At 39.1% G+C, this 72,089-nt stretch overlaps 3 protein-coding genes and 1 pseudogene across 7 annotated transcripts; 1 reads left to right on the forward strand and 3 right to left on the reverse strand.

Annotated features, from left to right (window-relative positions):
- Nucleotides 1-7,961: 7,961 nt before the first annotated feature.
- Nucleotides 7,962-8,357, forward strand: LOC102516770 (annotated as a pseudogene).
- A 6,665-nt stretch (nucleotides 8,358-15,022) lies between these two features.
- Nucleotides 15,023-34,671, reverse strand: BHLHB9 (basic helix-loop-helix family member b9). Of its 5 annotated transcripts, XM_032475293.1 has the most exons (7): nucleotides 34,598-34,671; nucleotides 34,217-34,277; nucleotides 28,332-28,402; nucleotides 25,918-26,080; nucleotides 18,737-18,837; nucleotides 18,279-18,375; nucleotides 15,023-18,140 (listed from the first exon to the last, which is right to left on the reverse strand). In XM_032475293.1, exon 7 carries the CDS (start codon nucleotides 17,990-17,992, stop codon nucleotides 16,310-16,312), a length of 1,683 nt encoding a protein of 560 aa, XP_032331184.1. In that variant the 5' UTR covers nucleotides 17,993-18,140; nucleotides 18,279-18,375; nucleotides 18,737-18,837; nucleotides 25,918-26,080; nucleotides 28,332-28,402; nucleotides 34,217-34,277; nucleotides 34,598-34,671; the 3' UTR covers nucleotides 15,023-16,309. The 5 variants fall into 5 exon arrangements, with proteins under 5 accessions (XP_032331184.1, XP_032331185.1, XP_032331186.1 ...); XM_032475294.1 differs by lacking the exons at nucleotides 34,217-34,277; nucleotides 34,598-34,671 and adding an exon at nucleotides 28,554-28,707; XM_032475295.1 differs by lacking the exons at nucleotides 34,217-34,277; nucleotides 34,598-34,671 and adding an exon at nucleotides 28,541-28,707.
- Nucleotides 18,848-37,025, reverse strand: LOC116661878 (spidroin-1-like). Its single transcript, XM_032474696.1, has 3 exons — nucleotides 36,987-37,025; nucleotides 35,707-36,920; nucleotides 18,848-19,406 (listed from the first exon to the last, which is right to left on the reverse strand). Exons 1-3 carry the CDS (start codon nucleotides 37,023-37,025, stop codon nucleotides 19,328-19,330), a joined length of 1,332 nt encoding a protein of 443 aa, XP_032330587.1. The 3' UTR covers nucleotides 18,848-19,327.
- Nucleotides 31,036-35,693, reverse strand: GPRASP2 (G protein-coupled receptor associated sorting protein 2). The gene is made up of 5 exons (XM_032475292.1): nucleotides 35,620-35,693; nucleotides 35,011-35,078; nucleotides 34,846-34,905; nucleotides 34,598-34,673; nucleotides 31,036-34,277 (listed from the first exon to the last, which is right to left on the reverse strand). The coding sequence occupies exon 5, from the start codon at nucleotides 33,951-33,953 to the stop codon at nucleotides 31,377-31,379; it is 2,577 nt and encodes an 858-aa protein (XP_032331183.1). The 5' UTR covers nucleotides 33,954-34,277; nucleotides 34,598-34,673; nucleotides 34,846-34,905; nucleotides 35,011-35,078; nucleotides 35,620-35,693; the 3' UTR covers nucleotides 31,036-31,376.
- Nucleotides 37,026-72,089: the final 35,064 nt, after the last annotated feature.

Raw genomic sequence — 72,089 nt, forward strand, 5'->3', positions numbered from 1 at the left:
AGATTCAAAAATTTTAGAAGATCTTCTTGCAAATTCTACAAAAGTGCTTTTCAAACTTGGATGAATACCAGAACAATTGGAGATATTACTCAAAATGTAGACACCTGCCATTCCACCTCCCTGGTTTTGATTCAGCAGACCTAGGGTGGGCCCAGGAACCTGCGGTTTTAACAAGCATTCCCTGATCATTCTATGAAATGGTCCAAGGACCACACAGAAATCCTGATCTAAATGGCTGACATTTTTTGTGCCCCATTAATTTAATGACTATCATGCAGAGTTCTATAATATCTGGGGTGTCTCTGTTAAGGTAATTACTTGAAAGCACACCAATCCTTCCCTCGATCTGTGAGCACACATTGCTTTCTCACATGGCATCACACCTAAACTCTATAATACTACTAGATGGTGGGGAGGACTGAATATTGTTATTTGGTTGTATAGATGAGACTGGTGGAAGGGTAGGAACTTACCTGAAGTGTCCCAGTGATGGGGCTCGATCTCTTCACTTGCTTCAGGAACCTGTCTGGCAGACTCAACATCACACTTGGTTCTTTTCTATCAGCTCCAGCTTCTGGGGCTCAGAGTCCATACCCTTCTCTGATGTTCCACTAGAAGAGAGTCAGGGGAGAAGGCAGCACATGGAATTGAGAGAAGTGAGTGGAAAGGAAAGCACCTGAAACGCAGGGGAAGGGGTGAGGATGTTCTGCTTGTCCCACTCAGTTCACTGGAAACTGTGCAGTGATACTTTGCCCCTCCCCCAGCACTACCACACCGCCCCCTCCACACACAGCAGTGACATTGAAGCTCACTCATCATGGACATGTAGGCTTATCCTTGCTTGTGGCACATGTCCAAGTACTCTCTCCGGAAGTCATGCTATTATGTTAATATCAGATACATCACATAAACAGAACGAAGGTTGCAAATTTGGAATGGAACTAACATTGCTGAGAACCTACTAGATATCACATGCTATAGGCTGTTATTTTTTATTTTCAAATTCTCAAAGCAATGCTCTGTGGGCATCATTACTTCCTTTCTATAGATGGGAGACAGGCTCAGAGAGGAATATATGTGCACAAAGAATTCAAGGGAGGTAGCAAATGGACACAGAGGTCAAATTGAAGGGCTAACACCGGCCCATTCTGGGACAATTTTAACATCAAAATACTTAATGATAATAAACTCTTTGAGGAAAAATAGGACTCCAGGAGTCATACTTACACAAATGACTACAATTAATTAATGATGGGAAAAAGGGAAAGCTCGATCCTACACTCAAATGCTAGCTAATAATTCTAGAAGGAATGACAAAATTGGAAAAGCAGTGCTTGATAGAAACCATAGTAACGAGTGGCTCAGGTAAGAATCATAAATAGATGCTCAGACTGCATCAAATCTCACTGCAGTCAGAGTCACCATGGTAACCATGCTGGCCAAGAAAAGCTGGGAAAAAATAAACAATATCCACCCTTATGTTCCAATATTTGATAGGAATTAAATAGGACTGGCATAACACACAGTAATTAACCTCAAGTATTCTGCACAATAAAGATTCCTAGAAGCTTCAGCAATATACACATACATGTATACATACATGTATGTCCACATATATATATATATTCATATATATATATATATATATATATATACTCTCTCTTTCCCTCTCCTCCCCTCTCCTCCCCTACCACCCACTCTCTCTCACCATCCAATATCCCAAGAATTCACTGAGGTGGATTCACTGGAGTATAAAGAAGAAAATTCCCACAATTCAACAGATTCATTTCTGATCACATGCATAAATTTCAAAGGTACTGGACTATTTTAGTGATGGATTTTTTCTGGAGATGATTTGTAGAATTGTCTCTGGGACATTTTTCTCTATGATTTCAGTAGATTGCCAATAATGGATAAAAGCTGACCTGGAAATACAGGAAATGGCGTGTTATGCATCAAATACCCTTTCCATCCTAGAGTAGTCTGTGCTTTCAACCAATAAGATTCCTCAACAACTTCTGTTGAACGTTTGGCTACTGACAGTTCAGTGAAAATAAAATACATGAAAATTTTAATATTTTAATTAAAAATACTGCCATTTACAATACCAACAAGAAGTATGAGATACTTAGGGATAAATCTGTCCAGAGATGTGCAACACCTATACACTGAACACTACAAAACATTGCTCAGAGAAACTAAAGAAAACCTAAATAAACAGAGGGATATGCTATTTTCCTGGTTTGGAAGATTCAGTATTGTAAAGATGTCTGTTTTTCTCAAACTGATCTATGGATTCAATGAAATCACATTAAAAGTTCCAGCAGACCCTTTTTTTAAAGAAATTGACAGAATGAGTCCTAATTTCATATGGAAATGAAAAATATGAAAGCGACAGACTTTGAAATGAAAAACGACTTTGACAATAACAGGGTGGGAAGATAAACACCAGCTGATTTCAAGACTCATTATAAATCTATAACAATCAAGACAGTGTGGTATTGGGGTGAAGGTAGAAATGTATATCAAAGAAACAAAATGAAGAGTCCAAAACAGACCCACACATATACGAACAACTGATTTACAACAAAGCTACAAAGGCAATTTGGTGGAGAAAGTATAATCTTTTCAACAAACGGTGCCTGGAGAAGTGGATATCCATAAACACAAACATAAACTGTGATTCATATATAGAATCATATATAAAACTTAACTCAAAATGTATAATAAACCTGAATATAAAAGCAAAAATTATAAAGATTCTACCAGAAAACACAGCAGAAAGTCCTTGTGACACTGGATTAGGCAAAAATTTCATAGATGAGAAACCAATACCACAATCCATGAATTAATAAATCAATACACTGTATCTCCTGAGAATTAAACATTTCTGCTCTTCCAAAGACACTGTTGAGAGAAGGAAAAGACAAGCCACCGACTGGGAGAAAGTGTTTGAAAATCATGTATCTGATAAAGGACTTGTATCCAGAATATAGAAAATCTCACAAAAGTCACTAAGAAGGAATCAGACACTCAAATAAATTGGCAAAAATTCTGAATCGACATTGCACACACAAAAAATCAAATGTCAGATAAGTACTACATGAAACGATGCTCAACATCATTAATCATAGGGAAATGCAAGTTAAAACTTCAATGAAATACAAATACAAATAAAAACTTCAATGAAATAAGAATGGCGAAAATTAAAAAGATGGAACACACCAAGTCTTGGCAAGACTACAGGGGATGGAACGCTCATACAACTGCTGGTGGAAATGAAAAATGGTGTGATCACTTTGGAAAACACTATAGCACTTTATTATAACGTTAATCTCACATATATCACATGATTCAGCCATTGCACTCCTATGCATTTATTCTAGAGGAAGAAGGTCTATGTTTATGCAAAGACTAATACACAAATGTTCATAGTAGCTTTTTTCAAAAGAGCCCCAAATTGGAAACCACCGAAACATCTATTAATAGGTAAATGGATAAAACAAATTGTGGTATATTTATATATTGGAATTATACTAAGCAACACAAAAGAATTAACTATTGATATATACAACAAGATGGATAAATCTAAAAATAATTATCATGAATGAACAAATCCAGACCAAAAAAAAAAAAAACCAGAATAAAACTTCTTTGATTCTATTTAAATACATTTCCAGGACATGAAAACTAATCCACAGTGACAGAGAACTGGGTTTGCCTAGGGACAGGTAAGTGGGAGGGCTAAGGAGGCCATGTAGGACAGAACTGAAAATGTTATGTCCTGGAAAAATAATACTAATGACATGTAAACCTATCTGAAAAAAACCCCTATCTGGTTATTTTAGGGGATATGGCTTGGTATTACTATACTGGGCAAACTGTAGGGTAATTAACATTTTTGAAAATACAAAAATTCTTGTAATTGACATTTTAACTAACAGTTGAAAAATTCCAGGCTTCTTTAAAATTTTATTATATGATGGATTAAAAACATGGAGTCCATGGAAGAATTTATATTGCAACATCAAATTGCTAGGAAGAGCTGTGAACGAACAGCATATTTCAACAACCATCTGGGAGATATATGGGAATCACTGATTATTATTTATAGTGTCAGAAAAATATATGTAAGTTCATACACATGCATATTAAACAAAAGACCCTCAAGCTAGACAACTCATTGCTTTCAGACAAAGAAAGCATCTCTAACATGGGCCCAAGTGCTAATGCAAAGCATGTAGCTGCTGATGGAATGACATTCCACCTGCTAAACCTCTTCTCTCATGGTGAGATCAAAGCACTTTCTCTACTTTTAGGCTAGTTTGTGAACCTCACAGGAGCTATTCCACAACATGCTTTTGTTCAGATCTATGAACTCACTTGAATCAGGAGTCATATCCCACTAAAGATGTGAAGTGTTGGGGTCTCCTGGAAGCCCCTACCCTTGAACCTGGAGTAGGAGCTTCAGGAGCCATCAGGACACAGATCCTCATAACCTGCCTCCTTCAGACACCTGATATGAGCTGGGCCACTGGCATGAGGAGCTGCACAGGGAGAGACAGATCCAGCAATCACTATGCTTTACTGCTGTAACTGTGTGCCTGGCACCATGCTAGGCACGGGGTTAGTGACAATGACACGGATACGATTGGTTAGTGATCCTCACAACCAGATGTTACAACGGGCTTCTCATCAGGGCCTTTCTCTTCTCTTTTCCTCATCTATCCCTTAACAACAAAGTTGAAAAGGAATAAGCAATGGCCTGAATTCATACGACATCCATGATCCCTCAATAACCACAGGGCCATGGACTTACTCCTTTGTTATCATTGAACGTTCACACCGATCCTGTGGGTAAAGCATTCTCAGCCCCATTTTACAGAGGGGGAAGCTGAGGCTCAGAGAGAGTCGTTACCTGTCTCACTTCCCGCGCTCCTGCCTTTAGAAGGAAAGTGGCTCCAGGACACCCCTGGAGCAGGACACCGCACTCACTGGTGCCCGGGGTGTGGGGGTGGTGAGGACCCCAAAGTCTTTACCTACGAGACAGCCGAGGCACCGAGTCTCAAAGCAGGAAACGGAGACTTGGATATGGATCCCTTTGTCTCCTCACATCCCAGGGCGGCCCAGCCCCCACCGCGGGGACCTACACCCTCAGCTGAGTCCCGAACATCTGAAGGCAGGACCCGCTCTTCTCGTCAGACCGCCTCAGTCTCGGTGGAAAGGTCGTTACGGTCGCCATATTGACGTCAGGTTTCTATGGCAACCGCGACGCGCAGGCAGGTCCGCCCACTCCGGAGATGCCTCCTCACGCTCCTCCACCCCCTGGATTTCGCTGAAAGCGGAGCACCTTTGCTCTTTCAGGCTGCCACCTGAGAAAGCATAATAATTAGAGGAACTAGACTGGGACCCGGGTAGTTTGCGGAAGTCTGCCCATTTGTTGGAACAAAGCACATTCCTATAATCCGGAAATTTTTTGCTTTAAAGAGGCAATAGGAGAATATAGATATAGATATAGATCAGTATATACAGTATACAGAGACCCAGGGAGGTGTCCTAAGGTTCTTGGAGATGAGCTTGCTCTCAGAGAGTGAGCATGTAGAATCACAAGCCTTGCTAAGCAGTTAGTCATCTGTGGCAGAAAACTAAGACGCGGTCTATAATCGTGTGACTTGATGTAAAAAAACGACAAAGAAAGTCATTTAAGAAATCTCAGAGATTTTTCAGGGAGGCAGGAATAGAATAAGGTAGTCATTTATTAGGCAGAAGCGTAGTCAATTAATCCATACATTGGTTTATCCTGGGGAGCTCTTATCCACCATTCCTGATATTTTCTTCTGTGTGGAAGGACATTCATTACCAAAGCACTTCCAGCCCCTCTACACTCACTCTTTCTGTTTTGCAGGAATGACTTACCTGATTCTGAGGTTGGAAGGAGAAACAAGGGTTTCACAGCCCGGACTCTCTCTCTTTAAAACTCTTACAGCAAGCTGCCAACAGGGAGCATGTGTTCTGCCCTGCCCTCAGGGATGGGTCTTACAATTAGCTCACAGTTCTCCCCTTTTTGTGTCTCTCTAGCTCACCAGCTATTCCTATGTTACTGCTTTAAAATGCCTGTGTCATTATTGCCCCCCAAATACACCCTTGCTCTATGTCTGGGCCATAGACCAACTAAGAAATAGGGAAAAAAGAAAAGAATAAGGAGAACAATACATCAACTTGATTCCTTATAAAGGTGAAATTGGAGAAAGTGGCTTAGATTTGCTGGCAAATGGGCTTCCTATTATGACGTCCAGAACTGGACAGACTTGTCCACTCGGCAGTGCTGCACTGGGACAGTCACTAAGGCCAAAGGCTGCAATGTGTGTCTATCGGCTGTCTGATAGAAGAGTCCAGTCAATGCATACTCAGAGAAAGTGGCTTTCTTGCCAAAGGCAGTCCCTGTAGCAGAAGAAAGTGTTTCAAGACACCTTTTTTGAGAAACACTTCTCAAAGTGAATAAATACCCCTTGTTCTGAATGAATACCCACCAAGACACCTTCTGAGGCTTCCCCCATGGAGCCATTGTGGCAACACTTTCTTAGTACCTTAATTCATGTGATTTTAGTGTGATTTCATAATTATTATTATTTTCCAATTTCCAAGACTAGTGTGAATATCAGATGATCATGAATATTTCCCTAGAAAATTCCCTCAAGAAGGAACTGATGGGATTCTCAGAAATGTACTCCCTCACATAAACCAACACACAAACTATAGTCAAAATGATAACAAAGTCCTACCAAGCCTTCGAGGATAAGAGAATCCCTATGTTACCCAATGATAACAGACCACAGAAAAAAGAGGTAACATTCACCACTATCATAATGTTTTGAATATCCATTTCTGCTTAGCAATAAATAAAACAATAACCATGTATTATTTCTCAGGATTCTGTTGGTTTACTGGGCTCAGCTGGGTGTTTTTCTGCTCCATTTGATATCTGTTACCTGAGGCTGCAGTCATCTGGAGGCACCTCTCATCTGGAACATCCAAGACAGCCCATTCACATACATGAGAGTTAGTGCTGGCATCTGATGGGAGCTTACTGGGGCTACTGAATGGAGCATTTTGGGTCTTCTCTGCAGAGCTCTCCACATGTAGGGCTGCCAGATAAAACAGAGAACACCTAGTTAAATCTGGATTCCAGACAACCAAGAAATATTTTTTTTAGTGTCAAGTATGATGGTTAATTTCATGTGTCAACATGACTGGGACAAGGTGCCCAGATATTTGGACAAATATTATTTTGGCTGTTTCTGTTATGTTTGGATGACATAAACATTTAAATAGGTAGACTTTGAGTAAAGCAGTATACATTTTCCAAGGACACATGCCTGGTAAGAGGCAGCATAGTTATTCTAATCCAGGGTAATTGGATTCCAAAGTTGGGTTCTACACTGAATCTATGCATATATGGTGAATAGTAATGTTTACTTTGCTCTAGAGCAGGTTTTCTCAACCTCAACACTGTTGACATTTTGGGTCAGAGAGCTCTTTGTTGTGAGGGCTGTTCTATGCATTGTGGGTGTTTAGCCTCCATCCATAAGATTTCATTAGCACCCCTGGTGTGACTACCAAAAATGTTTCCAGATATTTCCACATGTCTCCTGGAGATGGGGAGCAAAATCACCACTTTTGGAGAACTACTGCTCTAGATACATATTTCTGACAGGTAGCTGGATACATAAGTCTGGAATCAAGGAGAAATTTCTGAGATGAAGAGATGATTTGTAGGCTTATGGGGCCTGGCATGTAATAGCTGTCCCATAAATATTTGTTTAATAAATGTAAATTGTCTTGAAAAGGGGACCTGGAAGCACCTACCCTCCACTTCTTTCTCCTGTTTGGGTTCTGTCTCACTTAGAGCTGTCCAGTCACAGACTGTCTCCAATACGCTTCCTGTCCACAACAGAATCAGCATGATTCTTCAGCAGCTCTTCCGGTCTTCCTCTGTCATTCAGGCTGCAGTCTCAGTCTCTTTGAGGAGGAACATTGGTGTTACAGCAGTGACATTTAATAAGAACTTGATCCTGATCAGAAACTCTTGGTGGACAAGATTAGAGAATATAGAACTAAGCGACAGACATCTGGAGGACCTGTTGATACTGGCCCAGAGTATCAGCAAGAACAGGACAGGGAGATTTTTAAGCTTAAGCAACTGTATGGTAAAGCAGACATGAATATGTTCCCTAACTTCACATTTGAAGAGCCCAAATTTGAAGCCATTGAAAAACCATAGTCCTGAAGAAATAATGTAAAAGTTTTCTGGTAATTTGTCCTAGATTAGTTGTACAACTGATCAGAAGTATCAGAATAAACATACATTTCACAACTAAAAAAATGTAAATGTGCTTATAAAATTCAGGGTCATCAAATCTTTTTATATCCTTATACCAGTTCTACAAACTAAGGTAGGGTCATTCTTAAAAACTTTATGAAAATCTGCATTTTCAACTCAACACTTATTGCTTAGCTTTTGTTTCCCTTTGTAAAAGGAATGTATTTGAATGGTAGACCATGTCAAAATGGGTTACACTACACCAGGTAAAGCCAGAGCCAGAACTCAACATTAAGATGGCAGAACAAAAGGGTGAAGTTCCAGTGTAGCCTACATTTCTGTGCCAGACACCATGCTAAGTACTTTAATGACATTAACATATTTGATCTTCACAACAGCCCTTTAAAGTTTTATCACCATTTATGGATCAGAAGTTCAAGGTACAGAGAGGTTAAGAAACTTGTCTAGGGTTACATGGTTAGTCGGTGACAGAGGGAGGGACCTACCCAGGACTAGGTGGTATTAAAGCCCATTGATACTAACCAAGAAGGTATCCTACCTCCAACAAATATCCCTAGAGCCTCAACCAGGGTCTGGAACTCAGTGAATTTTTAACTGAATTGAACTTAATATAGTGACTGAATATAGAATTCTAGTGAGCCTGCAGCATGACTCACCTTGGACTTACATGGAAAAGTATCTCCCTTTAGAAACTCAAAGTGTTTTTCTGGATGGAAATGACTTTATTCTCTGGCCCAGACCTAGCTGGCTGGGAGAAGAGGCTGATGTAATCCTCTCTGACAGGTCAGACCACATCGGATACAGTGACTTACACAAGGTCATCCCAGGGTTATGAGGTGAGGTCTGCCCAGGGAGATCGCCTGGCTGGTACTGCAGGGTCCTGTACAAGATACACATAAACAGCTTTTGATCCTGTGTAGCACCTCACCTTTCAAGGGATCAGTGGATAAGTTTTTCCCTGAACTTATCTGCAGGGAGAAGTAAGGGCACATGACAGCACATGAAACAAGAACAAACAGGATGATGATTTTCTTCCTTTTCCCTAACTTCTCCAGGGGAGGAGAGCAGAAAACAGCAGGTTTTCCAGGAGTTCTCTCCTTGCTCCCTTTCTTCCCCTTTGCTCTAGCCCAGTCCTTTGTGACATTAGAGGAATGTAGACAAAAGTCAGGAATCTGGGGTACCCTGAGAAAGGGACAGAAAGATGGGAAGTGCCTGACAACCAGAATAGTGCATCAGGAAGCACAGGTATTGGAGCCCATGCTCTGGCTGTTGGTTGATTGGTCAGGCTCTCGGTTTCCAACTGTTTCCTTTTGCAGTGTTATCACTCTACCTGATAGCAATGAAGTTCACCGATAAAACAAATGTGCATTTTCCAAGTAAGAATAAGAGAGATTAAGTGACTTACAGACATGAATGTCACAGAGTTATTCCAGGGAGGTCTCCTGTCTCTTTTGCTCCCATGTTCAGGGTCCTGTCTGGAAGACATAATATTAGGCTTTGATCTCACCTTTCAGGATCTCAAAGAAAACACTCTTCTTTCATGTAAAACAAGGAGGTAAGATAGAGGGACAGGGAAACAGGGGAAACACAGGGAATGGAATAGGTGCTGATTTCATTCCTTTACCCCAAACTCCATTCATGGGGTACATGACTCAATTGAATGGAAATGGTGCAAACACCTCTTTTCTTCCCCAGACCCATCAGGGCACCCATTCCACTGCATAAAATGACATTGACTCACAGTCAAAATAGAAACGTGTATGTATTTTCCTTCTCTCCACATGCTCTCCAGATCATGTTCCCCTCAAATATGTACACACCTGTAGTTCACACTCTCCTGCCCCTTCTATTACTAGTGGGATAAAGCTCCACCAGATTCCTGACTCTTGGCAAATCTGTCCTCAGATAGTGCAAGTCCCTCTTCCTTCTCCCTCCAAATGTACTGCTCAGCTCCTGTCTTCATGGCTATCAAGGCTGGAAAGAAAAGGGGCCAACATTCCAAGACAGTGACCTTATGGGTTCCTGCGTCCTCAGGGCCCTGAATGCCTCCTGATTTACATCTTTTTTTCCAAATCAGACAACTTTATGGAAGCAGAAGGTATAAGAAGAAGAAAATGTAAACATGTCAAATTTATATGTATTTCCTGTTGTGCAACTTTGTTTCGGACCAAATATTGTTCTGTGCAGTAACCTAAAAATTTTAAAGTAAGTGTGACCACGTTCTTTGTTAAGTGAAGCTGCCATAAGGTGTGTCTTCAAACGGCTTTTAAAACCTAGGGCAAAAATTGAATTTGCTTTATTGAGGGATAGATATATTCTTTTTTGTGTGTATGATTCAATATTTGTATAGATTATACTCCATTTAAAGTTATTATAAAATATTGTCTATATTCCCTGTGTTGTACAATACATCTTGGTATCTTACTTATTTTATTATTTTTATTTCTACTGAAGTATAGTTGATTTAAAATACTGTGTTAGTTTCAGGTGTACAGCATAGTGATTCAGTATTTTTGCAGATTAGATTCCATTATAGGTTATTGCAATATAATGGGTATACCTCCCTGTGCTATGCAGTATATCCTTGTTGCTTATCTATTTTATACATAGTATGTTGTATCTGTTTATCCCATATCCCTAACTTGTCCCTACTCCCTTCTCTCTCCCCTTTGGTAATCCCAGAGCATATGAAATTTGTGTTCCTCTTGGAAACTGATACCAAAATGCAGTGGCAGAATTGTTTCTAGTCTTCTCCTGGGATTTGTAACCCAGTGCATAGGGTACCCTATACCTTTGGGATTGATAACCAGTGCACAGTAATCTCCTCAACAAAAACAGTATGGAGGCTCCTCAAAAAAACTGAAAATATAAATACTATATGACCCTGCAGTCTCAATTCTGGGTATTTATCCAAAAGAATTGAAATCAGGACTCTAAGATCCTGCACTATCATGTTTATTGTAGCACTATTTACAATAGCCAAGATGTGGCAACAACCTAAATATGCATCAACAGATAAGGGAATAAAGAAAATATGGCATATACATATAATAGATTATTACTCAGCCTTAAAAAAAGAAGGAAATTCTGCAATATACAACAACATGGATAAACCCTGAATACATTATACTAAGTAAAACAAACCAGGCACAGGAAGACAAACATTGTATGATTCTACTTATTTTGATATCTAAAATAGTCAAATTCATAGAATTAAAGAGTCAAATGGTGTTTTCTAGGGGCTAGGGAGATGGGGAAGTGAAGAGTTACCAATCAATGCTCGTAAGGTTTCAGTTAAGCAAGATGAATAAGTTCTAGAGATCTTCTGTACAACATTATATAAATAGTCATCAATACTGCACACTTAAAAAATTGTTAAGAGGGTGAATCTCATATTAAGTGTTCTTATCACAATAAAATAAAATGAAATAAAATAAAATAGGAAAAAAAGATAGTCAACCAATAACTCTAAATCTGGCAAAAACTGCCCTTCAAAAATGAGGGTGAAATTAAGACATTTACAGACAAACAAAGCTGAGGGAGTTTATTACCACTAGACTTGCTCACGAAAAATGCTAGAGAGAGTCCTTCAATTTGGACAGAAAATATCACATACAGTTACTTGAAGCCATATGAAAATACACAGATCTCCAGTGAAAGCAAATAGATGGACAAACTATAAAAACAAGTGTGATTATAATTTTGGCTTGTAACTCCATTCTTTATTTTATACAGGAATTAAAAGACTAATGCACAAAAATTCATTATAAACCTATTTTAACGGGTAGGCAATATGTAAAGATGAAATTTGTGACATCAATAACATACAGTTGGTGGGGGGACAGAACCATAAAGAGTAGAGTTTTTGTATATGATTGAAGCAAAGTTGGTTTCAATTTACATTACACTGTTATAACTCCAGGATAGTTTATGTGATTCTCATCACAACCAGAAAGAAAATATTTGTAGAATATACACAAAAGGAAAAGAGAAGGGAATCAAAATGTGTAATGACAAAAAATCAATTAAACACAAATGAAGGCAGCAATGAGGGAAATGAGGGACAAAAAAAAAGCTGTAAGATACACAGAAAACAATATAATAGCAAAGTAAATCCTTCCCTCTCTGTGTATAACTTCACAGTCGGCCCTGCAGCCACAGATTCAACCAACCGCAATCAGGTAGTACAGAGCCCTCTCTGCTTATCTCTGGACACCTACTCTCAGCTGGACAGTGTTATGCATCCTGTTAGAAAATCTTCTGAAAGAAGCTCTGACTCCTAGAGGTGCCATGTCCCTCTCAATAGTCATTGCCAAGGTTTCCCTGAAGGAGAGGAGAACTCCAGAACCTTGCAAAATGTTGAAAAAAATCTGCGTTCAAAACCATGTTGTTCAAGGGTCTACTATACTCATATTTCTTGATAGCTTTCAATCTACAGCAAAGCCTCACTTCCTTAAACCCTCCCCCAATCACCTAACAAAAGTCCTAATCCTAAAATAAGTCATTTCTAAAACTCCCTTATTGAAGGACCCCATGATTCTTCACGGTGTGTGCTCTCACTCTCTGCAACCTAACCTGTTCAAATACAGGTGGTTTTTGGCTGGAGGCCATTGCCATTCATGATCTTTGATGAAGCAGTACCACTTCAAGGACTCTGTCATACAGAAATGTTCAAACAGGCAAGAAGTCATAAACAATGGTGCATCAATTTTCACAGAAAAAATATAAGAAAATGCTAAAGAATACAAAATAATAAACTAAAAAGTATGTTGCATGGAAAGTACAAAAGGCTGTTGAGAGAAATTAAAGAAGACTTAAATAAATAGATATATTTTGTTCATGGGTCAGAAGATTCAATATTATTAAAATGTCAGTTCTCCCCAGATTGATCTATTTTTTTTAGGGGGGAGGTAATTAGGTTATTTATTTATTTATTTATATGGAGGTACTGGGGATTGAACCCAGGACCTCATGCATGCTAAACAACTTGCTCCCAGCTGGACTTTTTATGGAAATGGACAGGCTGATTCTAAAATTCATATGGGAAAGGATGAGCAAGAATAATCAAAATTAATGAAAAATAATAGAGGACTCACACTGCCTGACTTTAAGACATTATAAAGTCACAGTAATCAAGACAAGTGTGGTATTGTAATAAAGATACACAAGTAGATCAATGGGACAGAATAAAGTATCAAGAAAAAGATCCATACATACAGAGACAACTGATTTTTGACAAAGATATAAAGGTAACTCAGTGGAAAAAGAAGAGTCTTTTAAGCAAGTGATGCTGTAACAATTGAGTATCACATGCCAAAGTTGAACTTCAACCTATATATATAGTGTGTACCATACACAAAAAACTCAAAGTGGTTCATAGGCCTGACTGTAAAACCTAAAACTGTAAAACTTTTAGAATATAGGATAAAATCTTTATGACCTCAGTTAGGCAACAATTTCTTACATATAACACCAAAACACAACTGGTAAAATAACTGTTCTTCGCTAAAATTAAAAGCTTCTGGTCTTCAGAAGACATTTTTAAGAGAATAAAAAGACAAACCACAGACTGGGAGAAAATATTTGTAAAACATAAATCTAATAATAGACTTGTATCCAGTATATATAAAGAACTCTTAAAAAACAATAAAAATAAACCACTCAATTTAAAAAAGGGGGCAAAATATTTACATATACTTCACCAAAGATATATTGATGGCAAATATCCATATAAGAATATATTCAACATCAGTAATTATTAGAGAAATGCAAATTAGGACTACAATGAGATATGGCTAAAATTAAAATACCAACCATATCAAGCATTTGCAAGGATGTGAAGGAATCAGAACCCTCATATACTGTTGTGGGAATGTAAAGTGGTACAACCACTTTGGAAAATGCAGAAGTTAAATATACACCTACCATATGATCCAGTCATCCCACTCCTAGGTATTTATCCAAGAGAAAAGCAAAGTGTATGTCCACAGAAACAGTTGTACATGAAGCAGTTCTAGGAACTTTATTTGTAGTAGCTCAAATCCGGAAATAATCCAAATGTCCATCAACAGGTGAAGGGATAAACAAACTGTGGTATAACCATATAGTGGAATAGTACTTGGCAATAAAAAGCAATGAACTATTGATACACATAACAACATGGATGGAGCTCAAATAATTATGCTGAGTGAGAGAAGCCAGCCCCCTTCCCCCTTCAAAAGAATACATGCTGTATGGTTCCTTTTATGTAAAATTACAGAAAATGAAAATGATTCTATATTGTCAGAAAGCAGATCAGTGGTTGTCTGGGGAGAAGTGGGAGGGATGGATTACAAAGGAGCATGAAGAAACTTTTGGGGGTGATGAATATGTTTGCTATCTTGATAGTGATGGTTTTGTGTCTGTGTACATATATTAAAACTTACCAAATTGTATACTTCAAATATGTACAGCTTGATGTATGTCAATTATCTCTCAGTAAAGCTATTAAGTAAAAAGTTAAATTGCAGTATAATACTAAATTGGGAGGATCATTGAAAAGACAAAAAGGCAAGTTACAGAATACTCTAGTCCTATTTTTGCAAAAGAAATAAATTTATGCATATTATTCATTAAGAGGATATGCAATGAAAGATTAAGGCACTATTCACCAAATGTTAGCACAGGAAAAACATTAAGAGATTCAAAAATATTTGTAGAAGCCTATTTATTGACATGGAAAGATGATCACAACATACAGTTAGTGGGGGGGAAAGCAAGTTACAAACAATATTTACAGTATGATCTTGTTTTAGTTTCTTAACAATTAACAATCTCAAAGCATATAACCCAATAGTTTTACACATTGAGACATTCTCTTCAGCTCAAATCCATACACTCATTTCAGACTTGTCTTCTGACTCCCAGCAAGGTATAGCCACATGCCTAAGGGACATGTGCAGTTAGAGGAAGTTAAGAATTTCAAGACTGGCAGAGACATTACCTACAGCAAAACTGAATCATTAAAACCAGCCTGTGAGCCTGGAAGGCCACCACATAAAAAAGAAAGAGGACTATAAAGTTGTGTAACTAGAGTGGGTTCTTTATCAGACAAAATAGCTATGCCACCTGCCTGCTGTGGGAATCTAGGAAAAAGTTTAATCCTCATTGGAGGGGATTCCGAATAATGAGTTATAATCATAAAAAATATCAATACCTAGCTCAGAGGACCATGGTGAGAAGAGGAAACCTGTAAAATATAGTGCCAACACAGAGTCTGACATGAGTCTCAGGAAATGTTGCCTCCCTACACCTACCTCCTCCCTCCTCTCCTGTGAGATGACCTGACGTAAATGAAACAGCCTAATATAAGAGTTACAAATGTAGCAAAATAAAAAAATGAGTATTTTATTTTATCTGAGATTCAGGGCCATTTGTGTTTGTGGAATGAGTTATCTGATTCAGGTAGAATAGCGGAAAAACAGTAATTCCTTTCACATTAAGTAGCCTGCAGCAACCCTGCCTTCTTTGCCTTTTGAGAGTGCACATTTGGCAACGAGTGTATGTGTGTGTATGTATGTGAATATGTGTACTATTAGATATCTTCTTGTGTATATATGCTCTATTTCTGCAACTAGATGATAAATTCAAGGATATTTTCTTTTTTAACCATTTGAAGCCACAAATGGATCTAAGCAGATACTAATTAACAAGTTAGCTTACTTACGATGCACCAGTTTGCTATCTTCTTAAGTTAAATGGTAAAGAGCTCCCCATCTACACAAGACAAAAATCTATAGCAGTTTTCAGCTCACAATAAAATATTACTTTGACAAAATGGTCTAGCTCAAACCTAGACTGTCACAGGTAATATTGTGTTACAGACATAACATATAATGTACACACTATAATAACCAAAACATTACACATGGGAACAGATAGCCTATTAGAGTTTGGAGATTGTTCAAACCAGTCTATTTCTGGCTCATTTTACATTGTTTCAATAATCACTTTAACTTCACGGAAAATGGCCATGAGTGTACTGTAACTCAAGTGATCAACAACTACAATTGAGCCCTTTCTGATATGCTCCTTTATGTTAATAAATATGGCCACAGCACTAACGAGATTGGCTTTTGCCTCTTTCTGGTTAAAGATGAGTTTTAATGCTGCTAATGCCTCTGTATTGATCATGTCTCTGGCTGCAGTTGGATTTTCAGACATATTCAAAAGTACTTTCAAAACAAGATTTCTGGTTTTACGATTTCCCAGGGATAGCAAATGGAAAAGCTCTGAAAAGTAACTGGCAACAATGTGGTGATGGTTAGAATCAGTAGTCAGTTGTCCTAGTATCTTTAATCCAGACTGCTGTCCGGGTGAGTTCAAGGGAAAAGACATGGTTTCCTTACACATATGCTTAACATGTAATTCAACCTTGCGTTGTCTTTCATCTCCAGAGGGGGGATTCAGAGTAATTACTGCCTTTTTTCTCATCTCAGAGGAAGGAAAACTGAGTAAGCTTTCAATAAGTGTCACCACACCCACCTCATTAATGAACTCTTGGGCAAATGGGTGAACATTAATGATCCCCATCGCAATCTGAGCGATTTTATGAATAAGAGGATCAGTAGTTGACTTAAGTAAGGTAACCAGTTTTTCAAATTCCTCAGAATCCATGTAGCATTCCATTTTGCAAGGGCAAGCAAATGGCTTAATCCCATTCACCTCCCTGATCCTGATTTGGCGTCTAATCTCCTCTATGGTCTGGATGCAAGGGTCAGAACCAAATGCGTACTCAGGGACAGGCTGTGTGCCTGAGGGAGTGCTCCTAGAAGAGCACGCTGTTGCCGCAGGCAAAGAATGGGTATTTTCCTCAGCTGAGGCCAGGACAATATACGAAGGAGGCTTTGTCTCAGATGAGGCCTGGGATCTAAAGCCTAACACTGCTGGAGTTACAGCAGGGGCTTTGGGCCAGATCGTTACCTCAGACCAGTCCTTGGGTCTATCTTTCTCATTAATTTCATCCACAGGTTGGGGCCTGATTATCCTGCTCACAGGTCTAGGGTTAGGATCAAAACTAGTTTCATCTCCATCCCAAAACCAGTTCCCAATAACATTCTCTTCCTCCTCCTCTTCAGCCGCTGGCTTAGTCTTGCCACTGGCCCCAGCCACAGGCTCCAACTTCTCAGCATAGGACAGGGGAGTAACATCAGCTTTACCTTCATCCTTAGCACAGATATGATTACCAGACTCTTCTCCATTCCAGAACCAGGAGCTATCACTGGCCTCTTCCCCAGCCCAGAACAAGGTATCAACACCAGTCTTATCTTTACATGTAGATCTGGACTCAGCGCTAGCTTCAGCCACAGAACAAAACCGAGACGATCTAGTGGCTTCATCTTCAGCTTTGGGCCTAAAATCTGACAGGGCTCCTTCCTTCACCTCAGTAACAATCTTGTTCTTAGATGCTGCCTTCATCTTTGCCCCTGCATCTTCCTGAGGCCCTGCCTTGGCCACTGCTTTGGCCGGGGTCTTGGCTACAGATTTGACTACGCCAGTAGCCTCCCTCTTTGCTTCAGCCTCTACACCAGCCCTTTTTTCAGTTTTGGCCTTCTTTTTATTCTCATTCTTTCTATTCCTATTCCTTCTACTTGCATTCTTAACCCCAGTCATGGTTGAAGCCCAGTTATATAGATAGCTCTATAATCTTGGCCTTGGTCCTCAATGTGTCCCAGGTCAGTGTCTTGATACTCTTTTACTGGACTGAAGGTGATGATCTTCTGTCACTCCAAGGCCACCACAGCCACCACTGGAGATAGACCTGAGGTGGAAAAAGGAAATGGGCTTTGAGTCTCTTCCAACTGTGCTTCTCTATGCAGACAGCCACACAGGACATGAGAGAACAAAGACAGACTGTGTAGTAGAAGTGGAATAGTAGGGTGCTCATGCTCACACTCACCTTGGATCCAAATGAACAGCTGTTGTCCGCTTTCTTAATTAAATTCAAAATGAACAGCTACCTGCAGACTTCTACAGAATGGTATAAAGGAACAAACCTATGGATAGACAAAAAGTTAGAGAGAAAACAGAAGAGACTGAGATGGCCCAATGTGACAAGCATTACAACATATACTTCTGCATATTCAAGGCCATGTTAAATTATCTCCCACCTGTCCCCTCCTCCCAAACGATTCCCCATCCACTTCCAGAAAGCCTGTAGCTTGTCTAATTACACCTTCTCTCAACTCTGAAGTCATTCATTTTCCTTGGACAAAAATATGAGGTGCAAGAGTGGGTAGTGGAACAGAGACAACTGTATTTAGAAGGCAAGCAGTGAAAAAGATGGGGACTATTATTTCAGTACCATCTTGCATGCCCCTGCTTTTTTCCCCTTCCCCACACATATATAGTTCCTACCTCATTCACCACCTATGCCAACCAGCCCACAAAGCAGGCATCCGCAGGAGAAGTCTTTCCCACCACAAAACAGTCCACTAGCTGGAGAAGAGTCACACACCCTACAGAGAGAGGAGGAGCATTTAGCAAAACACCAAGAGAATATGTTGACAACGGTAGTAAAATACCAGGTTAATGGACAGATTCCCAGAACTCAGGCCCTAAAACCTCCTTGTCAAGAATCAGGAAATAAATAAATGGATGTCCACAAAATCTTCTATGGGACTGCATCCGTAGCAAAATAAGAGGGAGGGGCTGTGACAGGTGGCTGGGGTTTGAGTTTCCAGAACCAGAAACTGAAGAAGCAGACTGACTTCAGGCGTTCTAAATGAACACTTCAGAAAAATTTTCGTATTCTGAACTGCCATTCCCACACCTCAACATATTAACGTGGGCTGGCATGTTGTATTCCAAACGAGAAAGGTGGATTAATACCACATTATTTACTGACATGGATCCTTTCCGTAAAAGTCGATTAACCCCTCACCCTGTCATTTGCTTGCATTTAACTGGGCTCAAGCTCTAAATATGGAAAACAATAAAACTGCCATTTTAAGAGGCACATAAACTTTTCATTTTGGTGTCTTCATAAACTACTCGCTTACTTCCTCTTTCGCTGAAATCACCAGACCTACCGCGCAGACAGGAGACTTTGGCATCAAAGAGGCGCCTGTGGGAAGGGACAGCACCAGGACGCGGGACCCACAGGTCCCTTCCCAGAATCCGAGCCCCCCGCACCCGCCCGCTCGGCCCCCAGCTCCGACCGCCACCCCAGACCCGGCCCCGGCGGCCTCCCCGGGCGCCCCCACCCCAGCTCCCCTCCGCCATTTCTCCCGCAGCAGCACCCCCACAGCCCTCTCCCGGCACAGACACCGTCGAGGGCGGGGCGCGGGCGCCCGGAAAGCTGACCCGGGAGCCGCCGCGCGGTTCGCCTGCCAGGATCCCAGCCAGCGTCTGCGGCCAGACCCCGCGCCCCGGGTCCCGTCCGCGCCGGTCGCCGCCGCCTCGGCGCCAGGGCGCCCCCGGAGCTGCGCACCTCCCTCGGGGACCGGCTCCAGCCGCGTCGCCTCCCGCTCGCCAGGCTGCCGGGGTCCGCGGGGCAGGCTGTGAGCTGCTCGTCGCCCCCCACGACACCCCCCACTTGCCTGCACAGGCTCAGGGCCCGGGTGGTCGGCCTGGCCCTCCGGTCGGAGCTCCTCACTCGGATTCCCACCGCTCTCCGTGCGCTCAGAATGGCAAAGAGGCGGCCGCCCCCCGCGCCGCTGCGCCAAACCGGGCAGGGGCTGCGCAGGATGCGGCACCAACCGCTCGCGGCGAGGGTGTCGGGAAGGGGGGCGGAGGGATACGGCACGAATGGGCTCGACGCCCCCTCCCAGGCCCACCGTAGTTCCGACCCAGAGGGGGCGGGGCCGGGAGGAACCCCAGCCTGAGGGGCGGGGCCACGCCAGCCCGCCTCGCCCGCCCCCCGCGGCCCCCGCGCGCCGCGACCACCCCCACACTTCTGGCCCCACAGTGTGTGGGGCCGGCGAGCGGTCGGCGGTGGGGGCCGGGGTCTGGAGGTCCGGAGGGGCCGCGCTGAGGGGAGCAGCGGATGGATACAGACCGCCCCTCGGTGTGTGTGAACCCCAAGACTGCTCGGTGTCCGCCCCCCTCCCCTCCCCTCCCCTCTGCTCCCCTGCCCCCCCGCCCGCCATCCTTCCGGGATGCAGATGGGAGAGGGGCTGTGAGCGCGACCCTCCCCAGTTCTGCTTTCCACGTTCAGGGGCCGCGGTCGGGAGGAAGGTGGGAGGGGGCGCCCACGAAGCCCGAGCCACTGCCCCTCTTCTAAGGGAAGGCAGCCCTAGACCTCTGGTCTGAGGAGACAAACCACTTGTTTGCGCCAGCGTCGTCATTTTTTCTGCCACACTGCTGTTTTCTCGTTCGCGGTGGTAACACGCTTTGCCATTGCGCGGTCCCCGCAGCTGCCCAGGAAAGAGGGCCCTTCCCTGTCGGGGACCCGCAGCGGGTCGTACAATCCCCCCGCCTCTCACCCCACAGCCCAGTGTCAGGCACCAGGTAGGGCCTGTCCTGGCGCCTCTTCCTGGGTTCTGTCTGTCAAGTCTTCTCCTGCAGTCACTTCCACCCTCCCATCATCTTTGGCAGTGAGGGAATGTGGCAGGGGTTCGAATCCATTTGGATCTCAGCCACTTGCATGCACACTTGTCTAGTTTATCCATTAGGGCTGTTAACGTATTTTAATCATACTTATTTTTAATTCCCTGTCTGATAATTCCAAAACCTGCTTTATAGCTGAGCCTAGTTCTGATGCTTTGTATCCTTAATTTATGCTTTTTCTTGTCTTTTAGTGTGTTTTATAATTTTGTGTTGAAAGCTGGATATGATGTTGGGTAATAAGAACTGAAGTACATAGAGCTTTAGTGAGAAGTTTTATGTTAAGCTGGTTAGCAATTGTGCTGTGTGTAATGTTTGCTGTAGCCATAGGTGCCAGAGTCTTCATATTCCTCTCGTGTCCTTATTTTTGTATCTCCTCTTAACTTTGGGCTTCCCTAATTGCTTCTTGCAGAGACTGCCTGCATCTTGCAACTCTTTAGCTGCACTCCACTGTTACTATCCTGGAGGCCTGTTAGCATGTGGAGGAGAGGAAGTGTTTATAATCTTACGGTTAAATTCCTGCCGTTTGTGGGCGCGTGTCCCTATACTATGACCTTCAGAAGTGTTTCTTTAGCTTCTTTCTCCCCCTTATAGGAGAATGGAAGGCTAGAGTGGGCTAGATAGGAGGAATGCCTTTCTGTCAACTGGGATAAGGCTCTAGGAAAGTCTTTTCCACTGGAGAATAGGTCCTTGTTGTAGAGAAGACTCTGGGGGTGTATTTCTCAAGAGTACACTTCCCCTCCCACTGTCAGTCACGAGGGGATCTTTTGGGGATCTTCACTGTGCGAACCTGCTGGAGTTCCTGGAGGTAAAGCCCACTGAGCCTCTATGGCTGCAGGTCCCTAGAAGTTTCTCACTTTCATACTATTCCACCCGCAGTCTCCAGCAATTTGTCAAAATTACCACTTAAGTGTTCTTACCTGTTTATGTCTCTAGCAGTTTCTGCTCTATGTAAAGAGAGATAGGCTATGACTCTCTGGATTTGTCTTTTCTCCAGAATTTGGGGTGGTCATTTGCCCTATGACCTCAGTTCTAAGGTAAGTTACTGATTTTCAGTTTGTTCAGTATTTTTTTTCTGGTTATAAGTACAGGAGCAATGACTTCCAAGCTTTTTACATGTCAGTCTGGCCAGTCTGGAGTATAGATTTTAAGAGGGTAGCTAAAGGCCAGTGAACACAGCTTTTGTCCTCTTTTTTTCAGCTGAACTTCGGAACTGGGAATAAAGTTGCCCTTGAAAACCTGGCTGCTCCATAAATATTTGCTCTTTTTCTTCCCAGGGATAGAAAATTTATGTGGCTCCCTGAACCTGGCATCTCAGCCCCCAAATTCTTAACCTTGATTGTAGATTAGAATTCAGACTTCCTAAATCAAAGTTCTCAGTGGTGAGGTCTGAGCAACTGTGACTTAACTCCAGGAGAAAAGCCATCTCTGTTACCACCACCACCACCGCCATCAAGAGGCAGTGCACTCTGCTACTAAGTGCTTGCTTAGACTTGAGTGACCAGTTTCTGAGCCCTGGAAGCACCTTCTAAAAGGAGGCTGCATGGTAGAGTAAGGACTCTCTCCTCTGGGCTTTACTCTGGGAACTTGGCCAGACTTCAGAGCCACGCCAGACTTCAGAGTTTGAATAGAGACTTTACCACTAACTATTTGTGTCACTTTGGGAAAGGTACTTAATGTTTTTATAACTCAGTTAAGTCATCCCTCAAAGGGGGTTGGTAATAACTACTTCACTGGATTCTTGTGCACACTAAATGAGAAACTATATGATATTCAGAAATATCTGCATGTATCAGGCCTTCGTGGCTCCTTCTAAAATTGTGATCTAGTCATATTATGGGATGAGCTGGGGAAAGCAGTAGATGAGAGTTCCATAGAGATCATAATTGCTAAGACATCGCCACTGATCTCTTTGTCACTGTAACCTAAGTGCTTTGTATACTCTCTGTTGCTTAACATACCACCTTACTAAAAGAACGTCACTTTTGCATAAGTATGCCTCCCTCCTCCTTGTAGTAATGTACCACAGGGAGGCTAATCCCAATTCCAGAGGTGAGTCTGCTTGATCTAGGGCTAATCCATCCCCTTGGTACTCTGGTTCTGGAAGGGGTGGTGACGGAACTCTGCTCAATGAGACATGAAGAGAAGTTTGCAAAAGGACTTTTGAAGAAAGCGTCCTCACTCATAAGAAAAGGCCATCAGTAAAGATTGTCTCCTTTTCTTCCTTGGGAAGCTGCTTGACTCCAAGAATTATTGCAGCCATCAAGTTTCAGCCTTAGGACGGAAGTTGATATTGTGAATGGCAGAAGAAAGAGGTGGAAAAGGGCTCAGTCCTTGGCTGAGTCAAGCAATCATCAAGGCTGCCTTGCCTTAGAACTTCCAATCTGTGGATAATAAATTTCCTTACTAAGTTAAATTTAGTTGAGTTCCTTGTTATATGGAACAATGCTAAGTGATATGTATACTCGGGCACAAAACAATGCCTCAATGCATAATAGTTCCTGACTTTTGTCTGTTGGTAAGCACCTACCTCTTAAAAACAGTGGCAGAACTCATGTTTCCACGTTAAAGAAAAACTAGATTCTGAACGTCTTGTCTAATGATTGCTAGAGATCTGACAACTGTGATTGCCTTCTGTTCTAGATTGAAAAGGAATGCCTCAGGCAGAAAAATCCAACCTTTCTTTTAGGGGGTTCAGAGGTACATTAAATACTTGAGCTCACAGATATGCCTAGTTTCAATTCAGAGAGTCATTGTGTAAAAGTGCACCCATGTGAAATATCCATGGTGTAAAGATATCAAAGGTTACCTGCTTTCAATTTAGGTGACTGTACTGAAGTTGAGAAAAATAAATTTAGTGTATATAGTCAGAAAGTTTTGGTTAACTTTCCCCAGGTGCACTGCACTAAGCAACAAAGCTATAAAAAGAGGTGGCTATTTAGGATTTATCAAGAACTGGGATTTTGCCAGGACAGTGGAGCCAGGCACTAGAGGATGAGGTAGCAGAGCAATGGTCCATGATGGACCATTCAGTAGGGAAGGAAGGAAGAGCTGAAGTATGCCAATACACAGGTAGAAGGGGCTAAGAGACAGGGAGTCTAACAACACTAAGGTTCAAGTTTCTTTATGATGAATAAAGTACTTTGCTACAAGCTGTAAGGAACAGAAAATCTGATGATGAAGATAGTGATGGTGATGATGGCAGCTTTCAGTGATAATTAGCACATGAGGGAAATTGATGTAGCGTAGTGGTAACACACACCAGATCCAGATTCAAACTAGAAAGGCTTGACTCTCAGCTTCTCTGCTAATCAAATCAAGCTCTGCTAATTGAGCTTGCCAAGTTATCAGTCTGTGCCTCAGCTTCTTCACGTGTAGAACAATAACAGTAACAGCATCATCTCTATAAGTTTGTTTTGAGGATTAAATAAGTTAATATATTTAGAACCCTTAGGGGAATATCTGGCATTTATAAAGCACCCTATTAACAATAATTATCATCAGCCTTCTGTATCCTTGGGTCCCGCATCCATGGATTCAACCAACCATGGATCAAAAGTACTTGAAAAAAAGGATTCCAGAAAGTTCCAGAAATCAAGACTTTAATTTGCCACACACTGGCAACTATTTAAGTAGCATTTTCATTGTATTTACAATATTTACATAGAATTTACATTGTATTAGGTATTGTAAGTAATCTAGAAATGATTTAAAGTATATGGGAAGATGTGCATAGGTTATGTGCAAATAGTATACCATTTTGTATAAGGAACTTCAGTGTCTGGATTTTAGTATCTGTGAGTGGTCTTGGGACCAATCCCCCTTGGATACAGAGGGACAACTGTACTATGAAAAGCAATAAAAGGCTCAGGCATTGTGGTCAGACAGACTAGGGTTTGATTCACACTTTCAGAGTCCAAGTTTCTTCCTCTGTGCTACCTACCCCGCAACACTAGTTCTGTCTTATTCATAAAAAGAGTCCAGTACATGACATAAAAACAAATGCTTAAATAGAGGTGAATAAAATACTGTGTAAGTACACACGATGGAGGAATTCTTTCCTATCAGGGGCAAAGAATAAGAGTGAGAGTATCAGAAAGACTTCAAACAGCATTTGAGCTAAGCCTAAAGGATGATTATGTTTCCCACAGGCAGAGAAAGGGCATGAGAGCACTGAAACCTGGGGGAACAGTGTGGGGAAACACACAGAAGTAGTAAAGCACAGAGTATAGTTGGGTTGGGAAATAGAAGATAGTCCAATGTGGCTTGAGTGCAGACAGAGTGAAGCAGGGCTTGGACTAGGTGAGGCACAAGTGAATGCCACCTTACACTATGTCTTTATCTCATTCGAGTCCTGGCCCTGACTTGGAAGAATGTGTTAGAAATTGAGATGGAAAGGTAGAATTGTATGGAAGGGCACAGGGCCTTGAAACCCTCCATAGGGAACCTGGTCATACTTTATACAGGAGAGCCCACTGAAGGTTGTCATTGTTGTTTTTTTAACAGAGGTACTGGGGATTGAGCCCAGGACCTCATGCATGCTAAGCACACACTCTACCATTGAGCTATAACCTCCATCCCAGAATTTGTTTTTGTTTTTGTTTTTTTGAAATTGAGGTGGAGTAGAGGGTAAGCTTTGTTGTAAGAATATAACTTTCATTTATTCATGATTGGACAGATGAAAAACGCACCCTAATTTTATCCCCAAGCAGCAACAGAGTAGGTCAGGTGACATCTGAACCGGTCCCGATATATATTACATGAGATAGCCCATACTGTATATCCAGAAAGTGGGTAGAAACAAAAGGGCCATATGAGTGATGAAGAATTTACTCCAATTACACCCCCAGGAAAAAATTGAAGGATGATCCTGGCCCTTACAAGTGCTACCCAAGGAGTGATGAGAACAGAGATAATGATCTTCATGAATGGACACAGAAACACACACACACGCACATGCACACGCACACGCACAGACATAACACACTTACCCTGTCCTTTGGCTGAGATTGAAAAAAAATCCACAGGCGTGAATTAGTTATGTATCTGCCCTGGGATGCATGTGGGACTTAGAGGTATCTGTCTGGGCCACAATGTGAAGTTCCCCAAATATAAATGCAGTACTCTCAACAGGAAATCTAGGCTGAGGGAGCTCTGATAAGAAAAAAAAATATAGAGAGAACTTTAAAAATCATCTAAATTGCAGACGCAAGCCACAAAAACATATGCTGCTTTTTCACCCATAATAGTGGGCTCTGCCTCCTTTATTTAAAAAAATTTTTTAATTGGAAGTACTAAAGATTGAACCCATGACCCTGTGCATGCTAAGCACGCACTCTGCCACTGAGCCATACTCTCCCCCTCTTCTTCATTTTAACTTGTTTATGTATGATGCATAGGTGGCTGCTAAAAATAGGGATGTGTGACACTACTGAGATCAATCCTTTGACACCAACTACCTGGAGTTAGCATCAGACTCCATGGTATTTAAGGGTGCAATCCTCAACAATACTGCCCCCATGTGAGTTCAGATGCCAGTTACAAGTCTTGGGGGCCACCCATACTTCTGACTGACAGTTATAAATTCAGGGTTCCCACAACCTCCTCAGGTTGGATAATTTACTAGAACAACTCATGGAACTCACTAAAAGTGATATATGTAGAATTATAGTTCTACTGTAGTTTTATTAGAAAGGATACACATAGGACAAGGTCTGGAAGGGTCTTAGGCATACAGCCTCCATGCCCTCTTCCCATGGATTCAGGGCAACATCACTCTCCCTGGATATCAGTGTGTTTACCAACCAGGAAGTTCCACTGATCCCTAAGTTTTCACTGGGGTTTCATTACTTAGGCTCGATTGAATAAATCATTAGTCATATGATTGAACCCCACATCTAGCCCTCCTCCCCTCTCTAGAGTTCCTGCTGGCCTAAAGGTCCAACTCTAACTATGTGGTTGGTCCTTCCAGTGACCAGCTGCAATCTGAAGCTAACTAGGGACCCACTACAGTCCATTCACCAGCATAAAAAAGATACTCCTATTAATCAAGAAATTAGAAGTTTTTTTGAAGCTCTGCCAGGAGCTAAGGACGAAGGTTAGATATGTTCTTTCTTATACCACACCATGTTTGAGGCATTTTGTCAAACTCTAAAAGCACACAGACACAGACAAGAGACTACAAAGCTTGAGGGGAAAGGCCATAATCTAACCATTGGTCCTAATACTTACATTACCAGAATTCTGGAGAGTAGAGGGAAGAGGATAATAACAAAGGAGGCAGGGGTAAGAGAGTAGGAAGTAGGAGGCTTCAACCTCTATAATCTTACCCACGTGCCCGCTGCTCAATTCTAGCTTTTAAAAGTAAACAGGAGGGCCTGAAGTAGTTTTACCCCATAGTTTCAACTCTATAGTGAGTATAAAAATAAGGATATGAGTGGGTTTAGGAAAATGCATTACTTTCTAGTGACACTTCCCTAAAATGCCTTGTCATCCAGTGGATCCCCGGAGCAGGGGTTGGGGGTGGGAGGTGGGATATTCAGTTAGAAAGAGGACAAGGACTTTCCAAGAGCTGCTACCTAAGATAAGACCAAAGGAGCAAGTCCTAAGAAGTGGGCAGAAAGCAAAATACAAGGAAGACAGCAAAGTATCTGCAGAGAGGACACATCTGAGACCATCCATAAAGCAGTTTCCATACGTGGTTCCCAGAAAAACCCTGTTCTGAGGCCCAGGACAGCAGCAGGAGGGAGCCTCAGGGGGAGTAGCAGCTTTTGAGTTCCTAGATGGGAAGGAGCTGCTGCCTGGGGCTCAGATCCAGAAATCATCTTCGGAATCGAGAAGCTTGGCAGTATCCCAAAGAGAAATCTTATATGAAGGGCCCAAAGCATCTAGATACCCTCCTCCTGAGTCTGTTCTCTCCCCTTCCCTAAAGCTACCCAGACTGGGGTTCCTTCCCCTCTTGCAGCTCCAGACACCTGGAGCCTTGGCGCCCTCCCTCGATTTCGAGCTGGTCTCAGCTATCCTCACCTTCTGGAAAAGACAGACAGTAGAGAGTGAGCGCCAAGTAGGTGGGAGGAAGGGAGTGTAGCTCACAGTTCCCATCCTCACACCTGCCTTTCCAGAGCCAGCGCCACGAGTGTACACAAATTGGGTGTTCACGAATTGCCACTTCACCGTTCCCTGTCTCTGGTCTCCCCTGAAGCCAACTCCCTCCACGTGTCCACCTCCCCCACCCACCCACACAGAGAAACACAGATTCACACTGCGCTGGGCGGGGAGCCTGGGGTGAGGGCAGGGGTGTTCGGAAGGCAGGGGAGAGAGACAGAGGGTCCGAGGCACTTCCTGCACCCGGATCTAGTCTCAGCCAGCGCCCCTCACGGATGCCACTTCTCGGCCTCGAACCTACCTCCTCCAACAGCGACGGCCGTTTCCCTCCACGAAGGCCTCCCGCGGGATGACTTCCTGCGTCTGGAGCTCCTGGACAAAAACAGACCCCGGCTAAGACGCTCGCGATTGGCTGAGGGACTGTGTCCTCTCCCAACAAGTGCCGTAATTCTGGGCGCCCGAGGGATTCGTTTTCAGGCTAGTGCAGCATGCAGACACCCACCCACACACCATCACATCCTACCACTCCTCCCACGGCCGTCCGTCAGTCGTCAGGTGTAAGTCCTTCCTGTCCCTTTGCAGCTGAGCGCGACACACCTCTACGCCCGTCCAAGGGACAGCGCGGTCACGTGACCCGCCGTCAGCCCCACGTGACCGCGCAGGCCGCTTGTCTGCCGCAGCCCTGCAGCACCGATGGCAGTCTTCTGCCTCTGGGCTCGAGCTGCTTGCTAGAACAGTCTGAAGCTCCTGACCGTGCTGAAGATACAGAGCTGGAGGGAAGGCTGGGCCGGAGCCAAGCTTCCAGCCCTAGGCTGGGCCTTGCTCTGTAGGAGCACAGGGCTGGCGACGAACGCTCAATGAGGAGTTTGGAGACGAACTGACTTTCAGTACTGATTCTGTATAAAACTCGGGTGACATAATAACACACTCCCGGGATCTGTCTTGAAAAATATCGATAGGCAAAACAAACTCGCATTTCCACCACTGGGATGATCTCTGTTAACACCTGTGGTTTGTGAAGAGAGGCAAAACTGCCACTTTGCCCTACTTCCCTGAACCTTGCATCCTAGAATCGGGTGGGGTGGGCGGAGAAAAAAGCATATTGCACTGCCGGAAAAATTTTACAAAAATTGGGTAAAGACAGCATAGCTTACTGGATATTAGTTAAATCCAGTGTTGGGATTTACTTTCTACTGATCCAGCAAGTTTTCAATCATGAGAGGCTGATGTTAACTTGCAGATGTCTTGTCCAATACGTATGGAAATGATTTATGTCCAGTGCAACAGAGAGCATCAGTGGTTTCAGTTTATTGCCCTTAAGATATTAATCAGCTTTGTATTTGACCCAGCAATGTTACACTTTTATTAATTTTGTTTGTATGAAATTGAATGTATATTGTTATATTGATTGTATTGTGTATATTGTATATACACATCTCCTTCAACAATTTTCATAATCTTAGTAGTTAACTGTGTTGAAAAAAATCTTCCATATGCTCATTTCTAATTTACAAATCATGATTTCACCTTTTCAAAAATTAACAGCATCCTCAGACAAAACAAAAATAACATTTTCATCATGTCTGAAAATAATGAAACATGATTATTTCCCACAAGTCTGGATTTCCTCTCCTAATAACTCTATCCCTCACTTCTGTAATTCTTCTGTCTGAAGTTATGGCATAATCTTTTCACTTGTTACTGTGAATACACACAACATAAAATCATTTTGACCACATTAAAGTGTACAATTCAGTGGTATTAAGTACATTCACAATGTTGTGCAACCATCACCACTCTATCTACTTCTAGAACTTTGTTGTCACTCCAAAGGAAATGCTATGATTTTTTTTTTTTATGTAATAGTCATGTAAAAAGGTTGCCATCATTCTACAGGAGAATAGTATAAACTTAGCGACCCTGGTAATTTTACTTTTCTTTAAATAAACATTTCATAAGCTAGTCTTTCTTAAGTGTCATTCCTTTTCAACTTTTCTAGGTAAGTTTCTCTAGAAATTCTTTTTAACACTTAGTTTATTCATTTATAACTGTATCCTTTCCAACATGTCCACCTATAACTTGAGGCACTAGATGTAAGCGTATTAAAAGAAAAAACCCTGTCTTATTATTATATCTCCCCATGCCTGTCTCTGAAAACTTTTTTTAGCATAGTGTATTTTTTTAGACTTTTATTGAGTTATAGTCATTTTACAATGTTGTGTCAAATTCCAGTGTAGAGCACAATTTTTCAGTTATACATGAACATGCATATATTCATTGTCACTTTTTTTTTCACCCTGTAGCATAGTATATTTTTTTCTAGATATGGGATATATGAAGTTTCTCAGCAAGTCACACTGAAATTGCATAGAAATTGTGTCTATTTACACATTTTCAAAATGGGATCTAATTTTCCATAGATGATATCACATTCTTCTCTATTTCACTGGACATAAAAGAATCAGTGCCATTTCATGCCAATAAATAGATCATTTTTAATAGCTGCATGGTATTTCCTTAATACTTTCCTTGGACTAGGATCACAAAGAAAATCTTATTCCTAACCCCATTTAATTGGTGACACTGAAGCAACACCTGTACTTTGAATTGCCAAATGTGTAGATTTGGCCAATTTAGTTCTTCAAACTGGCCTCGTTCCAACTGCAACCCTCACTAAATGTCTCACTTATGCCAGGCAGATAGGTTACATTTATGCTACTGGAACAGATTTTCCAATTACACACTTTCCTTCATACCACCACTGCTCATTTCCAAGAATGACCTACTGGGTTGTCTTATCCTACTTTTCAGTGGCCAATTTAAGCGGGTCCCACTTCTCTGATGCATTCCTCAAATACCACAGCCCACAGAAATCCCTTCCTTCTTGAGCTCCAGGAATGGGATTTTTCCAATGAGGGTCTATTTGTCATACTACTAATTATCTATGTTTGTAAGTGTGCCCATGTACCTACACCTGGATTTTAAACTGAAGAAGGGTCACTTTGGCCAATTTTCACATAGAACTTTATTGAAAACACAGACTCGAATAGAGAACCATATGTTTAAACAACAAATAGCAGGGTAGCTTACACACACGGCTCAGTTCATTGAAAGCTCAATACTGAAAATACTGCAATCTGGACAGCAAGACAAATATCAACAAATTTTTTTCAGCACTAATAGTCATTTGGCATCCACAAAATGATCCAGCTCAAATCAAGAATTGGACAACGTTAACATCAGCGTTAAAAACATAAGTTACAACATAAAACCAGACTGAAAACCAAAGCACTACTCAGGGCTCTTTGGGAACATAAGGCTGATCAGAGGCAGGTGGTTAATCCTATTAGCTTTTTGGTCCCTCAGGATCATTCTGATTGTCTAGTTGGACTTGCAGTTCCTCAGCTAACTTCTCAAACTCGTGGAATGCAGAAATAAGCGGCTCAAGACTGAAATCATCATCAATTAAGGACATTGTTCCACTTTTTATAATATTACTGATATTCTGAAACATTTTAATAACAATCTGAATGTTATCGTTTGTCTCTTCTATGTTAAAGAGCCCCACAAATATTGATAGAGCTTTGGCACTGAATAGTTTTTTTGCCACCATAGGATTTTCAGACAAATTCAATAGCATTTTCAGAACATGAAACTTTGTTCTTGCATTGCCTGTAGTTAATAAGGAGAGAAACCCAGACATATAATTGGCAACCAGTGTGTGATAGTCAGTAGTTGTAGTAAGGTGTCTAAGCATCCTTAATCCAAGCAGCTGCTCAGGGGAACCCATGCTATGAGCAAGGGTTTCTTCACACACTTGACATACGAATGTCTCAATCATGTTCAGATTTGGATAAGGTGGAGCCATGTGAATCATATTTTCCAAAAAACTTGTCCTAACACGGGAGGAGGGATAATTGAGCAAGGTTTCAATAAGTGAGACAACACCTGAATCACGAATGAAATCGCGGGTAAATTGAGAAGCACTCCTCATACCCATTGCAATTTTAGATATTTCATGAATAAAAGGATCTCGAATTTTGTCCATTAACAGAAGGAGTTCTTCAAACTCTTCAGGACCAATTTTAAGCTCACATTGTATGCAGCTGCAGGACCAATTCTCAGGCTCTGCACTCTCCTTGGCCTTAAGATGCTCTCGAATTTCCCTGACTGACCGGTAGGACGGATCATAGTGAAATGGGAACTCAGGGTCAGGCTGATCAGGCTGCAGCAAAGACTCCTGGTCTTCCCCTTCTGGGGTAACCTCCACAATCTTGGGCTTTCCCTCAAACATTTCAGAGTACACAGATGCTACTGCTTCTTCAGGAATTCTAAATGGGCTTGGGGATGGGAAGCCAACCCCATGACAAAGACCAGGTTTGAATTCAACAGTAACCTCATCCCAGGTTTGGGGCCTGGATGATACATTAACTTCCTCCTCAGCTGAATCTCTGAACCTGGGAGCAGCCTTGTACACGGGACGGGGATTTAAGTCAAAGCAGGCCTCATCCCTGTCCCAGAACCAGGACCCAAATATGGCCTCTTCTTCAGACTCTGGCCTGGCCTCTTCTCTGGCCACAGCTCCCAAACTGGACTTATCCTCTGTCCAGAACAAGGATCCACCAATGGCCCCCTCCTCAGCCCCTGGCTCGGATTCACAGATAGCCGTAGCCCCAGCCTCCATACCGGCCTCTTTCTCTGCCCAGAACCAGGACCCAATAATGACGTCTTCCTCACATCTGGACTCTTGTTTGGCCCTATCACTGTTGTTAACATCATTCTGGGCCCTGGGCTTCAAGATAGTATTAGGCTCTTCCTTGTCTCTGGGCCTGAATCTACTATTGGCCTCTTCTCCAGGCAAAAACCAAGACTCCTTATAGTACTCATCTTCAGACTCAGATTCAAAAAAGTCCTCTCTCTTTGTCCGGAGCTTGGACCTGATATTTGCCTCATCCCTGACTCTGGGCCTGAACAAGTTATTGGTATTTTCTCCAGCCCACAAGCAGAATGGGTTGCCAGACTCTTCCTCAGACCCAGACCAGGAATCAATATAGGGATCTTGCTTGGATCTGGGCTTGGATCTGGGATTAGGCTGATGCTTGGCCCTATGCCTGGACCTGGTATTGGCCTCTTCTCTGGGCCATGATCTGATACTGGCCTCTTCTCCAGACCAGAAAGAAGACATTGTAGAGGTCTCATCTGCTGACCAGAATCCAGACTCATTAGAGGCCTCCTCTCTGGCCCTGGGCCTGGGATAGCACCAAGACCCTGTATTAGTCTCCTCCCCTGATCCGAACCAGGGTTGGATTCCTGTCTGAACCTGGGAGCCAGGAAAGGTCTCAGTCTCCACACCGACCAATTCCCTATCCACAGGTAGGCCCATAGGTTTAGCAACTGACCCAGACTCAGAACTGACCAGTGGCCAGGCTACCGCATTGTTCTGGGACACGCTCTCTGTTTGGGACATGGCCTCAGCCCCAAACTCAGTCTGGGCCCAAGCCTGGGCTTCATCCTTGGGCCTTGTCCCTGGGATTGCCTTGGCTTCAGTCTTAGGACGTGCCCCACCTACTGCTCTGGCCTCAGTTTTGGGCCTCGCTCCTGCCACCACTTGGGATTCAGTTTTGGGCCTTGCCCCGGCCATTGCCTGGGACTCAGTTTTGGGTCTTGCCCCGGCCATTGCCTGGGACTCAGTTTTGGGTCTTGCCCCAGCCATAGCCTTGGACTCAGTTTTGGGCCTTGCCCCAGCCACAGACTTGGACTCAGTTTTGGGCCTTGCCCCAGGCATTGCCTGGGCCTGGGTCCTAACTTTAGGTCTGACCACCATTGGGACTTCATTCTCTCTCTCAGCTCCACCCCCAACCTCTTCTCCAGGCTTCTTTTCACGCTTGGCCTGGGCGCTAGGCTCAACCTCAGCCCCAGTCATAGTACAAGTTACAAGGGAGGCCCCGTTAAACACTCCTATCCCAGTCTCAGTCTCTACCACAGATCTGTCACAGTACTGGATCTTCACACTCTAATCTTTCGATGATTCAGGTGATACAGTTGGAAACAAAAGTTAGTCAATCACCAGTCCAGCAGGCAGTCAGCCTCCTTCCCAAGCCCAGCCTCAGCCAATATTGCAGACAGAGAGAAGAGGAAGCACAAGCAAGCTGGGGGAAGATGGATGGCTCCCGGGTGGGTGCAGACCTGTTGAGGGTGGTGGTCAGCCCCAAATCCCACACCACAAGAGCTGCCACTGGAGATCAATCTAGGAAGAGAGAATGACATGGGGCTTTGAGTCTCTTCCAATTGTGTCGCTCCACGCAAACACACACAGAGAGACTGGACCTTTAATGCTTAGTGGGACAGTTAGGTTATCAGGTCTCTCTGCCACCCTCATTTTGCGCACACCCTTTACTCCCAGAGCTGCCACACTGCTTTGCCAGCTACAAAAGAGGTGTGAAAATGGTGGGAAAGTGTCTTGGCAATGGGAGAGGCTGAGGAGCACCCAGACCAGACCCTAATCACTCCTGGACCTGTGTTGGTGTCCTCTAGACCACTCAAAGTGGTACCCACTCTCATACCAACCTGCACTTAAGTGGTGCAATTTTCCTCTTCTTGCTTTGTCCAGTAGTATTAAGCCCTAAGCAGATAGCAGGCCCTCCTATGGATAAGCAAACATATAGGAGAAAATGGAGTCTGAGTGCTTGTTTGACAGGCAGGTACTTTGACCTCTGACACACACATCTTTCTGTTTAAGGGTCTAATTTGGTGTTTCCGGTCTCCTGGTTCCTGCTCTCAGGTCTTCTCACATCCACAGCCCAATCCACACTTACCCCAATATTCCTAACATCTCCTGCAAAAATGGGCAAAGGGTTCTGCAGAAGTGTGCAAATCTGGAAGACAGTAGGACACGTGAATCAAAAACACCCAATTGGATGAAATATACCTGTCAGTCTTACTTTGTAGCTATCCCCTGCATTGTCCCTCTTCAAACAAACCTCCAGAGACTTGATCCAGTCTCTTCCTCCTTTCCTTTCTTGCAGAAGTGACCAGCCTTACAGCAGCCCTATGGACAAAAGATGAAAAGGTAAGACAGGAGACCAGGTAGCTACTAAGCGCCTGGTGGACAGACCAATACCAAGGATGGGAATCTATGTATTGTCTTTAAATAGTTAGAATTCTCCTGGTAGAAGATTATCATTTTATTTAGGCTATTTCTGCATTCCCAATAACAAACGACATCTCTTGACGTCACACTCTTCGCATTTCTCTCTTCCCCAATTCTAAGGATTCACCACTAGGTGTACCACATCCCTTTGCCTTGCGCAGCATAAATTGGGGGAAGGGCGCCCGCATATTCTAGAAAACAGGTTGTGCAGTGGTACTTGCATTTATGACTTTACCCTCACCCTCACCTCCCAACCCCTTTTCCACCCTCAATTTTGGATAGAGGTGAGAGAGGAAGGCAAGGGAAGTGCGTAGAAACCTTAGAGGGGAATTCTAGAAGGTATTCCCGGATGCCTTCTTGCTCTGGTCGCAATCACCCCACCCCATTCGGGTCTCCAGTCAATGGCTGCTGCCCACCCCCACCTCCCAACCCCACACACCTTCAGAAATACAGGCTCGTTTCCTGTTCTTCGTTTTTCTCAAGCCTCTCCTCTACAGATGCACCCCTTGGCCTGAAATCGCCAGACCTACCGCGCAGACAGGAGACTTTGGCATCAAAGAGGCGCCTGTGGGAAGGGACAGCACCCAGGACGCGGGACCCACAGGTCCCTTCCCAGAATACGGGCCCCCGCACCCGCCCGCTCGGCCCCCAGCTCCGACCGCCACCCCAGACCCGGCCCCGGCGGCCTCCCCGGGCGCCCCCACCCCAGCTCCCCTCCGCCATTTCTCCCGCAGCAGCACCCCCACAGCCCTCTCCCGGCACAGACACCGTCGAGGGCGGGGCGCGGGCGCCCGGAAAGCTGACCCGGGAGCCGCCGCGCGGTTCGCCTGCCAGGATCCCAGCCAGCGTCTGCGGCCAGACCCCGCGCCCCGGGTCCCGTCCGCGCCGGTCGCCGCCGCCTCGGCGCCAGGGCGCCCCCGGAGCTGCGCACCTCCCTCGGGGACCGGCTCCAGCCGCGTCGCCTCCCGCTCGCCAGGCTGCCGGGGTCCGCGGGGCAGGCTGTGAGCTGCTCGTCGCCCCCCACGACACCCCCACTTGCCTGCACAGGCTCAGGGCCCGGGTGGTCGGCCTGGCCCTCCGGTCGGAGCTCCTCACTCGGATTCCCACCGCTCTCCGTGCGCTCAGAATGGCAAAGAGGCGGCCCGCCCCCCGCGCCGCTGCGCCAAACCGGGCAGGGGCTGCGCAGGATGCGGCACCAACCGCTCGCGGCGAGGGTGTCGGGAAGGGGGGCGGAGGGATACGGCACGAATAGGCTCGACGCCCCCTCCCAGGCCCACCGTAGTTCCGACCCAGAGGGGGCGGGGCCGGGAGGAACCCCAGCCTGAGGGGCGGGGCCACGCCAGCCCGCCTCGCCCGCCCCCCGCGGCCCCCGCGCGCCGCGACCACCCCCACACTTCTGGCCCCACAGTGTGTGGGGCCGGCGAGCGGTCGGCGGTGGGGGCCGGGGTCTGGAGGTCCGGAGGGGCCGCGCTGAGGGGAGCAGCGGATGGATACAGACCGCCCCTCGGTGTGTGTGAACCCCAAGACTGCTCGGTGTCCGCCCCCCTCCCCTCCCCTCCCCTCCCCTCTGCTCCCCTGCCCCCCCGCCCGCCATCCTTCCGGGATGCAGATGGGAGAGGGGCTGTGAGCGCGACCCTCCCCAGTTCTGCTTTCCACGTTCAGGGGCCGCGGTCGGGAGGAAGGTGGGAGGGGGCGCCCACGAAGCCCGAGCCACTGCCCCTCTTCTAAGGGAAGGCAGCCCTAGACCTCTGGTCTGAGGAGACAAACCACTTGTTTGCGCCAGCGTCGTCATTTTTTCTGCCACACTGCTGTTTTCTCGTTCGCGGTGGTAACACGCTTTGCCATTGCGCGGTCCCCGCAGCTGCCCAGGAAAGAGGGCCCTTCCCTGTCGGGGACCCGCAGCGGGTCGTACAATCCCCCCGCCTCTCACCCCACAGCCCAGTGTCAGGCACCAGGTAGGGCCTGTCCTGGCGCCTCTTCCTGGGTTCTGTCTGTCAAGTCTTCTCCTGCAGTCACTTCCACCCTCCCATCATCTTTGGCAGTGAGGGAATGTGGCAGGGGTTCGAATCCATTTGGATCTCAGCCACTTGCATGCACACCTGTCTGGTTTCCCCAGCCGTTCTTTGGAGAAGGTTCCGTCATGCACCCACTGCCCCAAGACAGAAACCTGCTGGTTCTTGAATCCCCTGGCTCCTGTACCCCTACACCCTGCCTGTAGTCTTGAGCCCCTCTTCTCTGTGCTCCATGGGGCAAACAGCAACCCTGGTTAAGCACAACTGTGGTTGAGTACAAACCTGCTGGCACTGTTGTCCATTTTAAAACCCAATTCAATGGCACCCTCACTTGGCAGGCTGCATAAAGGTCCCCAAAGATGTCCACGTCCTATTCTCCAGTACCTGTAAGTATGTGATGTTATATGGCGAAGGAGAATTAAGGTTGCAGATGGAATTAAGATTGCTAATGAGCTGAATGTAAAATTAAGATTACACTGGAGTATCCTGACCAATGCAATGGCAAGGGAACTTTTAAACGTGGAAGAAGTGTCAGTGTCACAGTGAAGTAGCATGAGAAAGACTCGACAGGCGGACAGGCCATTGCTGGTTTTATCTTGAAGATGGAAGGAAGCCAGCGGCCAAGGATTGCAGGCTGACCCCAGAAGCTGAAAAAGGCAAGGAGACAGATTTTTTCCTAGAACCCCTTGGAGGAATGAAGTCTTTGTATCACCATTTCAGACCAGCGAGTCCCTTTTCCTATTTTCAACCTTCAGCGTTGTAAGATATTTTATTGTTCTTTTTTTAAGTCAGCAAGATTGTGGTAATTTGTTAAAGCAGCAGTGTCAACCGAATTCACTCTCCATCCTGTTAAAGTCCATTCCCCCCTTGACCTTCTTTATTTGGGCTTCAGCCCTTGGTAGGATCAATCTGGGGTCTCATCTCTACCTCTATAACTGCCTTCTCCAGCAGTTGCCTTCTTTGTTTTTTGAAGAGGAATTTTCCAATCATCTTTAAGGTTCATCTCAGAAAGAGTTTCTATTTGCTGAAAATCACTGGTGTTTACTAGGATGAAAGGGGAGCCTTATTTTACCATCAATTTTCATATCAGCATTTATTCGTTATTATTTATTACAACTGTACAATATTTAGGTGACAGGGAAAAAATCTAGATATGATTCTACACTGTATCCAGAGCCAACAGATGTCAATATTCAGAGAAAAGTATTTTACTGTACTTTTAAATGGCCTTAGCTGAATTGTAGATTATATTTTCTTTATTCTATAGTATACTCTCTTGGGTGAATGCCAGGCTTGAAGAAGGGAGTCTGAGCTTTGCTGGGATCTGTGGGTGTGTGTGAATCTCTTTGCCTTCCTGAACTGTTCCTTCTGTTTCGTAAAGTTTTTGGTGCCTTTCATTCATTCAACAAATACATATAGGCACTGGAGATACAATACAAACAATACAGAATGAAATCTTGTAGAGGTTACATCTACTTGTAGTTTCATTCTTACTAAATTTCTTATCTAAAAACTTACAGATTTATCCAAAGCCATACCAGCACAATCTTATCCGGTAATTCTGGATGTAGTGAAATCTTGATTCCAAGACATTTACTGACAGAGGAGTGAATCTACCAATAGCTGACAGATTTTACTGTAAGATTTTGAAATACCTGTTGGACAGTTTATTGTTAATTCATTTAAAGAAAAGAGGCTATGACTCATTAACATTTATTTAACTGAGGAAGACCCTATTTTAAGCTCTTTATGTGTATTAGCTCACAAAAATATTGGATAGTATGGACTATGTAACAGGTGAGGAAACCAGCTCAGATAAATTGTTTCATCTTTAAAGTTAGAAAGCAAAATAAATGATCAGAATATTAAAAGGCTACTGACCTGTCTGACTCCTAAGCAGTATTTGTTTCATCCTAAAATGGAGTACAGTCTAACAGATTCTGATGGCCAAGGTGCCACTCCCCTACGCCTCCACTAGCACCTGCATAACCCTGACTTGCCCCTGAAATCTAAGTCTCAGAACCAAATAAGCCCCAAGCATTAAGTCCGGGATACAGAAGCAGCTGTGCTGTTTCATCATACCTTTAGCTCTGCCCCCAACACCACCCCACCTGCTACATGCATATTTGTGTGGACCTTCACACTAGCATATTCCTTGCCTATGGAACACACATACCTACTACTCCTCTTCCCTCTTAATCACCATGGACATAGACTGTTTTTGTCTACTAAGCTTAACTTGGCTATTTTCTGTTGTTTTAATTTGCAATTCCATAATGACATATGATGTTGAGCATCTTTTCATATGCTTATTTTCCATTTGCATATCTTTATTGGTCAGTTATCTGTTCAGATCATTGCCCATTTTTTAATGGCATTTATTGTGCTCTTACTGTTAAACTTTAAGAGTTCTTTGTGTATTTTGGATATCAATCTTCTATTAGATGTCTGTTTTGCAAAGCTTTTCAAGCTCCAGCTTGCCTTGTCATTCTATTAACAGAGTATTTTGCGGAGAAAATTTATCTTTAATGAAGTCCAACTTACCAATATTCTCTTTCATGGATCACACTTTTGATGTTACAAAGTCCTTGCCAAATCCAAAGTAACCTAGATCTTTTATTATGTTATCTTCTAGGAGTTTTATAATTTTGCCTTTTCGATGTAAGTCTATGATCCATTTTAAGTTAACATTAGTGAAAGATGTAAGATATGTGTCTAGATTCATTTTCTTTTGCATGTAGATGGCCAGTCATTCTAGCACCATTTGTTGAAACAATTATCCTTTCTCCATTAAATTATCTTTGCTCCTTGGTTAACAACTGGTTGACTATATTTGTGTGTATCTATTTCTGGTCTCTCTCTTTTGTTACATTGATCTATTTGTCTTTTCTTTTGCCAGTACCACACTGTCTTGATTACTGTAGCTTTATGGAAAGTACTGAAGTTGGGTAATGTCAGTCCTCTGATGTTCATCTCCTCCAATATTGTATTTTCTATTTTTGGTCTTTTGCCTTTCAATATAAACTTTAGAATCAGTTTGCTGCTATCCACAAGATAACTTGCAGGGATTTTGATTGGGATTGCATTGAACCTATAATTTCAGAAGAACTGATATCTTGATGATATTGAGTCTACCTATACTTGCACATGAGATATCTCCTGCATTTATTTAGATCTTCTTTGATTTCTTTTATCAGTGTTTTGTAGTTTTTCTCATACAGATATTGTACATATTTTGTTAGACTTGTGCCTGAATATTTCATTTTTAGTGCTAGTATAAATGGTATTGTTTTTAATTTCAAATTCCATTTTTTCATTGCTGGTGTGTAAGTAAAATTGAATTTTGTATATTAACTTCATATCCTGCAACATTACTATAATTGCTAATTCGTTTCGGGTTTTTTTGTTGATTCTTTGAGATTCTTACAAAAACAATCATGTTATCTGTGATTAAGTACAGTTTTAATTCTTCCTTTCCTATCTGTATACTCTTATTTCTTTTTCTTCTCTTATTGCATTAGCTAGGACTTCCAGTGTGATATTAAACAGGAATGATAAGTGGGAGCATTCTTTCCTTATTCCTAATCTTCGCAGAAAAGCATCTAGTTGCTCAGCCTTATGATGTTAGCTGTAGGGGTTTTTTGTAGGTATTCTTTATGAAGTTTAAGGAGTTCTACCTTACTCCTAGTTTTCTGAGTTTTTTTTTAAATCAACCCAATGAAAAATGGGTTGAATTCTGCCAGATGCTTTTTCTGCTCTAAATGATCATATTTTTCTTTAGCCTTTGATGTGATGGATTATACTAATTAATTTTCAAATGTTGAATCAGTCTTGTATACTTGGAATAAATTCCACTAGATTGTGGTGTATAATTCTTTTTTTTCTTAGTTGAGGGTAGACAAATATAATCCTTTTTATACATTGTTGGGCTTTATTGGCTAGTATTTTGTCAGGATTTTTACATGTATGGGCATGAAAGTATTAGTCTGTAGTTTTTCCTTTTTGTAATGTATTTGCTTGGTTTGGTACTAGGGTAATGCTGGTCTCATAGACTATTGGGAGGAATTATTCCCTCAACTTCTAATTTTCTTTGAGAGATTGTATAAAATTGGTATAAGTTCTTCATTAAATGTTTGATATAATTCACCAGTGAACCTTTCTGAGCCTGGTGTTTTCTCTTTTGGAAGGTTGTTAAACATTGATTCAATCTCTTTAATAGTTACAGTTTATGCAGATTACCTATTTATCCTTGTGTTAAATTTTGGCAGATTGTGTCTTTAAAGGGATTATAATTCTTTTAGGTTATCAATGTTTTGGACAAAGTTGTTCATACTATTCCTTTATTATTCTTTCAATGTCCATGGGAACATTTCTGGTATTAGCAATTTGTGTCTTTTTTACCTTTTCTTAGTTAACTTGGCTAGTGGCTTATAAGTTTAATTAATCTTTCAAAGAACCAACTTTTGGTTTTACTGAATTTCTCTATTGATTTACTGTTTTCAGTGTCATTGGTTTCTGCTCTAATTTTTTAATCTCTTTTCTTCTGCTTACTTTGGATTTAATTTTTTTTTCTCTAGTGGCTAAGGTGGAAACTTCAATTATTGATTTTAGATTTTTTTCCTTTCTAAAATATATTCATTCAGTGCTATAAATTTCCCTCTAAGTATCCCACAACTTTGACAAATTTTTGTAATATTTTAAAAAATATTAAAAAATTTCTCTTGAGAGATCTTTAACCCATGTGCTATTTAGAAGTGTATTGGTTAATCTCCAAATGTTTTAAGGTTTCCAGTTGTTTTTCTGTAACTGATGTTTAGTTTAATTCCATTGTGATCTGAGAACATGACTTAAATGATATCTATTCTTTTAAAATTTTAAAGGTATGTTTTATGTCCTAGGATGTGATCTATCTTGGTGAATGTTCCATGTGAGCTTGAGAAGAATGTGTATTCTGCTGTTTTGGATGAAATATTTTATAAATATTAATTAGATACTATTGATTGATGGTGTTGTTCAGTTCAAGTTTGTTTTTACTGACTTTGTACCTGCTGAGTCTGTCAGTTACTAATAGAGAGGTGCTGAAGTCTCCAACTATAATAGTGGATTTGTCTTTTTTCTCTTTGTGATTCTGTCAGTTTTTGCCCCATGTATTTCTGTACTTTGTTGTTAGATGCATACACATTAAGGACTGTTAAGTCTCCTTTGAGAATTGGGTCACTTATCAGTATGCAGCTCCTCCCTTCTCCTGGGAATGTTCCATGCTCTGCATCCTGCTTTGTCTGAAATTAATAGAGCTACTCCAGCTTTCATTTGTTTAGTATTATCATGGTATTTCTTTCTCCATCCCTTTATTTTTATCGGTGTCTTTATAGTTCAAGTGGGTTTCTTGTAGACTGAATGTAGCTGGATCTTATTTTTTTAATCCACCCTGACAGTCTATCTTTTTTGATTGGTGTTAGACCATTGATGTCTAAAGTGATCATTGATATAGTTAGATAAATACCTAGCATATTTGTTACTGTTTTCCATATGTTTCCATTTTTGTTTCTTTTTTAGTCTTTTTTTCTGCCTTCTCTGTTTTAAATTGTACATTTTATGTGTTACCATTTTCTCTCTTCTCATAGCATAAAAATGACACTTCTATTTTTACTTTTTTAGTGGTTGCCCTAAAGTTTGCAATATCCAAGTTCACTCTCAATTAACACTACACTGCTTCATAGGCAGTGCAAGTTCTTTATAACGGAGTATTTCCAATTCCTCCCTCTCATCCCTTATAACATTGCTGTCATTCATTTCACTTATTTATAAGCTGTAATCACCACATGTATTGCTGATATTTTTACTTTGAACAAACTATAATCTGTTAAATCAACTAAGAATAAAAAGATAGATTTCATTTTACTTTCATTTATTCCTTAACACTCTTCCTTTTTTGATAGATATGAGTTTTTGATTTGTATAATTTTCCTTTTCTCTGAAAAATTTTGATTAACATCCCTAAAGGACAAGTCTACCGGGGACCAAATTCTCTCAATTTTTATTTGTCTGAGATGTCTTTATTTCTCCTTCACCTTCAAAGAATAATTTCACTGGATACAGAATTCTAGGTTGGTGTTTTTTTCCTTCAACACTTTAAAAATTTCTTTCTACCTTCTTCTTGCTTGTATGTTTCTGAAGAGAAATGTGATTTAATTCTTACCCCTGCTCCTCCATAGGTAATGTGGTTGATATCTCTGGCTTTTTTCAATGTTTTCTTTTTGTCTTTGATATTCTTCCATTTGAATATGATATGCCTAGGTGTAGATTTTATGGTTTTTATCCTTCTTGATGTTCTCTGAGATTCCTAATCTATGGTTTGAAGTGTGTCACTAATTTTGGAAACTTCTCAGCCATCATTACTTCAAATACTTCCTCTGTTTCTCCCTTTCTGTTATTTCTATCACACGTATGCAACACCTTTTGTAATTATCCCACAGTTAATTGATATTCTGTTCAGTCTTTCTCATTCTTTTATCTCTTTGTATTCTCTTTTGGAAGTTCCTACTGACATTTCTTTAAGCTCATTGATTCTATTCTCAGCCATATTCAGCCTATTGTGGAGCTCATCAAAAAATTCTTCATTTCTTTTACACTTTTTGATTTCTAGCATTCACTTTTGATTCTTTCTTAGGGTTTCCAGCTCTGTGCTTATATTACCCATCTGTTTTTGCATGTTGTCCAGTTTTTCCATTAGAGCACTTAGCATATTAACCATAGTTGTTTTAAATTACTAATCTTATAATTCCAAAATTTCTGCCATATCTGAATCTAGTTCTGATGCTTGCTCTGTGTCTTGATACTGGTGTGTGGATTTTTTTTTATCTGTTTGTTTGTTTTGTTTTGATTTTTAGTATGCCTTGTAATTTTTTGTTAACTGGTAGACAACATGGGTTAAAGAAACTGAGGTAAATAGACCTTTAGTGTGAGGTTTTATGTTTATCTAGCTAGGAGTAAGGATGTGTATACCACTTGCTATAGCTGTGTGTGTCAGAGGCTAAATATTCTTCTGATGTCCTTGTTTTTGTCTCCCCTGTTGTCCTTGGGTTTCCCTAGAGAATTTTTTTAAAAACAGAAATATGACCTTGCTGAAGCTGGGAAGGCATCTTGATACTGTATGTGATACAAATGATGCTTTTACAAGGATTCCACATCTAACTTTTATCTTAATATTTAAAAATCAATGTGGAGGAGGGAGGGTATAGCTCAAGCGATAGACTGCAAGCTTAGTGTGCACAAGGCCCTGGGTTCAATCCCCAGTACCTCCTCTAAAAATAAATAAATAAACCTAGCCAGCACCCCCCCCCCAATTCCATGAATTTAAAAAGCAATGTGGAATCATCACAGAACCATGCTTCCCAAATTTTATTCCATTGAACACCAGGATGTTAAGGGGCATTCTATTTTTTTAGCCTGCTCTAATGAACCTAGGAAATGTTGCTATAGATGACCCTGAAATATTTTGATTAAAATGATTTGAAAGACCTATGAATAGAGTTTAAAAGAGAAAGTACTTTTTAGGAGTAAAATAAAGCTGAGGGAAGACTAAGTGGCTGTAAGTAGTTAGAGGGTTATTATAAGCTAGGTATACCACAGCTGCCTTATCTCCATGAAGTCGGAAATTGACATATTGCAGCAAGAGAGAGATGGGTTAGAAATGGACTGCCTGGTGAGGGTGTGAGATAAAAATATTAACTTATTGTGAGAGAGCACATCATCTTCAACTTTGGATACATGATAGGAGAGGCAGAAAACCATTTAAGGATGATTTATGTGTCTTGCTGCCTGGAGCTGCCAGGAAGCTGACTCTTTGAATTTCTTTCTCACTCCAGAATTCCATAATTCTATTACTGTGGACCCTAGGATGAGGAGTAGAGGCTTTTTCTTAAATAGGGTCTGAGATGTACACTTCTTTCAGAATTAATCTGCTGTTATTATACATGAGTCTTATTGATGTGTTTGAATGGTGTGGGAGGAATGGGAAACGTTCTATGGTTCTGTTATTTGGTCTCAGTGTTTCAGTGAGCCTTTGTCCTTGGTTTGTGACTTTCACAAGTGCTTCTCAGTTTTTTTTTTTTCTTTTTTAGGTGAGACAGGAAGTCTAGAAGAAGCTAGAGTTGTGTATTTTCCTCTGGTCTGTGACCTCACAAATGTTTCATACCTTTTTTTATTCCAAGGCAAGATAAGAAATGCTAGATGGGGCTGGAGTTGGGAAAAAAAAAGCCTTTCCCCAGGTGGGGTAAGGCTCTGGTAGCCTTTTCCCATTCAGAGTAGGCAGCTGTCATGAAGAATGTTTTGACTGTATTTCAAAATGGTTACTCTTCCCATCCCTCTGCTATATCCATGAGGGAACACTTCTTGGCTCTTCACCTTGAGAACTGAGTGGTTTTCCTGGAGGTCAAATCCACAAAAGCTCCTATACGATTGTGACACACAGAATTTCTCACTCCTCTGATGGTCCACACTCAGACTCCAGCAATTTACCAAAATTACCATTTAAGTATTCTTACCAGTTTATGGTTCCAGTGGAGTCTATTCCGGGTAAGCAGATCTCAACTGTGATTCTCAGTTTGTCTGTTTCTCCAGATTTTGTGGTGGTGGTTTGCCCTATAACCTTTGTTCTCTGGATCCAAGAAAAGCCAGGTATTTTCAGGCTTTTTTTTTCCCAGCTTTTTCTTGTTGTAAGTTTGGGAGTCATGACTTCCAAGCTCTTTATATATTGCAGCTGAAACCAAATTTTGGATAGAAGACTTCATTTATGCTGTTTGATGTGTTGACAGCTATTTTTCAAGTCTCTGTACACCCCTTTAACTCTACTCCTCTACCTTGTTCAAGTACTTATCCAAATTGACCACTTGATAAGTGTTACTGTGTCACATAAAGGAAGTGACAGAAGATGGGTAATGTTGTTTGTAACTAAGAGTTATTTAACAAAAATTGTTTGAACCAGTAATTCTACTTCTAGGAGTATGCCCTAAGGAAATAGCTAAGGATGTGCAAACCAATTTCACTACAAGTTTATCAGTCCTCTTCTATCCCTTCAATTATGGGATGATTGTAGGGAGGAAAAACACCACAGAGGGAGTGCACTGAAAGCACAGATAGAAAACTGAGAGAAGTGATGCAGACAGCAGCAAACACAAATAACTACACAATCCACATGTTTTCAAGGTCTGTTCTCAGTATTCTGGAATTCATATCAGGTGACTGATCGTGTAGGGTAGCAGAGGACAAAAATAATAACTGGACTGAAATAAATAAAAATACAAAAGTGAAAGGTACCATTTACCAACAGAAATTTACTACAGGACTGTTCATCTTGGAATTGTTTATAATAGGAAAAATAGATATAACCTAAATATATGAGTACAGGAAATTTGTTAATTATGGCAAGCTCAGGAGGTAGAATTCAATGCCAATAAGAAATGGAAGTGTCCGTTTCAGAAACACCTTGTCAGCATTGCGCTTTTCATTTTTTGTCAATATGATGGGTAAAAAATAGAATACTATTATTTTGATCTGTATTTCTACATTGTACAGGAGCATATCAGTCAGGACATACAATATCAAAGAAGCAGTGACAAATGACTCCCAAAACTCAGTAACTTAAAACAACAAAAGTATATTTCTTGTTCATACCACATATCCAGCACAGCTTGCTTGGAGCTACACTTACTAAGATTAAAGTGATGGAACAGTCACTACATGGAACATTGCTGATACCACGGACTAGGAAAAGACAGATCATGACAAATCACCCAGTGGCTATTAAAACTTTCTCCCCAGAACTGACAATAATCTTTCTGTTCTGTTTCACTGATTAAAGCAAGTTACATGGCCATAGCTATGTTCAAAAGGAATGGGGAAGTGCAAGACTAAGTGTCTGAAAATTTGACAACAGGAAATCTTGGTGAACAACAGTAATAATTAACCAAGGTTTCAAATCTTGTCATTGAGTTAATTCTGCAAGTCCATCTCATTTCCTGTGGTCTGAATTATTTATTTTTACTTACTCATTTTTCTATTGGGTTATTCACTCTACTGATTTGTACTATTTCTTTGTAAATTCAGAAAACTATCCCATAGATTGCCATACATGTTCTAACTAGTGTTTCCAGTAATATGCTATCTTTTCACTTGTTTATAGTAGTTGAACAGCAGCTTTATTGAAATACAGTCCATATACCATACATTTCACCAATTTAAAGTGTATAATTCAATGAATTTTAATATATTCAGAATTGTGAATTCATCATCAAAATCAATTTTGAAACATTTTCATTAGCCCAGGAATATACCCTGCAGCCCTTAGCTGTCTGATTCCATTGCCCGTACTTCCAAACCAAAGGCAACAACTAATCTACTTTCCATCGCTATAAATTGGCCTGTTCTGGACATTTTATATAAATGGAATTGTATAATATGTGGTCCTTTGTTACTAGCTTCTTTCATTTACCGTGTTGTAACATGTGTCAGTACATTATTGGTTTGTTGCTGAAAATGATTCCGTTACTTCATAAATATGCCACATTTTATTTACTCATTTATCAGCTGATGGACATTGGGATTGTTTCCACTTATTGGCTATTATGAATAATGCTGCTATGAACATTTGTGTACATTTTGTGTGGATATATGTTTTCATTTCTCTTGGATATATACTTAGGAGTGGAATTGATGGAACATATGGCCACCTTTTGAATAATTACCAGACTGTTTCCTAAAACAACTACACCATTTTACATCCCTACCAGCAGGATTTCAATATCTCCATATCCTTGCCAGCACTTTTTATTATCTGTCTTTTGTATATAATCTTCCTAAAGGGTATGAAGTGGTACCTAATTGTGGTTTTGATTTTCCTGATGGCTGACGATGTTGAGCATCTTTTCATGAGCTTATTGGCCATTTTTATATCTTATTTGGAGAAATATCTATCCAAACCCTTTGACCATTTTATAATTGGATTATTTATCTTTTTATTACTGATTCATCCTTTTATTATTGAGTTAGAACAGTTCTTTATACATTTTAGATCCAAATCCCTTACCAAATATGATTTGCAAGATTCTCTCACATTCTGTGGGTTGGCTTTTCACTTACTTGATTGTGCCTTTTGAAGCACAAAAGTTTTTAATTTTGATGAGGTCCAGCTTGTCTATTTTTCCTTCTGTTACCTGTGATTTTGGTGTCGTATGTGAGAAACTACCACCTAAACCAAGGTCACATAGATTTATTTATACCTATGTTTTCTTCTAAGTTTTATACTGTTAGCTCTTATATTTAGGTCTTTAATCAATTTTGAGTTTTACAATATGGTATGAGATAGGGAACCAAATTCATTTTTTTTTTTTTTGCATGTGCCTATGCAGTTGTGTCAGCACCGTTTGTTGAAAAGACAATTCTTAACCCATTGTATGGGCCTTGCACCCTTGTCAAAACTCGATAAATATAAAGATTTGTTTCTGGACTCTCAATTCTATTCCATTGATACATGTGTGTCTACCCTTATGTCTGCACCACACAGTCCTGATACTGTAGCTTTGTAATAAGTATCAAAATCTGATCGTCTGAATCCTCAACTTTGTTCTTTTGTTTTGGCTATTCTGTATCCCTTGTATTTACATATAAAGTTTAGGAACAGCTTGTGAATTCCTTTTAAAAAGGGAGCTGTAATATGGTAGGACTGCACTGAATCTGTAGATGAATTTGGCCAGTATTGATACCTTGTCAATATTAACTTTTGCAATCCATGTACATAGGACGTTTTTCTATTTGTTTAGTTCTACTTTAATTTCTTTCAATGATGTTTTGTAGTTTTCAGTGTGCCAATCTTACACTTTTTTTGTTAAATTTATTTCTAAGTTTTTGTTCTTTTTAATGCTATGTAGTTGTTTTAAAATTTTCATTGTTTGTTTGCTCATTACTATTGTATAAAAATACAACCAAGTTTTGTATATTGATATTTTATTATACAAATTTGCTGAACTTGTTTATTAGTTTTAACAGTTTTTTTTAGTGGATTCCTTAGGGTTTTCTATATATAAAATTAATTTATCTGCAGATGTTTTGGTATTATAAATCATGTTAACAATACCAGTTACCTTTATCAATCTTTTCTTAATGCACCCATTGATTTCTGTCTAACCAGCAACAGCATTTTCTCTCACCAAGAATGTAAGTAAAAAAATTCTCCTAGTACTTTTATGTTTCAATATTTGCATTTAAATCTTTGAACTAATTGCAGTTTATTTTGGTAGAATATATTTTATGTTATTTTTTTCTAAATTGGTTGCCACTTTACCAAATGCCATTAATTTATTGTGGTAAAATATACATGACATGCTATTTATTACTTTAATTATTTGTAAGTGTATAATTCAATGGCATTAAATACATTCACAATGTTGTATAACCATCACTACTATTTATACCAAAGCATTTTCATCATTCCCAACAAAAACACTATACCAAATAAACAATAACTCCTCTTTTTCCCCCTCCCCTAAGCTCCTGGTAACCACTATTCTACTTTGTCTTCATAAATTTGCCTATTCTAGATACCTCATACAAGTGGAATCCTATAATACTTGCCCTTCTTTGTCTGCCTTCTTTCACTAAGCATAATGTCTTCAAAGTCAATCTATGGAATAGTACATATCAAAATAATTCCTATGGCTAAATAAAATTCCATTTTATGTATATACCATATTTTGTGTACCCATTCATTCACCAGTGGGCTCTTAGGTTGTTTCCACTTTTGGCTATTGTGAATAATAATTCTAGGACACTGGTGTACACATATCTATTCAAGTCACTGCTTTCAATTATTTTGGGTATATAGCTAGGTGTGGAATTGCTGGGTCACATGGTAGTTCTATGTTTAACCTTGTGACAAGTTTTCAAAGTGTTTTCGACTACAGCCACACTATTTTACATTCCCACCAGCAATGCACAAGAGTTCTAGTTTCTCCATATCCTTGTTAAAGCTTGTTATTTTACTTTAAAAAAAAATTATAGCTATCCTAGTAGGTATAAACTCGTATCTCATTTTGATTTTGATTTGCATTTCACTAATGACTAATGATGTTTAAAATTTTTTTCATGTGCTTATTGGCCATTTGTATATCTTCTTCAAACATATGTCTGTTTAAGTCCTTTGCCCATTTTTAAATTGAGTCGTTTGTTTTCTGTTGTTTAGTTTTAGGAGTCCTTAATATATTCTGGATATTAATCACTTTTAAGATCAATCTATTCCAAATATCACATTCAGTAGGTTGTCTCTTCATATTCTTGATAGTATCTTTTGGTGTACAAAAGTTCTTGATTTTTGATGAAGTCCAATTTATCTATTTTTGTTGTTGCTGTTGCCTGTGCTGTTTGGTATCAGATCCCTGAAATTGTTGTCAAATCTAGTATCATGAAGTTTTCTCAAATGTTTTCTTCTGAAAGTTGTACAGTTTTAGCTTCTAAGTTTGAGTCATGGATTCATTTTGAGTTATTTTTTGTATAATGGTGTAAAATAAGGGCCCAACTTCATTCTTCTACATGTGGATGTCCAGTTTCCCAGCACCATTTATTGAAAACACTGTCCCTTCTCCATGGAAGGGTCCTGAAACCCTTGTGGAAGACCAACTGACTACTGATTTTCTGTTTATATGTGGGCTCTCTATTCTATTCCATGGGTCTATGTGAATGTCCTTATGCAATTATCATACTGTTTTAACTACTATAGCTTTGTAGTAAGTTTCAAAGTTGGAAAGTGTGAGTACTCCAAGTTTATTTTTTATATTTTCAAGACAATAATGGCTATTCAAGGCCCCTTCCAATTCCATATGAAGTTGAGTGCCAGCTTTCCCTTTTCTGCAAAAAAGGCTGTTTGAATTTTTATTGCATTGAATCTATAGATCCCTTTTGATAACACTGACATCTTAACAATGTTATGTTTCCTATTGTGAACAAAGAATATCTTTACATTTATTTAGGTCTTCTTTAATTTTTTCAAGAATGTTTTATAGCATTCAGCAAACAAGTCTTTCACCTCTTTGGTTAAATTATTACAAAACATTTAATTATTTTAGATGTTATTGTAAAAGGAATTGCTGTCTTAACTTCCTTTTAGGATAGTTCATTGCTGCTGTATAGAAACACAACTGATTTTTGAGTGTTGTTCTTGTATCCTGCAACTTTGCTGAGTTGGATTACTACCTCGAATAGCTTTCTTGTGGATTACTTGGGATTTTCTGTATAAAAGATCATATCAGCAGTGAATAGAAATAGTTTTACCTCTTCCTTTCCAATCTGCTTGTCTTTTGTTTCTTCTTATCTAATAGCTCTGTCTAGAATTTCTAGTACAATAATGAATAGTAATAATGAAAGTGGGCAGTCATGTCTTGATCTTAGGGGAAAACCTTTCAGACTTTCACCACTGAGTATGATGTCAGCTGTGGAATTTTCATAAATATTTGTTGATCAAGTTGAGAAAATTTCACTCTATTTCTAGTTTTCTGAGTCTTTATTATGAAAGGGTATGGGATTTTATCAATGCCTTTTCTGTGTCAATTGAGATGACCATATTGTTTTCTTTCATTTGTATTAGTGTGAGGTATTACATTGGTTGATTTTCTTATGTTGAAACACTCTTGAATTCCTGGGGGGATAACTCCCATTTGGTTATGCTGAATAATACTTTTAATATGCTATTGGATTTGCTTTGCTAATATTTTGTTGATAATATTTGCATTATAGTTATAAAGGATATTAGTTTATAATTTTATTTTTTGTAGTATCTTCCTCTGGCTTTGGTATCAGGGTAATGCTGGCCTCACAGAAAGAGTTTTAGGAAGTGTTCCCTTCTCTTCAGTTATTTTGAAAGAATTTGAGAAGTATTGGTGTTAATTTTTCATTACATGCTTGATAGGATTCACTGGTGAAGGTACCTGGCCCAGGACTTTTCTTTTGGGAAGGTTTTTAATTACTGATTCAATGTTTTTGTTCAGGTTTACTGAGATTTTTTATTATGGTAAAAATCACATAAAATTTAACGTCTTAACAATCTTTCAGTGTACAGTTGAGAAGGGTTAAGTATACTCACATTACTGTGCAAAAAATCTCCAGAACTTTTTCATCTTTCAAAACTGAAACTCTATACCCATTAAACAACTCCCCTCTTCCCCTCCCCCTAGACCATGGAAACCACTGTTCTACTTTCTGTAAATATGATTTGACTACTTTAGATACTTCACATAAGTGGAATCATATAGTATTTGTCTTTATGTGACTGCTTAATTTCAATTAACATAATGTCATCAAGGTTACTTCCATATTGAAGCATGTGACAGGATTTTCTTCCTTCTAAATACTGAATAAAATTTCATTGTATGCATATACACATTTTGTTTATCCATTCATTCTTCAATGGACATTTTGATTGCTTCCACCTCTTGGGTATAGTGAATAGTGCTGAATTCATTTATTAGTTCTATCAATTTGTATGTGTATGCAATCTTTAGCATTTTCTACATAAAAGATCAAGTCATCTGTGAACAGAGAGAATTTTACTTCTTGCTTTCAAAATTGAAAGCTTTTTCTTTATTTTTGTTGCCTAATTGCTTTGTCTAGGACTTCTAATACTATGTTAAATAGAAGTGGTGAGTGGGTATCCTTGCTTTATTGCTGATTTTAGAGGGAAAGCTGTCGGGTTTCACCATGACTGCAGTGTTAGCTGTAGGCTTTTCACATATGACATCTATTATGTTGAAGAAGTTTTCTTCTATTTCTAGTTTATTGAGTGTTTTTGTCATGAAAAGGGGTTGAATATTTTCAAATTCTTTTTCTGCATGGATTGGTATGATCATGTGGTCTTCTGACTTCATTCTGTTAATGTGGTGTATTACATTGATTGATTTTCATGTTGAACCTACCTTGTGTTCCAGAAATAAGTCTCACTCGGTTATGGTGTACAATTATTTTAATGTGCTGTAGAATTTGGTTTCGTAGTATTTTGCTGGCAGTTTTTGTGCTAATATTTGTCAAGAATATTGTTCTGTATTTTTCTTTCCTTGTAGTGTCTTATCAGGGTAATGTTTACCTCAGAATGAGCCTGGAAGTGTTCTCTGCTCTTCAGCTTTTTGGGAAGAGTTTCAGGAGGATTGTTGTTAAATTCTTCAAATGTTTGATAATTCTCCAGTGAAACCATCTCTTTCTGACCTTTTTTTGCTGGGAGACTTTTGATAACTGATTATATCTTCTTGTTACTGGTCTGTTCAGATTTTCTGTTTCTTCGTTATTCAATTTTGGTAGGTTGTTTCTGGGAATGTATCCATTACTTCTTGTTTATCCAATTTGTTGGTGTATACTAGTCCATAGTATTGTTTTATATAATCTTTTTTATGCTTGTGGCATTAGTTGTAATGTCCCCTGTTCCATTTCTGATTTTAGTTATTTGAGTCTTCTTTTTTTTTCTTAGTTAATTCAGCTGAGGGTTTATCAGTTTTGTTGATCTTTTCAAATAACCACCTCTCAGTTTTTTAATCTCTATTTCATTTACATCTTCCCTAATCTTTATTATTTCCTTCCTTCTCCTAGCTTTGGGTTTAGTTTGTTCTTTTTATTGTTTCTTGAGGTTGTTGCTTTGAAATCTTACTTTTTTAAAAAAAGTATGCATTTACAGCTGTAAACTTCCTTCTTGGCCCTGCTTTCCCTGCATCTCAGAAGTTTTGGTATGGTGTGTTTTTGTTTTCATTTGTCTCAAAGTATTTTCTAATTACCCCTGGGACTTCCTCTTTGAGTCATTGGTTGTTTAAGAGTGTGTTATTTAATTTCCGCATTTATGTATTTTCCCATTTTCCTTTTGTGATTGATTTCTAGTTTAATTCCACTGAGATCAGAAAAGCTACTTTGTGTGATTTCAATCTTCTAGAATTTAATTTGTTTTGTGGCCTAACATGTGGTCTATCCTGGAGAATATTCCATGTACACTTGAGAAGAATGTATATTTTGTTGTTGTTGAATGATCTTTATATGGCTGTTACATCCAATTGGACTATATTGTTGTTCAAGTCCTTGATTTCCTCATTGGTCTTTTGTCTGGTTGTTCTATCACTTTTTGAAAGAGGGGTATTGAAATCTGCTACTATCATTGTATTACTGTCTATTTCCCCTTTCAACTCTGTCAATTTTTATTTGAAGCTCTGAGCTTTGGTGCATAAATATTTATAATTGGTATATCTTTTGGTGAATTGATTTTTTATTATTATATAATGTCCTTGTCTCTTATAAGAGTTTTTGATTTCAAAGTGTATTTTGTCTGATAGTATAGCCATTCTTGCTCTTTTAATCCATTTATATTTTAAAGTAGTTACTGATATAGGACAACTTACTATTTCCACTTTAATTGATTTCTGTATTTCTTATAGATTTTTGTCCTTCCTTTCCTCTCTTATTGTCTTCAATTGTATTTCAATGATTTCTTTGTTGTGACATGCTGTGGTTTTCTTCTCATTTTCTTTTGTGTATATTCTACAGAAATTTTCTTAGTGGTCACATAAAACAATTACAATTGCAATTACATAAAACATCTTAAAGTTTTAGCATTCTATTTTAAATTATTTTAAGTTGATAAATCACATAAAACTCTATTTAAAAAGGTCCAGCTCCCTCACTTTATGTAATTGATGTCAGAATTACATCTTTATATATACCCATTAACATAGATTTATACAGTTTTTAAAAAATGCTTTTGTAATTTAACTGTTACATGCTAAAATTACAATAATACAGGTTATTATGCTTGTCCATGCATTTCCTTTAACTGGAGAATCTTATATTTTAAATGGCCATTTGTTGCTGTTTACCATTCTTTTATTTCAAGTTGAAGGACTCTCTTTAGTGTTTCTTATAGAGTAGTTTTAGTGACAATAAAGTTCCTCAGCTTTTGTTTATCTGAGAAAGACTTAATTTCTTCTTCATTTTAAAGAATAGTTTTGCCAGATAGTGTTTTTAGTTGACAGGGTTCCTCCCCACCCCCCAGCACTTTGAATATATCACCCTCCTCTTTTCTGTCCTGAAAGGTTTCTTCTAGGAAATCCGCTGATAATCTTATGGATGTTCCCTTTTAGGTAACAAGTCATTTTCTCTTTCTGTTCAAGATTCTCTCCTTGTCTTTGACTTTAGTTTGACTATAATTATGTCTTGATGTGGTTCTCTTTTAGTTTATCTTAGTTGTTCTTTGAGCTTCTTGAATTTATATGTCCATTTCTTTCCTCAGATTTGAGAAGTTTTTGGCCATTATTTATCAAATAAGCTCTCTGTCCCTTTGTCTCTCTCTCTTCTTTTAGTGTAATACCTACAATGCATATATTGGTCTATTTGATATTGTCCCATAAGTCCCTTAGGTGGTCTTTACTTTTCTTCATTCACTTTTTTTCTCCTCTGGCATTATGATTTCAAATGACCTGTCTTCAAGTTTGCTGATACTTTGTTCAGCCTGCTCAGGTCTCCTGTTGAACTCCTCTAGTGAATTGTTCAATTTAGTTATTGTATTTTTCAGCTCCAGAATCTGTGTTTTTTAAAAAATAGTTTCAGTGTCTTTGTTGATATTTGCATTTTGTTCATGCGTTGTTCTCCTGACTTGACTTAGTTGTCTATCTGTGTTCTCTTTCAGCTCATTGAGAATCTTTTGAACAATTATTTTCAGTTCTTTGACAGGGAGCTCACAAATCTGCATTTCTTTATGGTTGGTTTCTGCAATTTATTTTGTTCCTTTGATTAGGCCATGTTTTCCTGTTTCACTGTATGCTCTATAACTTTTTGCTGGGATTTGGGCATTTGAAAAAGAAACTACCTCTCCCAGTCTTTATGTACTGGCTTTGCGCAAGGGAAGGCCTTTATCAATCAGCCCAATTAGAGTTTTTAGAACCTCTCAAATCTTTTCTGATCTCTTGCTCTACCAGTGTATGCCTACAGAACTGCATTTCTAACATGTTGGTGCTCACTTCTGTTTTCAGCAGGTTCCAAATTATGATACCAGTCCCATCATCATGCCAAGTCAGGTGAGGAAAAAAAAAAACAGTTCCTCACCAGCCCCCAGACAAGATAGAAGATTGGATGCATGATCCACACTTTTTTCCATACTGTGGGCAAAGCACAGGATGGCAGGTTTCCTCTCAGTTGCACAGTGCTATGCCATGTAGATGTAGGGGCACAGATGGACACATAAAACACAATTTTTCCTACCCTTTTCTCTGAAATTCATTTTTGGATTTAGATTGGCCTGAGTATTTTGGTTTCTTAACTGGCTTCTTAATTTATCACAGAGGTAGTCTGGTCAGTATATTTCTGTTAACTCAGATTCTCTGTGGGGGAAAGAGGGCCTGGTGCTTCCTAGTCAGTCATCTTGCTGATATCAGTCCACTGATGAGATTTTGTATCTTCTTGAGTCATTTTAGGTAATTTGGGTGTTTCAAGGAATTTCCCCTTTTCTTCTACGTTTTCTAATTTGTTGAAAAACAACTGTTTATAGTATTTTCTTTTAATACTTTTTATCTTTGTTAGACTGTTAGTAATGCCTCCTCTTTCATTTCTGATTTTATTTTATTAACATTTTAATTGATTTATAATAATTTTACAATGTTGTATCATCATTTCTGATTTTAATTGACTCTTCTCTCTCATTTTTTTTTTTAGTCAGTCTAGGTAAAGTTTTGTCAATATTGCTGATCTTTTCAAATAACCAACTTTAGATTTCATTAATTTTCTCCATTGTTTTTCTATCTTCTATTTTGCTTATCTTACCCCCAATCTTTATTATTTACTTCCTTCTGTTACCTTTGGGTTTAGCTTGCTTTTCTTTTCCTAGTTCTGTAAGGTATAAAGTTAAGTTATTGATTTGAGACCTTTGTCTTTTTTAATGTATGCATTAACAGCTATGACTTTCTGAGAACTGGTTTTGCTCCATCTAAGTTTTGATATTTTGTGTTTTTGTTTTCAGTCATCTCTAAGTTTTGCTTCTAATTTTCCTTGTGATTTCCTTTTTGACCTATTTGCTGTTTGTGGTAACCTCTGCAATTTGTGAATTTCCAGTTTTCCTTCTCTTATTGATTCTTAAGTTCATGCTATGTGGTTGGATAAGATACTTTGTATGGTATCTATCTTTTCAAATCTATTGAGACTTGTTTTATGGCTTAACATATGATCTTCCTCGGAGAATGTTCCATGTGCACTTGAAGAGAATGTATATTCTGCTTTTATTGGGTGGAGTGTTCTGCAAATGTTAATTAGGTCTGGTTGGTTTATTGTGTTGTTCAACTCTTACATTTCCTTATTTTCTGCCTGCTTTATCTACACATTATAGAAAATGAGGTCTTTAATTGTTATTTCAGAACTATTTATTTCTCCCTACAATTTTGTCAAATTTTGCTTCACATATTTAAGTGTCTACTAGGCATATGAATGTTTATATTTGTTATTATCTTCTTGCTGTATTGAACCTTTATTAATACATAATGTCCTTTTCTGTCTTTTATTATCTTTTAAAATTTAAGTCCTCTTTTTCGGATATTAGTATAGCCAGCACATCCTTCTATTGGTTACTTTTTGCATGGAACATCTTTTTCTGTCCTTTCGTTTTCTACCTATATCTATTTTGGAGCTAAAGGGAGGCTCTTGTAGACAGCATATAGTTGGATAATGTTTTTTAAAATAATACCTTCTGAAAATCTGTCTTTTGATTGTAGTGTTTAATTCATTTATAATTAAAGTAATTACTGATAAGGAGAGACTTACTTCTGTCATTTTGTTGCTTGTTTTCCATATGCCTGATAGCTTTTATGCCCCTAATTTCCTCTATTACTGCCATCTTCTATATTTAATTGATTTTTGTAGTGAAATGTTTAATTTCCTTCTCATTTTCTTTTGAGTATATTCTATAGATATTTTCTTTGTGGTTACCATGGGAAATACACTTAACATTCTAAAGTCACAACAATCTAATTTGAATTTATAACAACTTAACTTTAGCCTACAAAATTTTCCTTCTGTGTGGCTCCATCACCCTTCTTTCTATTATTAGACTATATCTTTATACATTTTGTGCCTAATAACATAGCTTAATGATTGCTTTTTTATGCATTTGTCTTTTAAACCATAAACCTTAAAAAATAAAATGTGGAGTTACAACCTCACATTCAAATGATGCTAACTTTTATAACTGCCCATTCATTTAACTTTACTGGATATCTTTATTTCTTCATAGAGCTTCAAGTTATTGTCTTGTTTCCTTTCATTTTAATCTGTAGGACTTCCTTCAGCATTTCTTGCAAGGCATATCTAGTGGAAATGAACTCCCTCAGATTTTGCTTATCTGAGAATGTCTTAATTTATCTCCTGCTTTTGAAAAATAGTTTTGCCAAATATAGAATTCTTGGTAGACATCTTTTTCTTCAGCACTTTAAATATATAAACTCATTACATTCTGGCCTCCAAAGTCTCTAATGCTGATAATCTTAATGAGGACCCCTTGTATGTGACAAGTCACTTCTCTCTTACTGCTTTCAAGGTTCTCTCTTTATCTTTGTCCTTTGATAGTTTGATTACAATGTGTCTCAGTGTGGGTCAGTTTGTTTTCTCTACTTGGAGTTCATTAAGCTTCTTAGATTTGTACTTGCATGTATTTCATCAAACTTGGGAAGTTTTCAGCCATTATTTCTTTGAATAAGCTCTCTGATTCTTTCTCTATTCTCCTTCTAGGATGCCCACAATGTTTACAATGGTCTGTTTGTCTGCTTGAAGTTGTCCCATAGGTCCCTTAGGCTCTGTTCACTTTTATTATTTTTTTCTTCCTGTCCACTAGGCTCTATATTTCCATTGACCTGACTTCAAGTTAACTGATTCTTTTTCCTGTTGTTCACATATGCTTTTGAACTCCTTGAGTGTATTTTTCATTTCAGTTATTTTAACTTTCAGCTCCAAAGTTTCTGTTTGGTTCCTTTTTATAATTTCTACATCTTTATCAATATTCTCATTTTGTTCATGCAGCATTTTCCTGTTTTTTCAGTGTCTTTCTTTAGCTCTTTGAACGTCTTTAAGACAGTTGCTTTAAAGTCTTTGTCTAGTATGTTTGACATCTGTGCTTCCTCAGGTAAGTTTCCTGTAGATATATTTTGTCCCTTTTAATGAACCATATTTTCATGTTTCTTTGTATGCCTTGTGATCCTTTGTTGAAACGGACATTTGAATCTTATAATATGGTAACTGGAAATCAGATTACTTTCACCATATCCAGGGTTTAACTGGTTTTTATTTTACTGCTGTAGGGTGTCTCTGGAAATCAGCCTTAGGTGAAAGTTTAAGGCCTTCTCAGGGCTTTCCTGAGCCTGTATCTTTCCTTGTGCTGCATAATGGCTTTCTAAATTACCCTGTATATGCAGTTGCTTTTGATTATCCAATTTTAAAAAAATAGTGCAGCTCCTTTACATGCCCTGGAAGCCACCTTAGCTGGTAAAATAGGTAAAACAGTGGTCAGCCTCTGTGCCTGCAACTCAGTGATCAAAGCAACTATCAGCAACCAGCACACAAACCCCTGATTCTTAGAGGACAATGTTCTTATTGTCTGCCCTGGCTCCAGCAAGTTATGATAGAAATGCAAGTTGTTGTCCCCATAGCTACCTGCCATGGGCCTGGAAAGTGGAGAATGAGTAGCTGCTAACACACTGAGGGTTGAAATTGACTTATATTAACTGTAATTTACCAGCCAACCTTTCCCCAGGAAGCTGCAAGAGTTAAAATAGAATCCAGAGTTCCAAACCAGTCATTTCAGACACTTTCTGCCAATTAAACTGTTTTCTAAGTGGAGACACAGTTTCACAGCACTTTCTACTCTATCATCTTTCCTGACATTACTCCCCAAATGCCATTTTTGGAATAATCCATCTTTTCCCCACACTTGTCATGCCATCTTTTATTATACATGAAATCTCTGTATCTATCCTGGTCAGTTTCTGAGTTCCAGTCTGCTCTATAGTTTTATTTTTAATTCATCACCAAATTATTTAATTATTGCAGTTTCATGATAAACATTTTAAATTCAGTTTCACATTTTGAATTTAAGGTCTATTTAAGTTAGTGCTACACTAAAGGAGGAATGAAACAGTAAGACACTAGTGAAATCCATCATACCTTCTAGTTTTCACAATCACTACCAAATTATATCTGTGCATTTTGTCACTTTAATCTAGTGCCTAGCATAGTGCTAATCACTGTGTTACTACTTGATAGAAGATGAGGATTCCTGGGCAGAGTCTGTCAGATAGCAGCTCTTCATGCATGGAAGTCCAGCCCTCAGTTGGCAAGAAGGGTACACACTCTGAGTACTCTTGTTAACCATTTTTGCCTTCCTTTTCAGATTCTAATGACCGCAGCCCATAGGAGAACCTAACCCTTTGCCTTCTTGGTATGATGCATTCTAGGTTTAGTAAAGGTGAGGAAATTTTTGTGACATTTATAAAATTATCCAGAAAGTAGGAAAGCAATTGATATCTAATATTTGAATATGAGGCTTAATTAGGTGGACACACTGTCCCTTCTCATCAGCATCTGCATTCCTTTTAAAAGGTCTCAGGGCTCCCCATTATTGGTTGTTTAGATGCTGCCTATAGCACTTATTAGTGCTACCAGAAAGCTAAACTGTCACTCACTTTTAAAATATTAATATGAAAGAATAAACAGAGTCTAATGTCTTAAGTTATGATAACCATCCTCACAGACATATTTTATCTTGTCACATTGTCTGCCTAATTTCCTAATGATGTATTTCTTAAAGTGAAAGTGCTGAAACCAAAAGTTTGGACCTCCTCTGTTCATTGACACTTACCACAAATTACTCCAGCTTAAAATTCATACCACATTACAGTCCTTACAGGAAGTTACTGACATGCCTGTTTACTCAATCCCTCTGATTTTATGTGTCCAATAATTAAAATGAAAAACCATACCATTGTCATAGATGAAAACCAGTATGTTTCTTTCATTACATATGAATTTAAGCATACTTTTAACATTTTAGTTGGCAATCTTTATTTCTTGTTTTGTTGCAAATCTCTTCATGCCCTTTACTCATTTTATTTTACATATCCTCATAAATTCCTTAAGATTTGTTCTTACCCCTTCTGGTTCTGAGATGGATGCCTTGGTTGGTTAAATCCAAGCCCTGTGGTCTTCTCATGAATCACTGCAAAGCTGCCCTGGGAGGCACTTGTGCATAAGCTCCTGTCAATTACTGATCACTAGGTAAGACAACTAACTGTGGCTAAAGCCTGAAACATAGTCCTTGACATAGTGCCCATCCTGTGAGAAATAATGTCAGGATGGCTACATTCCTCACTTCCCCAATGCCTTATTATTTTATTCCAATTTGTGTCCTATGAATTGGTACAGTTTTCTTGGTGCCACTTATGAAACTGAATTAAATTTGGGCATTCTATATAAGTTAGCATTCCCACTTATAAAAATTTATCCTAATGAAATAGTAAAAGATGTCCAAAAATTTAATTAAAATTGTCACCCTTGAAAATCACCAGCTTGTCATCTGTTACAGGCCAAAATTTAGAAATGACAGGGGTAAGGCAGCAATACAGTTGCAAGGGGAAAGAAAAATTCTATAGACATCACCAGATGTGCATTGTGCATGTGTGCTCACACACACACACAATCATGAATATACACATGTATATACAGTCCTGTGGGCTCTGTTGTTAAAATCATAAATTTGGGGGCAGAAGAAAGAGGGCAAATTAATTAATTCTTTGGTAGATTGGTTCACATGATACACATGAAAAACATACTTTAAGAAATGAAAATAACTAAAAGGAAGTTAGTATTAGTTTCCTGTTGCTAGTGTAACAAATTGCCACAGACTGGGTGGCTGAGAACGACAGAAATTTATCTTCTCATAAGTCTAGAGGGGAGAAATCCAAAATCAGTATAACTAAGCTAAAATCAAGGTGTTGGTAGAACTGTGCTCCCTTCAGAGAGTCTCAGGAATGAAGAGACTCTTCCAGTATCTGGTGGCTACCAGCATTCCTTGGAATGAGCTGCATTACTCCAGTCTCTGCCTCTGTAGTCACACTGCCTTCTCTTCTGTGTCTGTTTTCTCTTAATCTGTGTGAAATCTCCCTCTACATCCCTCTTAAAAAGACATCTGTTACTGCATTTAGAACCCTCTCTACTAATCCAGGATAATTTCCCTATCTCGATTTCCTTAACCTACTCAAACCCCAAAATAATTTTTTGATCATATAAGATAACATTCACAGGTCTTATGAATTAAGACATGGATAACTTTGGCAGGGGACAATGTTTAGCTACCACAATGTTCATTGCTGTATATTTTACTATAGGGAAAGATGATACTACATGGTCAACAATATGAGTTAGTTCAATCATGTCACAGTCAGGATAGAGTGCTATGTGAGCATGAATATTAGTTATATTGTTAACAATGAAATTTCTTTCTATTAAACTACATAAAAATAAAAAACATGAAGAAGAACCAGTGTTTGCAAAAGTGTGGGGAACTAGACACTGTAATACATTTTTGGCAGCAATATATACTATTTACTTGAAATAAATAATAAAATATACAATGTTCAGGCTTTCTGTTAAAAGTTTTAGGTCTAGGACATCATGTAGCTATAATCCCTTCCCAAGTGCAAATTGTATGGGAAAGACTGATTACTGTAGCTCGTTTGTAGTAGTAAAAATCGGAAAGAAGCACGTCCCAGGAACAAATGGAAAACTAGGCAATCTTTAAAAAGAAGGGATTAGATTTGTAACTGAGATAGAAAGACAGGCATGATATATTAAGTGAAAACCCATGGATAGATAGCTTAGATATATTGTTAACATAAAAATCAAGCCCCCGAACATTTTCTATAGGGAGAGAGGAGAGAAAACACAGGGGATATATGCCTTTGTGTTATTGGAATTAATTTACAGCAAATGTTTATCACTTTTGTAGTCAGAAAGAAGTGATTTGAGTTAAAAACCTGAAAATAGGGGGAATATTGTGATGTATCTTGGCAAGGCTGGTTTTCACCCTCCTGAAGACACAGTTACCCTGTCTACAAAATGGAAAAATCTCATTAACATTTGCCAGGAAATATGACATAATGTGTTTATTAGAGTCAACCTGATGCAAATTTAACCCCAAGATGTTAATGAACTTGTGCTAAAATGTTTATTATTGTTTGGTTGTAAACATTTTATAAACCTCCACATCGACTTCTTCTTTACTACATAGATTATTTTCAAGTGTGCCTAAATTTCAAACCACTTTTGTTTATTTCTAGTTTTCATTCTGCTACTGATTTCTAATTCTTTGTATTGTAGTCAAAGAGTGTAATCCATAGAACAACTCGTTGAAATTTGTTGAGATTTGTTTTATAAAACTTTGTGTGGTTAGTTTCAGTAAATCATCCAGTTTTGTTTTAAACGATGTGTATTTTGGCAGTTGTTAGATGCAACATTTTATATGCTTTCTTTAAATCAACCTTATTGTGTTGTTGAAGTCATCTGTCATTTGTTTTCTTGTTATTGTTGTTCCTTAATATAACAATTATAGTCTTTAAATTTTCCATCATGGTGATGGACATATTTATTTCTTCACGTAATTAATTCATAGAATATTTATTTATATATTTTGAAATTTTATTATTATGTGAATACAGGATGTAATTGTTATGTATTCCTAATGAATTAGACATTTTATCATTATGAAGTTATCATTTTGATCAAGTTCTATTTTCAAAGTTTAAAAAAGCTATACTAGGAAATTTTAATTAGCTAACATGATATGTACTTTTTTATACTCTTAATCATTCTATATCCTAGTTTTAGATGTTTCTTGCAAACAGGGTATGCTTAGATTCTTTTTGTATCCAGTCTGAAAAATCTTTGTCCCTTGAGTGTTAATCTTGTTATATTTGTGTAATAAATGACATATTTAAATGTATCTTCCATTTTATTTTGTGCTTTCTACCTTTCTAACCTCATCTACTTTTCTCTCCTGTCTTATGAATTGACTTGAGTATTTTTCTCATTCCATATTTTAAGAATCTTTTACTTTAAAAGTTATATACACTATTTCTATGATTTTAGTGATTACCCTATACATTTTTAATAAAAAAATTAAAGTGAAGAACTCTTAATGTTCTTTCCAGACTCAAAACACTTTAAACTCTAATCTCCTCCTCCCAACTCACAATCATGTATTGTCATTTATTTAATTCTTTGCTATGCTCTCATCTTGCAAGATATTCCTTTTTAAACCAATATTTCTTTAGATTTACACATATTTAACACTTTTGTTGCTTTTCATTTCTTGTTGCATCTCAAATTATCATCCTTTCTGCCTGAAATACAATTTTAAAATTTCTTTTTGTGAATGTGCTTCTGGAAAATCTCTATTATTACTTATCTGAAATCCTTTTATTTCAACCTCACTCTTTTCTTTAATTTTTAATGAACATTTAGAATATATATAAAAATAAAATAAGAAAACAAACACCTATATGCCAACCTGGCTTCAATAAATATATATTTATCTTCTTTTACATATTTTTGTCTAAATAAAGTAAATTATACCATGTCAGCCTAAATACTTTACCATGCATCTTCAAAGTATAAAAACATTCTCCTACATAACCAAAATATCATAATCACTTATAATAAGATTAACTGTAATTCCCTATATCTGATCCACTCCATATTAAAATTTACCCAGTTGTTCCAAAATGTGGTTTACAGCACTTTTACAAACCAGGTTCCAATTAAGGATCACACACAGTATTGGTTGTTGTTACAGTTCTTAAATCTCATTAATCTACAACAGTTTATCCTCTCGAAATTTTTTCATGACACTGACATTTTGAAGACTGGGCTGATTGTTTTGAATACTTATGATATTATTTCACTTGTTGTTTTATGACCTATATTTGTTATTACCTATAAGTTAGCTCCAAAGCCTAACTTAATGTAACTATTTCTTCTTTCATTCTCTAGGGTTAGTACTCTAGATTGACAGTTTTGTTTCTTTCATGTTAAGGGTTTATTTTACTGTTTTCTAGCTTCCATTACTGCTGTTGACAATCAGCTACATGTATAATTGGTATTCCTTTGAAGGCAATTTGTTTTTATCTAGCTCCTATTAATGTTTTCTCTACGAGTCTGATGTATATTACTTTACTATGATGTATTTAGGTGTGCATATCTTTCTCTTAAGTTGCTTTAAATTCACTGGGGTTTCTAAAGATATGGCTTCTATGTTTTTCATCAATTCTGAAAACTTCTGAGTACTGTCTCTTCAAATTTTGCCTCTGTCTCATTCCTTCTTACCCTTATCCATAAGAATATTCTGTCTCTTAATGTTAACTGCAGAAAAATTAATCAAATCTAAATTCCACTTAGCCAGTTTTCTCTTCATGTGGATTTAATATGCTATAAACTGTGTTTCATTTAGTCTACATTTTACTTTGCAGAACATCAATTTGTATTTATTTTTTAATCCATTTGAAATTTTTGTTGGCACTTAATTAACAATTTCATTCCTTTTCACTAGAAACCTATTAAATATATAATAAGAGACCATGTATAATTATATACCAGTAAATTGGACAATCCAGAAGAAATGGATAAATTCCTAAAAACACACAACTACCAAGACTGAATCAAGGGGGAGGGTATAGCTCAAGTGGTAGAGTGCATGCTTAGAATGCAGAAGGTCCTGGGTTTATCCCCAGCACCACCTCTAAAAATAAATAAACCTCATTATCTCCCCCACCTCTGCCAAAATAAAATAATTAAATAATACAATAATAAATAAATAAAACATTAAAAAAGACTGAATCAAGAAGAAACAGAAAGCCTTAACATACCAATTAAAAAAGAGAGAGATTGAATCAATAATCAAAAAATTACCCAAAATGAAAAGCCCAGGACAAGAGGATATCACAGGTAATTCTACTAAATATTTTAAAAAGAATTAATATAAATTCTTATTAAATGCTTACAAAACTATAAGAAGAGGGAACATTTCTCCACTTATTTATGAGGTCTGAATCACTGTGATAGCAAAATCAGACAAAGACATCAAAAGAGAAGAAAACTACAGGCCAACATTCCTGATGAATATGGATGCAAAAGTTCTCAACAAAATATTAACAAACCAAATTCAGCACATTAAAAGGATCATACACCCTGATTAAGTGGGATTTTTCCTTAGGATGCAAGTATATTTAATATACACAAAGCAATTAATGTGATACATCACATTAATAGAATGAAGGATAAAAATCACATAATTATCTCAATAGTGCAGAATATTGAACTATCAAAATAATGCAGAAAAAAGCATATGACAAAATTCAATATAGTTTCATAGTAAAACAATTAATTAAGCATAGAAGGAACTTACCTCATCACAATAAAACACATATATGACAAGCCCACAAGTGACATCACACCCAATGGTGAGTGGTTGAAAGTTTCACCTCTGATCAGAAACAAGACAAGAGTTGCCTCTGATCAGAAACAAGACAAGAGTGGCCTCTACCACCATTCCTATTCAGAATAGTACTGAACACCCCTGCCAGAGAATTAGGTGAGAAAAAGAAATAGATTCCAATTTGAAAATGAAGATATGAATAGTCTCTGCAGATGACATTGATCTTATATGTGGAAAACCACATAGCCTCCCTAAATAACCTGTTAAAACTAATAAATTCCACAAAGTTGCTAGTTACATACATTTTCCAACATACATTTTTCAGCATACATTTTCCAAAAATCAGTTATATTTCTATACACTAACAATGAACTATCTGAAAAGGAAATTGAGAAACCAATTCCATTTACAATAGCATCAAAAAGAATTAAATATTTAGGAATAAACTTATCCAAGGAGGTGAAATAACTGGTATACTGAAAACTATAAAACACTGAGGAAAGAAATTAAAGCAAACACAAATAAATGACAAGACATCCTATGTTCATGGATCAGAAAATTTAATATTATTAAAATGTCCATACTATCTAAAGCGATCTACAGATTTAAGACTATTCCCATCAAAATACCAATGGCAATTTTTCCTATACACAAAAAATGATAAAACAATCTTAAAATTCAAATGGAACCACAAAGGAATGCAAACAGCCAAAGCAATTTTGAGCAAGCAGAAAAAAAGCTAGAGGCATCACATGTGTTGATTTCAAAATATAATTACAAAGCTACAGTAATAAAAACACTATGATATTGACATAAATACAAAAAGACCAATGGAAAAGAAGACAGCCCAGAATAAACATAAACATATATGGCCAATTGATCCTTGACATGGCTATCATGAATATACATTGGGGAAAGGATCTTTAATAAATGGTGTTCGGAAAACTGGATATCTACATGCAAAAGAATAAAATTGTACCCTTATCTCACACTACACATAAACATCAACTCAAACTAGGTTAAAGACTTAAACATAAGACCTGAAACTATAAAACTCATAGAAGAAAACAGGGGGAAAGCTTGACGTTGGCTTTGGCAATGATTTCTTGGAAATGAAACCAAGAACACAGGAACCCAAAGCAAAACACACAGTGGGATTACACGAAACCAAAAAGCTACTGCACAGCAAAGAAAACAATTAACAAAATGAGAAGACAACTTATGGAATGGGAGAAACTATTTGCAAATAACATCTCTGACACTGGGTTAATCTTCAAAATATATAAGGAACTTCTACAACTCAACAGCAAGAAAACCAAATAACCCAATTAAAAATTGGGCTAAGGACTTGAATAGACATTTCTCCAAAAAAGACATAGAAACAGCCAACATATTTCTGTACATTACTCTTGTATCCTGCTACCTTGCAGAATTCATTTATTAGTTCTAACAGCTTTTGTGTGGAGACTTTAGGGTTCTCTATATAGAGTATCACGTCATCTTTCATAGTGACAGTTTTACCCCTTCCCTTCCAATTTTGATATCTTTAATTTCTTTTTCTTGTCTGACTGTTATGACTAGGACTTCTGATACTATGTTGAACACAAGTGGTGAGAGTGGGAATCCTTGTTTTGTTCCTGAATTTAATGGGAAGTCTTTCAGTTTTTCACCACTGAGTATTATGTTGGCTGTGGGTTTGTCATAAATGACTTTAATTATATTGGAGATATGTTCCCTCTATACCCTCTTTGGTTAGAGTTTTTATCATGAATTGATGTTGAATTTTACCAAATGCTTTTTCTGTGTCTACTGAAATGATCAAACAACCAAATCAAAAAATGCACAGAAGACCTAGACAGACATTTTTCCAAAGAACATGTACAGATGGCCAATAGGCACAGGAAAAGCTGCTCAACACTGGTAATTATTAGAGAAATGCAAATCAAAACTATATGAAGTATCACCTCACACCAGGCAGAATGGCTATCATCAAATGTCTACAAATAATAAATGCTGGAGAGGGTGGGGAGAAAAGGGAACTCTCCTACACTGTTGTTGGGAATGTAAATTGGTGCAGCCACTATGAAAATAGTATGGAGAGTCCTTAAAAACCTAAAAATAGAGCTACCATATGATCTAGCAATCCTACTCTTGGGTGTATATCTGCAAAAAATGAAAACTCTAATTTGAAAAGATACATGCACCCCAGTGTTCACAGCAGCACTATTTACAATAGCCAAGACCAGGAAACAACCCAAATGCCCATCAACAGATGACTGGCTTAAGAAGATGTAGTATATATATACAACTGAATATTGCTCAGCCATAAAAAAGAATGAAATACTGTCATATGACTTTTATTCCTTTTCCTTGCCTAATTGTTTTTTTTTTTAATTGAAGTATAGTTAGTTAGGTTTACAATGTTGTGTTAATTTCTGGTGTACAGCTATTATGAATGCTGTAGTGAACATGAGAGAGTGCAGATATCTCTTTGAGATCCTGATTTCAGTTCCTTTGGACATGTACCCACTGTACACACACACACATATGTGTGGTGTGTGTGTGTGTGTGTGTGTGTGTGTGTGTGTGTGTGTGTATACTACTCAGCCATAAAAAAGAATAAAATAATGCCATTTGCAGCAACATGGATGGACCTGAAGATTGTCACACTAAGTGAAGTAAGCCAGAAAGGGAAATAAAAATACCATGTGATATTACTTATATGTGGAATCTTAAAAAAAAAACATAAATGAACTTATTTACATAACAGAAACAGACTCACAAACAGAGAACAAACTTATGGTTACCAGAGGGGGACGAGGGGGTTGGAGGGATAAATTGGGAGTTTGGGATTTGCAGATACTAACTACTATATATAAAATGGATGAACAGTATGGTCCTATTGTATATCACAGGGAACCATATTCAATATCTTGTAATAGCCTGTAATGGAAAAGAATATATATATATGTATAACTGAATCACTATGCTGTACACCAGAAATTAACACAACATTGTAAGCCAACTAACTATACTTCAGTTAAAAAAAAAAATTAGGCAAGGAAAAGAAATAAAAGTCATACAAATTGGAAAGCAAGAAATGAAACTATCTCTATCTGCTGATGAACAATCCTGTACATTAAAAAAAATCCAAAGAATCTACAAGAAAGCTACTAGGGCTAATACACCAATTCATCCAAGTTACAGGGCATAACATCAGCACACAAAGAATAGTTGTGTTTCTATACGCCCACAATGAACAATCTGAAAGGGAAATTAAGGAAGTAATTTCATTTACAATAGCAACTAAATAAAATTTTTAGAAATTAATTGAAGGAAGGAGATGCTAGATTCATACTCTGGAAACTAAAAACATTACAGAAAGAAATTAAAGGAGAACTGAATAGAAGTGAGATTCCCTATTTATGATTAGAAGACTTAATATTATTAAGATGGCAATACTTCCCATACTGATACACAGATTCAGATATCTCTAGGAAAATTCCAATGCTCTTTTCTGAAGATATGGAAAAGGTAAACCTCAAAATCCCATGCAATGGCAAGGTTCCCCAAATAGCCAAAACAATCCTGAGATTGTGCTTTTCATGTCATATCTAAGAAATCAAAATCCTGAAAAAGAACAAAGTTGGAAGCCTTACACTTCCCAATTTCAAAATTTACTACAAAATAACAGTAATTAAAACAGTATGATACTAGCATAAGAATATAGATATAGATTAATGGAATAGAATTGACTGTCCAGAAATAATCCTACACATCTATGGCCAATTCATTTTCCAGAATAGTGCCAAAGAGTTACCTGTAAAAGACTGAAATTAGAACATTTTCTAACACCATACCAAAAATAAACTCAAAATGGATTAAAGACTTAAATGTAAGCCCAGATACCATAAAACTCCTAGAGGAAAACATAGGCAGAACACCCTTGGACATAAATCACAGCAATATATTTTTTGAACCAGCTCCTGAAGTAATGAAAATAAAAGCAAAAATAAACAAATGTGATCTAATTAAACTTAAAAGCTTTTGCACAGCTAAGGATACTATCAACAAAACGAAAAGACAACCTATAGAATGGGAGAAAATATTTGCCAATGATTTGACTGACAAGGGACTAACTTCCAAAATATACAAACAGCTCATAGACCTTAATATAAAAAAAAGCAACCCAATCAAAAAATGGGCAGAAGACTCCAAAGACAGAGAGATGGCCAACAAGCACATGAAAAGATGCTCAACACCACTAATTGTTAGAGAAATGCAAATCAAAACTACAATTGTTGTGGAGAATAGGTGCTTACCTCATGCAGGAAAGAATTCAAGAGCAAGCCATGGTAAAGTGAAAGCAAGTTTATTTAGAGAGATACACACTCCACAGACAGAGTGCAGTCTGTCTCACTCAGAAGGGAAAATGGCTTAGGAGATACACACTCCATAGGCAGAATGTGGGCCATCTCAGAAAGGTGAGAGGGAGAGAGACCAAGAAGTGTGGGCGTGTTTAGTTTAAAAGTAAAAGCAGATACACACTCCATAGACAGAGTGCAGGCCGTCTCAGAAGGCAAGAGAGAGTGACCACGAGGTGTGGAGTTGTTAGGTTTTATGGGCTCAGTAATTTCATATGCTAATGAGTAGGAGGATTATTCCAAATACTTTGGGGAAGGAGTGAAGATTTCCAGGAAATGCCCCCCCCACCTACTTTTTGACATTTCATGGCCAGCCTAGGAACTGTCATGGTGCCTGTGGGTGTGCTTGAGACTCAAGGTCTACTGGAAGTTGAATCTGCTGCCATCTTGGTTCTGACCAGTTTGTCCTGTCCTCAATTACTGTGTCATTCCTTCAATGGTTATGCCCCCTTTCCTCCCACTTCACAATGATATATCACCTCACACCAGCTATAATGGCCATCTTTAAAAAGACTACAAATGATAAATGCTGGAGAGAGTGTGGAGAAAAAGGAACCCTCCTACACTGTTGGTGGGTATGTAAATTGGTGCAGCCAATATGGAGGACAGTATGGAGGTTCCTTAAAAAATTAAAAATAGACTTACCATATGATCAGCAATCCCATTCCTGGGCATATACCTGGAGAAAACTCTAATTCAAAAAGACACATGCACCCCAATGCTCATAGCAGCACTATTTACAATAGCCAAGACATGGAAACAACCCAAAAGTCCATCAACAGATGATTGGATGAAGAAGATGGGTATATGTATACTATGAATGAAAAATACTGTAAGCCATACCAGTAAACAAAGAATGCTGAAGCCATCAAGCCACCAGGTGCTGCTGCCACCCCCCATAGTTAGCTGTAGGTGCAAACAAGCTGGCAGCCCATCCTCT

This window comes from Camelus ferus, chromosome X (genome assembly GCF_009834535.1).
Source record: "Camelus ferus isolate YT-003-E chromosome X, BCGSAC_Cfer_1.0, whole genome shotgun sequence".
NCBI classification, from domain to species: domain Eukaryota; kingdom Metazoa; phylum Chordata; class Mammalia; order Artiodactyla; family Camelidae; genus Camelus; species Camelus ferus.

Bases quoted from the DNA above. Each gene is read 5' to 3' on its own strand.
- LOC116661878 (XM_032474696.1), bottom strand. From the start codon at position 37,025: ATGGCAAAGCGTGTTACCACCGCGAACGAGAAAACAGCA. The intron at 36,921-36,986 runs GTGTGGCAGAAA...CCAGAGGTCTAG, and splicing joins CCGCGAACGAGAAAACAGCA to GGCTGCCTTCCCTTAGAAGA. The intron at 19,407-35,706 runs GTCTGGCGATTT...TCTGCGCGGTAG, and splicing joins GTCTCCTGTCTGCGCGGTAG to GTCTGGTGATTTCAGCGAAA.
- BHLHB9 (XM_032475293.1), bottom strand. From the start codon at position 17,992: ATGACTGGGGTTAAGAATGCAAGTAGAAGGAATAGGAATAGAAAGAAT.
- GPRASP2 (XM_032475292.1), bottom strand. From the start codon at position 33,953: ATGACTGGGGCTGAGGTTGAGCCTAGCGCCCAGGCCAAGCGTGAAAAG.